Source organism: Anomaloglossus baeobatrachus, chromosome 4 (assembly GCF_048569485.1).
Source record: "Anomaloglossus baeobatrachus isolate aAnoBae1 chromosome 4, aAnoBae1.hap1, whole genome shotgun sequence".
Classification (NCBI taxonomy): Eukaryota; Metazoa; Chordata; class Amphibia; order Anura; family Aromobatidae; genus Anomaloglossus; species Anomaloglossus baeobatrachus.
The window spans coordinates 454,917,321-454,989,409 of NC_134356.1; the positions used below are offsets into that span (position 1 = coordinate 454,917,321).

Below are 72,089 nucleotides of genomic sequence, written 5' to 3' on the forward strand. Positions count from 1 at the left end.
AGGAGCACCAATACAGCGATTTAATCGTGGACACATTTGTGCTCTCTGCGTTAGTCATTTATCCTATTCCAGAAGGAGGAATTAATTGTAAAATTATAAACAACCTATTTGGGTTCCCTCGTCCATCCCAGCGAGTAAACGCGACAACCCATATGAGAGCTAAACTAAAGGTACGCACGCAGAGCCCCCTAACCCCTTCCCATCTAAACAAAAACCTTAATCTAATGGCAATGTCACCTGCCTCTCTGGCAGTCCTGACACTGAAAAAAAAAAAAGGAAAAACAGAATGAACATCAGAACTGTAGCACAGTGACGTCTCCGATTTAAGTGTCTATGTTGACTGCTGGCGAAGCTCCATTTTCCTGAAGAAGGTAATTTAAAGCCAACTTAGGATCTTCAAAAGTCCAATTCTTTCCCCCTGTAGTGAAGCGTAGAACAGCAGGATACAGTAGACTGAAGCGAATATTTTTTTCCGCCAATAGTTTGCATACTGGATTGAAGGCTTTGCGTCTTGTTGTCAAGGCTGCTGAGTAATCTTGGAACAAAAGCAGTTTAGAGTTATTGTAGGTAAGTGAGCGATTTTTTCTAAATGCTGTCAGCAATCTGATCTTGTCTTGGAAGTCCAGGACCTTAAAAATTACTTGTCTGGGTCTGACCTCTCCATCATTTCGAGGTGGGCCCACTCAGTGGGCCCTTTCAATAGCAATTGGCCCCGACTTTAGATCCAATTTCAAAGCTCCTGGTAGCCATTCTGAAGTGAGTTTCAGTAGATCAGCTTGCCGAACCGATTCAGGGATGCCCACCAACCTTAAATTATTGCGTCTGGACCTGTTCTCAAGATCATCTACCTTGTCCAGCAATACAGTAATGTCCTTATTCCTGCTCTCCAGCATCTCTGAAATTTCCTTTACAGAGTCCTCCATGTCAGAGACCCTCTGCTCCACATCTGTTAGCCTTGAACCCTGGGCATTAATTTGGGTGACTATAACGTCTAATGAAGACTGGAAGGCTGCCAGCCGCCCATCAATCACCGGCATCAAGAGATCCGTGATGGCCTTAGCAGTGTCCTGGGGTGGGTCTGTAGTTGCCTCAGGGGAAGCCCCTGGTGATGGGGGTGCATTTTGGTTTCGTCTTTGCGGTCTAATTCCTTTACTTGGTTGTGTGGCATTGCTCTTACCCACACATTTATCCATAGTAAGAACTGTAAATATGGAGCTTCTTTAGAGACTGTGGTGACGTCACAATAACATAAGCTTAATTACATCTGTGTGGTAAACTTGGCTGTTTCACAATTATTTCCACGCTGTGTATGAGAGTGTATAGATGTTACTTGAAAAAGACCAGTCAGAAGGGCAGGAGGCAGGCCAGATGACTGATCCCACTTCTTTTTGTTTTTCACCCTCTTCTATACTGTCAGTGCTGGTGAAGTAGGGGTTAATCAAGTTGAGCTGTGATGCACTTCAGGCTTATCTGCCTCTGTTTACTGTTGCAGATTACAGGCCTTGTGCAGCAGCCATTTAAGATGAGACCTGCAGGGATGTAGCTGCCCCCTTCACAGCCCCCTGTTTATCTCCTGACCTGCTCTCACAGCCGAATGTCTCCAGGGGCTCTCAGCTCCCTCCTCACTCACAGTATCTCAGATGGTGGGCCTGTCCACGGAGCTCTGTGTGACAGGTAAACACAGCGTGCAGTCCTGTTTGCTGAGCTTGCTGCTGCTGGTGTTTCACTATTTCTTCTGTGGCAGGGAGGGGAGTGTGTGAGAGTTCACTGAAAACTATGGCTGCCGCTGGAAGTACTTCAGTCCCCTTCCCTATCTCCTGCTGGATGTTAGTGCCCGATATTTAACCCCTCTCTTACCAGGTCCCGGGTGCTGTCCGTTTGCAGTGGCACAGCTGCAGGGGGAGCAGGGAGGATGGGCAGCGTTCCTCTGTGCAGCACAGCCTGCAGCCTGGTGCTTTGTGTCAGAGCACTCCTTTCTTTGTGGTGCAGCATACACCTTTCACCTCCGGAGTATCAGGAGAGCCGGGCCTGATGTGCGCCCCTTGTCCTGGCCTTATCCCTGCAGCCTTGAGATGTTAGGATGGGCCTGGATAACGTTTTTGGCCTAGGCTGCTGCAGGAGCTCATGATAAAAGCAGCTACCTCGTAGCTCCGCCTCCCGGAAGTCGCCTAACACTTTTTTATTATTATTGTTCTACGCTCTGGATCCATAAGACTTTGCTATTCTGTATTAGGGTAAGACCTCTTTCACACGTCCGTGCAAAGCACACACGGTTTGCACGGTCCATGGTGTAGGTGCGTTTGTGTGTGTTTGTGTGTCCGTGTGTGTCCTTGTGTGTGTTCAGAGTGTGCTGTCCCTGTGCTATCTTTGTGACATCCGCATAACACACTGACAGCATGAAATTCTATACTTACCTGTCCATGGTGCTGATGTCTCCCGTCTGCTGCTGCTGCTTCCGGTCCTCGGTGCAGTGCATATGCAATGAGCATAATGAGTGGGGGTCAGAAGCAAGTGACAGCAGCAGCAGAGACAGCAGGGCTGGAGACAGGTAAGTATAGAAATTAATTTTATTTCACAGACACATGGTTTTCTCTCGTATGTGTCACACTGATGTCACATGGATCACATCAGTGTGCGGTCCGTGTGACACCCGTGCTGCCGGAGAAAAAATGGACATGACTATGTGTGCAGCACACAGACACAATCCATGTGAAAACACGCACGTGTGCATAGACCCTTTGATTTTAAAGGGTCTATGTTTGTTCGTGTCACCGATACGTGTGAAAACAGACGTCACACGTACTGGACACACGGACATGTGAAGGAGGCCTAATATAGTATTGAGACAAATCTACTCACCTATTTATCCCAAAAAAGTAGAAAGGCGTGCAAACTATTAGAGGTTTACTAAGCTACATGATCACAATTCTGGCACAATTAACTCCAAATAATGGTTATATACTGTATATCTTGTGTAGCGCCCCTGACCTGGTCAGGCACCACTGAGTACTGCACCCATGCTGGGGACAGTACAATACAGGTAATCCAGAAGGCTGACCGAGGTGTGACTACACAGGCGCATAGTGATCAGGTCTCACACATGTACCTTTGAGAGGACCCCTGGGGATCCCAGGAGGGGGAAAAGCCTTCACCTCCACTGGAATAGTGGAGGGGGCCAAAAGCCTCCATCTCCAATCAAGGGGTGTGGTAAGAGAGCCTGGTTGCTAGGTGGCGTAGGCAGGCACAAGGGGAAAAGAGAAGGAGGAGTAAACAGTCTGCAGCAGAGTGTGGAGGAGTGAGGAGCATGAAGTGGAGCTCTGACAGGAGCAGCAGTGAAGGTCCCAGCAGTGAGCCGGTTCAGTGCAGAGTCCAGGGAGCTCAGAGAGGAGCAGATCCCTGGGGCTGTTGCAGTCTGACAGCGTCCGCGCAGTGGCTACCGACGGGGGAGAACGGTCACCTAGGAGTGCCTCCCGAAACCCATCTTCAGCTAGAGAGAAAGCACGGAGTGGGAAGTAAGGGGACTGCTAGGGAGTACCAGGCCCAAACGGGCGGCAGATCCCGGAGCGGGGATAGATCCACCTTTCCCTGCTAAACCTGCCGGTGTGGGGCCCTCAAAGCCCACACCACAACACTTAAAAGCCGCAGCCACGTAGCCACAGTTAGGGCCCATAGTTCACAGGAGGCAAGCAGCTGGAGTGATCTGGCCCAGGCAACAAGCAAACGGCAATCGAAGGGGAGAGAGGCTTCAGCAACTTCCCTGGGTGACCCCCATAGGGACTAAAAGTCGGGGTTACCCCAAACCACCAAGGGCTAAGGAAGGCGAGTTGGTAGTCACCATCAGAAGTCAGCCTGAAGGATACCTGGTTCCAGCCTGGTTCATCCCAGCTACGCCCGGGTTACTCACCCTGCCACCTGAAGTGAGTAAAACCCCTGAAAGACATTCTGCGTGTGTGGAGTTATTCTGCGCCTTGTGGTACTACACATCTACACAGGGCCCTGGGGCTTGCCTCACTCTCAGGAGGCTATTCCAACTAACTGCACTCACCATCAGCCCCAGGCGTCCCTCAACCTGCAGTGGCGGTCCCCACTGACCGCAATACTGAGAGTGGCGTCACGACAAATAGAAGATCTCCTACCGGTGACAAGATCCAGACTGACAGCGGAGTCCCTGAAGGTAATGCACCGATACAGCGTGCCCGGGGCTCGACATCTGCATCACCAACATTATGCTGCAGACACTTTTTGCTTTTCCATTGTTAATAGACATGGCCTTGCAGGAAGGGAATATGGCTTTAAATTTAGTATCATGCACCAAATGTTTGTGTACATTTCTGGATCAAAATAAGCAAACCAATAGGTGGTATAAAGTTAGGCAAAAAATGTCTAGCGCACACACTGCTCACATATCAGACACATGCAGCACAAACTACTCAAATATGAGAAGCATCCATCAAGTACACATCTCACATATCAGACAAATGCAGTACACTCACACTGCTCACACTGACACTGCTCACATATCAGACAGATGCAGCACACTCACACGCCTCACATATCAAACAGATGCAGCACACTCACACTGTTCACATATCCAGGGCCGGATTAAGGTTGGTGGGGGCCCCTGGGCAGAAAATCTGGTGGGGGCCCCATAAACGTTAACATTTTTAGCCATAACAGTAGAGCGCGAACTGTAGCATTTAGATATAAATTTAATGAACCTTTAACTTCTCCTGTTCTGCCACATTCAGATTTACAGTACAAATACAGTCCAGGATCACTCACAGCCGTCACATATACACACAGTACAATACAGATACAGTCCAGAATCACTCACAGCCGTCACATATACACACAGTACAATACAGATACAGTCCAGGATCACTCACAGCCGTCACTTATACACACAGCACAATACAGATACAGTCCAGGATCACTCACAGCTGTCACTTATACACACACAGTACAATACAGATACAGTCCAAGATCACTCACAGCTGTCACTTATACACACACAGTACAATACAGATACAGTCCAAGATCACTCACAGCTGTCACTTATACACACACAGTACAATACAGATACAGTCCAGAATCACTCACAGCCGCCACTTATACACAGTACAATACAGATACAGTCCAGGATAACTCACAGCTGTCACTTATACACAGAAAGTAGAGTTGCTCACATATTTTTTTATTCATCCCAATGTTAAGGCAGCCAGGGCCGGCTCCAGGTTTTTGTGGTCCCCGGTTGAGTCTTAGTGGGCCCCATCCACACACAGACACGCACATACACATACAGGCATACGTACATATACATATTTGAAGACAAATTCACAAAAATACATTTAAACAGACAAATATATGCACAGTCATATACACTGACACACATGCAGACACAGACGCATTAAAGGTGTTAATATGGAGAAGTCACAAGCAGCCTCACTCACCTCCCCCGCTTGTTTCCGTCCAGGTCCTCCAGGACATGTGGCTGTGTTGCATGATGGCCATCACTAACATGACTGCACACCATGCACACTGACACAGCACTGCTGTATATACATCACAGGAGGGGCTAGGGCCTACAATATATACATTACAGGAGGGGCAGGGGGCATAGACGTTACTGGGGGGCATAGATGTTGCTGGAGTGGCAAACAGCTCTGGTGGCGTACACATTACTGGGATGGGTGGCTTAGCGCTCTGGGGTGCTGCACTGACTGCTCTGATTCATATATACACACACAGCTCTGCTTCACACACACACACAGCTCTGCTACACACACAGCTCTGCTACACACACACACAGCTCTGCTTCACACACACACACACACACACACACACACACACAGCTGCTTCACACACACAGCTCTGCTTCACACACACACACAGCTCTGCTTCACACACAGCTCTGCTTCTCACACACACACTCTGCTACACACACACACACTCTGCTACACACACACACACAGCTCTGCTTCACACACACACACAGCTCTGCTTCACACACACACACAGCTCTGCTTCACACACACACACAGCTCTGCTACACACACACAGCTCTGCTTCACACACACAGCTCTGCTTCACACACACAGCTCTGCTTCACACACACACACACACACACACACACACAGCTCTGCTTCACACACACACACACAGCTCTGCTTCACACACACACACACACAGAGCTCTGCTTCACACACACACACAGAGCTCTGCTTCACACACACACACACACACACACACACACAGCTCTGCTTCACACACACACAGCTCTGCTTCACACACAGCTCTGCTTCACACCACACATCTTTCTTCAGCTCTGCTTCACACACACACAGCTCTGCTACACACACACACAGCTCTGCTTCACACACACACACAGCTCTGCTTCACACACACACACAGCTCTGCTTCACACACACACAGCTCTGCTTCACACACACACAGCTCTGCTTCACACACACACAGCTCTGCTTCACACACACAGCTCTGCTTCACACACACACAGCTCTGCTTCACACACACACACAGCTCTGCTTCACACACACACACACACACACACACACACACACACAGCTGCTTCACACACACAGCTCTGCTTCACACACACACACACACAGCTCTGCTTCACACACAGCTCTGCTTCTCACACACACACTCTGCTACACACACACACACTCTGCTACACACACACACACTCTGCTACACACACACACACTCTGCTACACACACACACACACTCTGCTACACACACACACACACACACTCTACTACACACACACACTCTGCTACACACACACACACTCTGCTACACACACACACAGCTCTGCTTCACACACACACAGCTCTGCTTCACACACACAGCTCTGCTTCACACACACACACACACAGAGCTCTGCTTCACACACACACACAGAGCTCTGCTTCACACACACACACACACACAGAGCTCTGCTTCACACACACACACAGAGCTCTGCTTCACACACACACACACAGCTCTGCTTCACACACACACACAGCTCTGCTTCACACACAGCTCTGCTTCACACCACACATCTTTCTTCAGCTCTGCTTCACACACACACACAGACCTGCTTCACACTACACATCTTTCTTCAGCTCTGCTTCACACACACACAGCTCTGCTACACACACACACAGCTCTGCTTCACACACACACACAGCTCTGCTTCACACACACACACAGCTCTGCTTCACACACACACACAGCTCTGCTTCACACACACACAGCTCTGCTTCACACACACACAGCTCTGCTTCACACACACAGCTCTGCTTCACACACACACACAGCTCTGCTTCACACACACACACACACACACACACAGCTGCTTCACACACACAGCTCTGCTTCACACACAGCTCTGCTTCTCACACACACACTCTGCTACACACACACACTCTGCTACACACACACACACACTCTGCTACACACACACACACTCTGCTACACACACACACACACTCTGCTACACACACACACTCTGCTACACACACACACACTCTACTACACACACACACTCTGCTACACACACACACACTCTGCTACACACACACACACTCTGCTACACACACACACACAGCTCTGCTTCACACACACACAGCTCTGCTTCACACACACAGCTCTGCTTCTCACACACACACACAGAGCTCTGCTTCACACACACACACAGAGCTCTGCTTCACACACACACACACACACACACACAGAGCTCTGCTTCACACACACACACAGAGCTCTGCTTCACACACACACACACACAGCTCTGCTTCACACACACACACACACAGCTCTGCTTCACACACACACAGCTCTGCTTCACACACAGCTCTGCTTCACACCACACATCTTTCTTCAGCTCTGCTTCACTCACACACACATCTGCTTCACACTACACATCTTTCTTCAGCTCTGCTTCACACACACAAAGCTCTGCTACACACACACACAGCTCTGCTTCACACACACACAGCTCTGCTTCACACACACAGCTCTGCTTCACACACACACACACAGCTCTGCTTCACACACACACACAGCTCTGCTTCACACACACACACAGCTCTGCTTCACACACACACACACACAGCCCTGCTTCACACACACACACAGCCCTGCTTCACACACACACAGCTCTGCTTCACACACACACAGCTCTGCTTCACACACAGCTCTGCTTCACACACCACACATCTTTCTTCAGCTCTGCCCTTACCTGCTCTGATGCCATCCTCCTGCTACTCCGGTATAGGCCGCCGTCCTCCTGCTGCTGTTCCGGTGCCGCGGCCATCCTCCTGCTCCGGTGAGTCTCCTCTCCTGGCCGCGGAGCCGGTCTTCTCATCCGCGGCCGCGGCGCCGGTCTTCTCATCCGCGGCGCCGGTCTTCTCATCCGCGGCGCCGGTCTTCTCATCCGCGGCGCCGGTCTTCTCATCCGCGGCCGCGGCGCCGGTCTTCTCATCCGCGGCCTGGGCGGCGTCCTGCTGTGACGGCCGCGGCATTGGACCCCGCAGCAGAGCAGGGAGCAGGCATACCTCTGACCCCGGAAGTACAAACTACTTCCGGGGTCAATCAGCGTCCTGCGCCCGCAGTTTGTTTTTGCGTCTTAGAGACGCAGATACAAATAAATGTAGGTGTGCACACCTCCCCCCCCCCCCCCCCGAAAACACAGCTGATGTATTAGACTGTCTTTACGGAGGGGGAGAGGGTGTGAAGAAAAAAAAAAAAATTGCTGACGGGTGACAAGTATGGCCCTGGTGGTGGGGGCCCCCTTGGAAGCTCTTATGGTGGGGGCCCCGGGGCTGAAGCCCCGCCTGCCCCGCCTATAATCCGGCCCTGCACATATCAGACAGATGCAGCACGCTCACATATCAGACAGATGCAGCACACTCACACTGCTCACATATCAGACAGATGCAGCACACTCACACTACTCACATATCAGACAGATGCAGCATACTCACACTGCTCACATATCAGATAGATAAAGCATGCTCACATATCAGACAGATGCAGAACAGTCACACTGCTCACATATCAGACACATGCAGCACAGTCAAACTGCTCACATATCAGACAGATGCAGCACACTCACACTGCTCACATATCAGACAGATGCAGCACACTCACACTACTCACATATCAGATGCAGCATACTCACACTGCTCACATATCAGACAGATGCAGCACACTCACACTACTCACATATCAGACAGATGCAGCATACTCACACTGCTCACATATCAGATAGATAAAGCATGCTCACATATCAGACAGATGCAGCACAGTCACACTGCTCACATATCAGACACATGCAGCACAGTCAAACTGCTCACATATCAGACAGATGCAGCACACTCACACTGCTCACATATCAGACAGATGCAGCACACTCACACTACTCACATATCAGATGCAGCATACTCACACTGCTCACATATCAGACAGATGCAGCACACTCACACTACTCACATATCAGACAGATGCAGCATACTCACACTGCTCACATATCAGACAGATGAAGCATGCTCACATATCAGACAGATGCAGCACACTAACACTACTCACATATCAGACAGATGCAGCACACTCACATTACTCACATATCAGACAGATGCAGCATACTCACACTGCTCACATATCAGACAGATGAAGCATGCTCACATATCAGACAGATGCAGCACACTCACACTGCTCACATATCAGACAGATGTAGCCCACTCACACTGCTCATATATCAGACAGATGCAGCACACTCACACTGATCATATATTAGATGCATGCAGCCCAAACTACTCACATATCAGACACATGCAGCACACACATCACATATTTTAATTTTCAGGACATTGAGCAAAATGTTGGTAAAATATTGCACATCACTTAAGGCCCATTTACAGTAACTGAAAATCAGGAACGAATGTTTCTAGGACCAGTTACTTCCTATCAGCCAATCTAACCAGGCTACACAAAACACTTATGTGTCAGGTAAAATGATTTTTAAAGGTGTTGTCAGGTCTCAGACGCAAGTCAGCTGCATCATGGCAATGTGCGATGTGAACACGATCACCATTTCCCCATATTTCCAGTGCAGGTGGGTGGTCATTTGGGGAGGGGAGATTGGCATACTTGTGATCCCATTCTGACTAGTCTCCTCCAGATTCCTCTCAATAGAATAGAATAGAAAGAACCCAGAAGAGATTAGTCAACATGAGAATGCAAGTATGCAAATATCACACATGCCATCATGTGACAGGGGATATATGGGAATCGTGACAGCATGCACATTACACACTGTCATGATTTGGCAGTCTGCAGTCACATAGAGTGCCTGCAGACTTTTCTTTTCAGCCAGGAGAACTCATTAAAGCCTACGTGAAAATCACAGGTCTGGGCATCATATTGTCCTGTGTAACCAGGTGATGTGCTGCAGATAATACAATATTCTATGCGCACAGAATAATCAGTTATGTGTGTATTGAAATGTGGTCAGCATTTTTAAATGAATCTGCCAACAGGTTTTTACTACCTTATCTGAGAGCAGCAAGATGTAGGCAAAGAGACCCAGAATCCAACAATGTATCATTTAGTTTTCTGAATGCAGCGGTTCTGACACAGAGTTTTCAGATTTAGCAACGCAGTACACCTTAGAAAGTAGCCCCTGCCCACACGAGGCTCTCTCAGCCTCAGCGTCAGCAGCCGGGCTGCTCGGATCCGGATCCGCTGTGGCTCAAGGAATCTCCGGACTCGTGGGTCGGGGTCATGCAGCCACTCAAATAAAAGGGGGAGTATTTACATGGGGCTGTTTGGTTAAAGTTCGTGACGCCACCCGTGGTGTGTGGTAAGGGTGAAGTACCACCGCTGCGGTTTGGAGTACCCGGTGGCGATGGAGTGGTAAGCTAGGTGTTTAACCCCTCCATGGGTAGGGGGGAATGCCCCGGGACTCGGTGATGGTAGGGGAAGCCATGGGATGTAGGTTTGGGAGGCAGGGAGCAGGGAACTCACAGTTGGTAGTCGTGGTGCTGGATGAGGCTGTGCTGCTTTGGAAGGCCAGTAAACACACAGGCTGTAATTAAACCAAACGTCCTGCAGTACCACTGCCGCTGAGGAGGGAAGCCCATCCAGGTGACTGTTTCCAATGGTATTGCTTGGTGTGTTCCTGTCTACAGTAGTCCGACCTTCCGGGAGCTTCTACCCCTCAGCCCCTCACACTCTGAGGGCTGCTGCCTCGCTGTCCTGGGAGCTCCAACTCCCCAGCCTGCTCTCCCCGGAGAGCTACTTGAGAGCCACCACTCTCCTTGCTCCCCTGCCGACGACTGCCCAGTCACATCCCACCCAGTCTGCCTGACTCTAAGGTGGGCGGCCCTTTTTTCACTGGACCAACCCACTGGTGTGTGTGTGACTGGGATTTGCATGCTGGTGTTTCCAATACCATTGGGTGGCACCTGGAACCAAGGAGGAGATGGGTACTGCACGGAAAGGAAAATTGTGCAATACCCTGTGACGACCTGATAGACCAGGGCATCACATATACGGAGACTATTTACAGTGAGCTGCTTTTTACAGCAAGGGGCATGCCGGACTAGCTGACCAAGTCAGGGGATGACAATCTCCTGAAGTTAGAACATTGAAGGTAAATAACAGCACACAGTGTGATAAGAGAGGCATTACTGAAATCTCTGTGTTAAAATTAGAAAGCAAAAACCAGCTGACAGATTAATAACCATATTCGCAAGTGTAAATGGGCTTTTAGTTATGGAGCAATACTTAAAGAGATTGGAAACTACGTTTACATTGATGGTCTATCTTTAAGATAGGTCATGAATGTCTGATTTGAAGGAGTCTAACATCCCGCACCCCCGGCAATTAGCTGTTCTTGGTCCAAGCAGCAGCAGAAGGCATCCGGAAATGCTCAGTTCTGGAGCTGCCCTGTCAAGTAATAGCGACCACAGCAGGGTTCTGCACATTAGCCTCCTATTGATTTGACCGAAAAGTGGATGTGCAGCTTCCGGCCACGACCGCTATCAGTTTACGGGCAGCTCCGGAAGTGAGCATTTACAGCTGCCTGCTGCTGCTGGGACTTAGAACAGCTGATCACCGGGGGTGCAAGGTGCCGGTGAAGAGGGGAGCCAAGGGATGACAGACAGGGCTCCACTATACTCTGCTAGACTGATCTTGTATTTGTGTTTCGTACCAGCCAGGGGATGCGACACTTACATAGGTCTACAGGGGTGCGTCCACCACCCCACATTCGGTCACCATCATAGACGCAGCAGGACAACACAGGACACCCAGAGTTTATTTGCAAAACAAAAACAATTGCTTTATTTGTTTTTCAATCTTCTGGACAGACATGGCCACACATTCCTGTTCTGCTGCCACTGTTTAGGGTAGCCATCCTGTCTAGCCCTCACCCTGGGTATTAGGGGCACTTTGCACACTACGACATCGCAGGTGCGATGTCGGAGGGGTCATGTCGAAAGTGACGCACTTCCGGCATCGCACTCGACATCGTAGTGTGTAAATCCTAGATGATACGATTAACGAGCGCAAAATCGTCGTAATCGTATCATCGGTGTAGTGTCTGGGAATTCCATAATTACGCGACTGCGACAGGTACGATGTTGCTCCTCGTTCCTGCGGCAGCACACATCGCTGTGTGTGAAGCCGCAGGAGCGAGGAACATCTCCTACCTGCATCCTGCAGCTCACGCCGGCTATGCGGAATGACAGAGGTGAGCGTGATGTTTACGTCCCGCTCATCTCCGCCCCTCCGCTACTATTGGCCGCCTGCCGTGTGATGTCGCTATGACGCCGCACGCCACGCCCCCTTAATAAGGAGGCGGGTCGCCGGCCAGATCGACGACGCAAGGCAGGTGAGTCCATGTGAAGCTGCCGTAGCGATAATGTTCGCTACGGCTGCTATCACAAGATATCGCTGCTGCGACGGGGGCAGGGACTATCGTGCTCGGCATCGCAAGCATCGGCTTGCGATGTCGTTGTGTGCAAAGTGCCCCTTAGCCTTCCAGCATCAGAGTCTAAACTTCTGCTTTTCCCCGTTTCTTGTCTCCGTGGTTTCCCTGGTTCACTCAGATGGTTTCTAGCCTCTCGACCTGTATATCGGCCCTCTGGCGATACACTTGCCCAACGCCCAACTGGTCACTGGACTCTCCTAAGCCCACCATGAGGTGACCCATAGGCTCCGGACCGTTGGAGGATACCTTCTGGTTCTGCGACGGACTCTAATACAGAGCTTGTCCTTGCTTTAGCAACTATGCTGCAGAACTGCCCTTCTCCTGGCCTGTCTCACTAACCAACCCTCTGCTCTCTCATCCTGGCTCTAGTTCCCTCAGCAACCAGAGTGTATCTATTACACTAGACATATTAAAACCTCTTCTAACTCTATCACCTATCCACTAACATTCCTACTTAACATTTCACAATTTATACATTAGACAGATTATACAATAAAATACATATTATATAGTAAAATGCAATCAAAACACTTAAAACTGCCGGTTGCTAGAGGGTGCCGACCTCTGCACTGCTCTGGCTCTGCTGCATCACTTTATTAAACAAATATATATCTAAATCGTAGGAGTGGATAAGTCATCAATGTAAAAGTAGTGGCCAACCTCTTTAAGGGCCTTCTCTTGCATGTCAGTAGCAGATCCACAAGATTTCAAAATTTCACCCCTTCTAACTGTTAAACTCCACTTACCTCCTGTTAAGATCTGCCTATTTTAGATGCTGAATGGGGTATTTCCCAGATAAACAACTTTCATTATGCCCAAATTGATGAATAGGACAAGTAAAGGAGGAGCAACCCTCCTCCTCCACAGGTCGTGAAGACAAACTAAACTATTAACAAGTTCCTCCACTGCAGAAGGTCTTGTCACACAGAGTAGGGATGTGCCTGTGTTATAGAAGCATTTTAATAACCAATCAGTGCTCTCGATTACTACCAGGGACAGCAATCATTGGTTAATACAGGCTCCTGTCACAGAGTCTCTGCCTCTAGTAGGAGCTTGTAATATCCAATGAGAACCCTCCTCTGCAGGGAAGAAAATGCTCATTGGTTACTGAGCAGTGCAGTAGGTGCCGGCCTTCAGGGATCTGTAGTGACACAGTGACAACTGATTGCACAAGTTCTTGATCAACGGTTTCTGGTCAGCACTGCACAGGCGCAACTAGGAGATGAGCGGGCTGCATGTGGCTTGCAGGCATCAAGTTGTGCACTTCTTATATAAAGGCTTTATATTGGCCACTTTTGGGGATAAATCACTAAGGACTCTGGGCTGCTGGCAGTCATCCTTTCGGAGGCATCGGTGTATCTATTTGTTGGCTGTTGTAAATCATAATAACTTTTCTCAGATTCCAGAAGTGACATATCCAGGCTGCCATATACATTTTTCCCTTTTGAACCTTCTAATCTCTGGAAGGATGTTACTGGAGTTTCGAGATGACTTATTGATGTTGTACTAGATTCTTGAGATGAAGGATTGTGGCCTCTATATACATTTTGTATATTTGATATATCTACTTTGTGTGAAGATCCTGTTGGACTCTGAACACTTCTTATTGATGTTGGACTAGTACTTGTCATCCTTGTTTTCAGGTTTATGCTTCGGTTTGACATAGTTTCTGCCATTTGTGAAGATGGTGAGGAGCGGGATGAAGAGCTTTCCGCAGAGCCTTGGATTGAGTAAGAAGAACTGACATCAGAGTCCTCTTGAGAGCTATGAAAGGTCTGATCTGAGTCTTCATAGGACATAGCTGTTCTTGCATTTTTACGATTTATTCTACATTTAATACCCGAGTGAGATTTTTCACTCATACACTCTTCTGGAGAGCTGTTCTTATGTCCTATAGCATCATCATGTTGTTTTCCCCCAGAAGTAACTTCAGAAAAGCATATAGTACAATTTTTGGATTTACTAAAAGGCTTCTGATCTAATGGAGATTTCTCCTGGTATTTGTTGTCAGTTTTCTCTGATGGTGGACTGGTGGCTGTTCCTGTCTTACAGAACTTGTAAGGAGAACCCTGCCCTGAATGGCAAGGAGTTTTATCCACTGACTCAGTACTAACGAACTTTTCAGCCTGTATTAAAGATGGCCCTTTCCTATTTTCTGTGTTATTCGAGTTTACATTTTTTCTATTAGAATCTGTTGTTTTTGAGATGCTGTCAAGTTTTAGTGTAGATCCTATAAACATAAAAATATTATATTTGAATTAATTATAGAAAATTCCAATAAGAAAACAATTGCTGAGCAGAGCAGCCAAAATCAAGATTTATGCAGGAATATATAGAAAGACTTTGATTGTTACCAAAATGTGAATTAATGAAACGTGCCAAATTACCTTATGTCTACATACTGCACTATTTGACCTCCTTAAAGGGAACCTCTCACCAAATGTGTCTCTTATAACCTGTGGCCAACACCAGTAAGCATTCTAGAATACTGTATATAAGAGACCAGGCCGCTCTGTATAATGTAAAAAACACCTTTATAATACTCTCCTAGGGGGTGGTTTGGTCCGATGGGCATCACTGCTCACGGGTTCGGGGCCTCCTTTCTGTTGCAATTGCCGTCCTCCTTCTTGCTAGCCCTATGTGGATGACACGTCCTATATCTTCCACACAGGCCAGCATTGCGGTCCTGTGCAGGCGTACTTTGTTCTGCCCTGCTGAAGGCATATCAAGTACTGAAATGTGCAGACACGAGGAAAGGTCAAAGACCGTCACTGGCTTTGTAGGTGGGCGCCTGTTCAGCTACATAGGCTACACCAATGGTATATGCGGACCAGACGGTTTTAATTGGGTAAATCTACATATTAACAGCATTACATTGCTGTCTAGCCTCCTTGCTAAAAATGCAGCTATTGGGAGAAAATTAACTTTTTCCTCATGGGAGCCAGTGCATTTTTAGTCATAGAGGCATGCCCAATGTAGCTTAATTCATTCTATGATTGACAGCTTGCTCTGCAGCACATCTCTGAAGAGCAAGCTATAAATCAATGGGCTTATAGCTGCACCTTACAATGTTGAGAGCGAAGTCCCTCTGGGCACGCCTTTAGGACAGGGAGCTGGTGGCTTCCATGAGGACTAAAGTCAATTTTCTCCCAGTAGCCACATTTTCAATAAAGAGGCCAGATAGCTTTGTAACGCTATTTACCTGCAGATGAACTCTATATCTGTTTGTTAATAGTGTTTGGGGACCCGAGAGGTTCTCTTTAAGATCCAGCTTCAAGATTTTCAATATGCTAGACACTTCTTGTTTTTGAATAAATATGAAGTCTATAATAATAAATAATAATAATAATAAAAAGTCTGAAGCGAATTCTGAAAAGCAAATAGACGAGCTATGAACAGAAAAACTAACTGAAATGAGGATTAAGGAGCAATGAGAATTTTTCCCTTCTGGCCCTTAATGTGCAATAAAAATGTTAAAAATGTTATACAGAGGTAAGGATGTATAAAAAGGAAAGTTTTACAAAGTGTCTGTATAGCTTCATTCTCATGTTGGGGTAAAAAATGTGTCCCTTTGGCCTTTTTTTAATAGCCATATGTCAGTGTAACATAAAAAAAGAAGATATGGAATTGCACAAAAGATTCGACCAGGGCTGCTCAACCCTTTTGTTCTGAGGCCTCATCAGATTGACCAAGATTATGCATCTTTCTCACAATTAGTGGTGCAAACCTGACTACATTTCCCAAAATCCAGAGATTCGAGGGCAACTCCTGATGGGGTACAAGAATCTACCTGATGCTATTGGCGCTTACACCATTCATTTAAAAATTCAGGGCGAATTTTAGCAAATCTGAAAGTGGCAAGTTTGCTCAATGTAGAGTGTAAAGTGGCATGAGTTGCTCATTGTGGTTTGAGGAAACCAATTTAAGAAAGGCCTCACATCCCCCTCCCGCCTCTCCATTCCTCAAAGAAGTAAGGTAAAACTCCTATCCGCTTGTCATTATTATAAAGAGGTCTGGAAAGGAGTGCTTGGAAAAAATGAAATAAATGGACAATTCTCCAGAATCCCAGGGATGAGGAGAAGAGGCGCTAAAATGTCACTATGAAGGCAAATTAGGTCCCATTACAAAATTAGATATTGTGAAGTAGCTACTGTTTAGCTGTTTAGCCAGGTATGAAAAACCTTGTCATCCAAACCTGGGGAAAAAAGTGGATTAACCAAAACGGGATGCATGGCAGAAGATTATGAAATAATACGTGAAAGGACCACAGAGTTGGCACAGCAGGCGAGGGCAGTTCAAATTGTAGGGTGAGTTTTAAGTGATTTAACGAAGGACGGATCTAACCATGGAGCAGTAATAAGAGGAATGTTTGTAAAGCTTTACTCAATTCCGAGCCAAGCTTTTCCTTCACCATTCATACACCAGTCTAGAGTTTTAGAGAGGGGAGAAGCTAAATAGAAGGATCTGAAATAGAGCAAAGCTATACCCCCTGAGGACTTTGAGAGGTATAAAATATCTCTTCTCTTTCAAGGGTGTTTACCAAACCATATGAACTAATGTCAAATTCCTGAAGAATGACGAGGGGACCCCAGTTGGAAGGGCTTGGATAACATTTAATATCTGAAGGAAGACAGTCGGGGGGGCGTGGCCTGGCTATGGAGGAGTGAGGACACACTTCATCTCGGCTCCCTAACCTGCCCTGGATAACAGCCGACTATACAGCACCCCAGGTCCCTGGCCCTGGAATATGAGCCACAGAAAGAGGGAGATCGGTCAGACATCGGTCCTCTGAAGCTCAGACAGCTAGCAGTGGTATACAACGTTTTTTCCCCAGGGCCTCAGAAGCTTCCTCCAGACAAGCTCCACCAAATATGGCTGCCAGCCTTCACAGCCACAAGGCAGCATACAGCCTGGGTGAGGCTCCACAGACCCGCAGCAGGTCCACTGATTGCCACCTGCGGTCCCGCAGCGAGGGAATTTCCACCAGGGGATCCGCTCGGTCGGGAGACACAGTAGGAGGTTCAGGTATACCCCAGTCTCTGCCCTTCTTGGACACCCAGCACGGGAATGCAGCCCTTGGAGAAGGTATGAACCTGTCAGCTCCAGTGATCCTCCTTCCCCCTCCTCCCCCTTGCAGCGAGGATGAGATCAGTACTCCAAGAGGGGGCCTCAGAGATCCACAGCCCCAGCAGACATGTAACAGCCCCCTGGGGAGTTTTGATAATGGACAGGACACTGCACAGCCTCAGGACAAACAGCAAACACCAGCTCCTGCTACTGTTCCCCTCCTCCACCTCTCTCCTGGCCCTTTACTGTGTACTGCTATCCAGGCTCAAAGCAGTTTAGCAGCGTCTACCCCACTTATCCTGGACTCAGAAGCACAAGGTACCAGTGGGGGATGGGAGGGTGAGAGTCTTAGGGAAATGATCCTGATAAATAGCCCTGCTGTGCCCCCTCCCCCTCCAGTGCAGAGTCTCGGGAATCAGCAGGGGGCAACCACTTATACCAGGCCTGCAGCCCTAGCAACCACAGCAAGCTGTACGGATGCTGATAATTCATGTGCCTCACCTGTCTTGACTTCCCAGGGGATGGAAGTCCTGTCCGAATTAAAAGACCTCCGAGCCCGCATCAATACCATCCCCTCAAGGGAAGACATGGACATGATTGTAGCAAGGCTTGAAAAAGCGTACAGCGCAGAACTCTCTACTTTACGCGCCAATGTGCAGAAAATTGATAGCCAGGTCCAGTCTCAAGCCAATAAAATACAATCCATCCAGAGCGACGTATTCTCTCACCAGCAAAGTCTAGATGCGCACGCTCAGCAAATACATTATCTCACAGAAGCATTAGATGATGCCGAGAATCGAGGCCGCCGCAATAACCTCAGAATCAGAGGCCTTCCTGAGGAGGTAGACTCCAGAGATCTCCCACGGGTTCTACAACGGGTGTTTAACAAAATTCTGGATGCTCCCCCTGCTAATGAGATAGAGCTGGATAGGGCTCACAGAGCTTTGGGGCCCAGATCGTCTGACCCTAACCATCCCCGGGACGTCATTTGCAGGATCCATCACTACGTGCAAAAAGAGGCCATCCAGCAAAAGCTCAGAGACGGCGCCTCAGCTCTCTTCCAAAAGGTCAAGCTCCAGATCCTGCCGGACCTATCCCGCCTCACCCTTCAGAGGAGACGAGCCCTAAGACCACTTCTGGATCTGCTTAGGGCACACAACCTCATTTACAGCTGGAGATTCCCGTTCCGCCTGCAGGTACGACATGACGGCCAAATGCATATTCTTCGTTCCCCTTGGGACATTGATTCCTTCACAGCGGCCCTCCGCATCCCGCGGATTGAGATCATGGACTGGCCGGGCATCCCTCTGGAGCCCGAGGGAGGCCCGCGGCGACATCGTTCCAGAGACCGCCATCAATGAGATAGATGAACTTTCGTCAAAAGAATCCCCGCTTCTCGGTTCCGTATAAATCTGGTTGTTTTCCTGAGTTATGGAGGGGGGGGTTCTATCTCAGGGACTTTTCATTTTACAGTTTTGCCAATTGAGGTTGTGGCGTTCTACATTTGCCTGATTTTCACTGATGTCGATTAACTTTTTCTTTTAGGCTGTATGCTCTGCTGGTGTGTGGAGACTCTTATGCAGTATGAGCCCGGGGAGTCCACCTTGAGGTCCCCCTGGCCCATAAACTTGGGGACCCAGATTCGAAGCTTGACAAGATGTCTTTCTCCTGATTCTCCCTTTCTCTATGCTTTCTCTCTCAATTCTGCTTCTGGGCCATGGCTAGTGGGCTTTCACTTCTGTATTGAACAACTTAATCTGGGGCAGCAAGGGGGGCCCCTCTCCCCTTGGTAGAAAGCCTAGCCCCCCACAGGGGTCCAACGTCTTTAGGACGTTTAACTTCTTTATCCCAGCTAGTGGACTGAGCCCATTAGTCCACATCTTTTTAGTGTTCTACTCTCTCTCTACTTCCTCGATCCTCCTCTCATTTAACCTCTAATCCTTCCTTCTTTCCCTTTGTTTGTTTCCTGCTCTCTCTTCCTCTTTTCAATCCTAGCTCCCTCCCTTTCCTCTCTCATCCCTCTTTTCTCTCTCCCACCCTCCTTGCCTCCCCCATCCCTAGACTAAATACCTCATATCGTGGAGCAATGGCGCAGATTAATGTTGCCTCTTACAACACCAGGGGTCTCAACTCGCCTCGGAAGAGATCGCAAATTTTATTTGAAATGCACAAAAATCGGATCCACATATTTATGTTGCAGGAGACTCACTTCAAGGAAGGCCATCTCCCTGCACTGAAGGACAGGAACTACACCTCCTGGTTCCACAGCCCCAACCCGGCTTCCAGGTCTGGGGGGTCTCTATTACCCTTCACAGGTCTTTGACCCACACGATTGTGGATTCCTTGGCCGACCCCGGAGGTAGGTTTCTTTTTCTGAAATTATGCATTGGCTCCACCGTATATACAAATGCCAACTGGTATCTCCCCAACAAGGATCCCTCTCGGGCCTGTGCCTCTATTCTGTCCTGTCTGGCTGAATTTTCTGAGGGCGTGTTAGTAGCTGGTGGAGACTTTAACCTCACACTGGACCCAGACATAGACACATCGTCAGGGCGTCATTTTATACCACGCAGAAAACTTAAGGCCCTTAAACGTGACATTCAAAATATGCAGTTGGTGGATGTATGGCGTGCCCTATACCCCACCACAAAAGCCCATTCATCATATAGCCGCCTCGACATGATCCTCCTGAGCCAACATGTCCTGTCGTGGCAGGTTGGAGCGTCTATTGGGAACCTTTCTCTCTCCGATCACGCCCCGGTCTTTGCTCACTTCACTCCTCCAAATAGCTCACAGCGCCCATGGACTTGGCGCCTCAATGAAAATTTGCTTAATGATCAATTGTGCTGTAGTGAAATACGGAGCCACATATCTGAATTCTTGGAAAATCATGCCAGTGACCCGACTCCTCTTCCGACACAGTGGGAGGCGCTAAAGTGTGTAGTTCGAGGTTTATTAATTAAACATGGCTCTAGATTGAAGAAGGAGAGGTCTTCCCTTATCACAGAGCTCCTACAGCAGATTGCCTCTTTGGAAGCCGCACACAAGCAATCCCTTTCCGCCACGGTTTATGCGGACCTCACAAAGGCTAGGGAGGGGCTGAGGGACCTTCTCGATCAAAGGTACAGGAGACAAAGGGCCAAGTTAAGTCGATATTTATATGAGCATTCAGACAAGTGTGGGAGAGCCTTGGCTTGTTTTCTGCACCCCAGAAATGCTATTGGCCATGTTCCAAAAATCCAGACCAGGGGGGGGGCCCGACCCAAGATCCCATCCAAATTGCAAACCTGTTCCGTTCGTTCTATGATGACCTCTATAATTTGAAGGGGCAGTTTAGAGATATGCCACCACAATCTTTCCAGCGTAAAGTTAACGAATATGTGCAGCAAACTGCACTCCCTCAGATCTCTGAAAGGGATGCGGTAGCCTTGGAAGAGGACTTTTCCACAGAAGAGATCCTCGCCATAATTAAAGCCTCCCCGAATGGTAAGAGTCCAGGTCCGGACGGATTTACCTCCAAGTTTTATAAGATATTTGGTGACCAAATTGTCCCTTTCCTCACGAGGGTTTTTGGCTCTGTATCTGGAGACTCCCCCTTTGTCGCCCAGTCCCTAGAAGCACATATTAGTGTTCTACCCAAACCGGGGAAGGATCATTCATCTGTCTCTAACTACAGACCCATCTCCCTCATCAATGCTGACATCAAAATTTTTGCCAAGGCTCTCGCCAATAGACTGGCTCCACTTCTTCCCGGTATTATTCACACTGATCAGGTTGGCTTTGTATTGGGTCGTGAGGCCAGGGACAATACCAACAAAACCCTTATTCTTATGGCGCGGGCTAAGGCCAGAGGTCTCCCTACGTGCCTTCTCTCCATTGATGCAGAGAAGGCCTTTGATAGAGTCAGCTGGGAGTTTGTGATGGCCTCTCTGCGGCAGGTGGGACTGGGAGACAAATTCATTGAAAGGGTCTCTTCCCTTTATAGGAATCCCTCTGCCAGGGTCAAAGTCAATGGGTTTCTCTCATCACCAATTGCAATACATAATGGTACACGTCAGGGGTGCCCCCTTTCCCCCCTACTTTATGTCCTGGTTATGGAACACCTTGCCGTGGCCATCAGAAACAATTCCAGTATCCACGGGATAGGGGTGGGGGGTGGAGAATGCAAGGCAGCTCTTTACGCAGATGATCTACTTCTGTTCATTTCACAGCCTCGCCTTTCCTTCCCCTCGCTTATTCAAGAGTTTGAAAAATTCAGTCACCTCAGCAACTTTAAGGTCAATTACTCCAAATCCGAGGCATTAAACATATCTCTCCCTGATGCTGAGGTGGATCATATCAAGAAAAATTTCCCCTTCAAGTGGCAGGACTCCGCCATTACTTACTTAGGGATAACAGTCCCCATGGATCTCTCAAAACTATATCAGCTTAACTACCTTCCCCTTCTGAACAGGACAAGAAAGGATCTTACCTCATACAATAGTAAAAGACTATCCTGGTTTGGACGAATAAATGTTATCAAAATGGACGTTTTGCCTCGCTTTTTGTACTTGTTCCAGACGGTCCCCTTGGTTCCTCCTGCGGCCTTTTTCTCCAGCCTGCAGTCAGTTATCACGCGCTTCATGTGGGGAGGTAAGCGCCCGAGGATAGGCTTCACTACCCTTTGCAGACTTCAAAGCCAGGGGGGGGCTGGATTGCCCAACCTTAAACTCTATCATAAAGCGGCTCTACTAATGCGATTACTAGATTGGCAATATCATGGGGCCACAAAGCAGTGGGTAAGCCTAGAAGAAATGGACCACGAGATCCCCTTGCGTTACCTCCCTTGGATTAGCTCGGGCTCCAGGGGCCAGCCTCTCTCTGAGGCTGATCTCTTGAGGGCGACATTGAGGACGTGGGATTTAGAAACCAAAAGGGGTCGTCTGTCCAGGGGGTGCGGTCCCCTCTCCGCTATCTTTTCAAACCCAGATTTTGCCCCGGCAGTTGGGGCCGATGTTTTCCTGTGCCGGAGGAGGAGTGGGGACGTGCGCTTCTTTCACATACTTCAGGGATCCCCATTGCCCACATACGACTTGCTCTCTGCCTCTGCCTTGGGAGGGGCCATACCCTGGTTTGAATACTTCCAGATCAGGTCTTTCTTGACCGGATCAGGCCGGGAGGCACTTTATGCTGCCCCCCCTCCTCATTTGAAAAGCTCTTTCTTTTGGAAGAGGCTCCGGGACATACCCTGTCCCTCATCTATAACCTTTTGATCCAGAAGGGGGATGTGGACGAGCTCAAATTTGTGGGGGGATGGAGTAGAGACTTGGGCGTGACTATCCGGGTTGAGGAATGGAGGACTGCTTTTCTTTTCACTCACAAATTCTCTAGGGCTTGTTCGGTTCAGGAAAAGGGTTATAAAATTCTCACCCGCTGGTACCGCTGTCCTCGTGCCCTACACGCAATCTTCCCTTCAGTGTCAGACAGATGTTGGCGGTGTAATCACGAGAGGGGGGATATGTTGTATATATGGTGGAGCTGTAGCCTCATTAAGCCTTTTTGGAGTGGGGTCTTCTCGGCATACAATAGCATTAGTGGGGAGGCCCTCTCTGGTTCTCCACAAATCGCTCTCTTATCTATACTACCGGGGTCTATTAAATCTCAGAAAATGGGTCTATTGCGGTTTTGCTTAGCGGCTGCCCGAGCCGTGATCCCCAGACACTGGAGGTCCACCCGTGCCCCCGCCTTGGATGAGTGGCTTGAGGAGATGGCCTCCCTTTACAGAATGGACAGTCTCACTGCTGAAATTCAGGACGCTACTGAAAAATGTATTAAGATCTGGAGTCCCTGGGTCATGTTTTTGGATTCTCCGGACTTCAGGTCCCTCTTTGGGGCGAGTTGAGACTCTATCTATATTTTTCCTGCCAGTTATTCCCGGCCCTTTCTTGCCCTTCCCCATGATCCTTTTCCCCGTCATCATTCACTTTGTCTACTTCCCTCTTTCTTTCTCTCTTTATTTCTTTTCCTTTGACTGACCATTATGTGCCTCTATGGTATGAATGGTAAATCTTTGCTGTTTATGGTATAGTTTATGGATTTTATACTTTTATAATGGTTCAAGACAGAATGATATAAATGTTCTTAAATGTTCTTTATTGTAACAAACTGTATATGGCTGCAACCATGCAAAGCCTTTCATGTTTCATTGCATTCTTGGTTTGTTTTTTTTTGTTTTGTCTCTATTTGGGGGTTTGCCTTGGTCTGCAGCCCTGCTTATTGTAACCAACCTTAATTTTTCAATAAAAAAAGAGATTAAAATAATATCTGAAGAAAGATGTTTATTTTAAACACCTGTAGTATTTAATGTAAAGGTCTAATATTTTCTAGACTCACTCTAGTTGCTGTAGATAACGACAGTTTGTTCAATTTGCTTATTTTAGTACATGGGAAATACAGAAGAGAATCCACATTGAATTGAATAAATTCTGAAACCTGTATGTATATCGTAAAGCCTAAAGAAGTGAAAAATTCAGTTCTGTCAAAAGGGAATGAAATCACGGGCTAAGGGGGAAGCAACACGTCCGTAGGAATCAAATTCAGTTTTAACCAACTTATTTGATTGAAGGCCAGACATCCATCCAAACCCTAACATGTAATCCATACTACGTATAAGGAAGAGCCTGGGTTTGCCAGGTATAATAATGCATTGTCTCTTTACATGCTAACTTTTTCCTTCATGGGGGTAACTGAAAGACAGTTATACAGGGGACTTGACTCATGGCCTATATAAATAAAAAGTGAGACAAGGGATACACTTGTTTAATTCCTCAATAAAGCTTAAAATATTCTAGTATCCATTCATTTACCAGAATACAAAAGCATAGAATATGTCTATGATAGTTCTATGATACTTCTATGATTCTATGAATATGGACCACTTAATGCTGCACCAAAGCCAAATTTAGAGCGGGTATAGAGAATAAATCTCCATTCACTAGAGTCTCGAGCCTTTTTAGCATCTAGTGAGAAAGCACATTATAGCAAACAATAGCATCCATAAACCATACTGCCCTTCAACCAGTATTTCTGCAACAGACTCAGGTACGCATATTCCTTCTGCCCCTGCTCTGTGGCAGTCATTGCACTAGTTGCCTATCCGCAACAGAATCCAACATAAACTTATCACTCTCACTCACAAAACTCTCCGCACTCCTACATCTCCTCCCTTATCTCTGTCTATCACCCCACCAGTGCCCTCCGTTCTGCTAATGACCTAAGACTGACAATTTGAACCTCCCACTCCCGTCTTCAAGATTTCTCACGAGCTGCGCCAGTGTTCTGGAACAGACTACCAAGAACAATCCGATTAATTCCCAACATCCCCACCTTTAAGTGGGCCCTAAAAACGCTTTTCTTTAGACTAGTTTATCACCTCACCTCCCTCATCTAATCTAGTCCCATTCTGTCCTTCATAAAATTTACCTTTAATTCTTGTCCCCTGTATCTCCTGATTCAATTCCCCTCAATGTACTTTTTTACTCTCTGTACCTGTATAAATTCTGGCTGGTGACCGATCCATGCAGATGGTTTTGAATCCTCTATTAACTTGATGGCTGGACCATATATGACAAGCTTTTTTCCCCCCAATCACCTTTTGTACCTCCCCTATCTCCTCATAGACTGTAAGCTTACGAACAGGGCCCTCACTCCTTTTGGTATCTGAATCGTGTTATTTGTATTGTCTCATATTGTCTGTACATGTCCCCTCTGAATTGTAAAGCGTTGCGGAATATGTTGGCTCTATATAAATAAAAATTATTATTATATTCCTTCTAAAAGTCTACTCAGATGTTTGCACTTGGCACAATGTGTGTGATCATTTCTGTAGTTACTCACTGCTTTGTGTGCTGTCTGTCTCACTTCCCTCAAACAAATCATGAATGTCCATATTTCTTTTATAGTCCATAAATGTGACTCTGTGCTGTCTGGCCTGTAAAATACAGAATATATTTAGAAAAATAAAGTATCAAATCTTATGAAAACATTAATTCATACACTACATGCTACATTTGAAGAACTGAACAGTGCAAATAAGGCCAGCTTCACATCAGCAGTATTCTGCTGCAATGCCGGATCCGTCAGAAATGTGGTACAGTTCAATACAGTTAAATGGAATCGAGGCAAAATAAGGCCGCATATGACTGCATGTGACCTTATCTTGCCGTGATTCCATTTTACTGTATTGAACCGTAGCGCATTTCTGACGGATCCAGCATTCCGGCAGAATACCACTGATGTGCGTGCAGCCTAACATTGATATGAGCAAATGACTTATTATTCATTATTAGTAATAAGCGAGCACTACCATGCTCTGGTGCTCAGTACTCCTAAAGAGCAGTATAATGGAAGTCAATGGGGAACTCGAGCATTTTTCTAGAAGATTTCCCATAAAAATCCTCAAGTCCCTCATTGACTTCCATTATACTCGGGTGCCCACCCGAGCACCAAATGCTCATTACGAGTTCTGACCACCCGAGTATGGTAGTGCTCGGTCATCACTATTTACTATAAATTGGTGTTTTGAGGCATCTTATTGAGAATGGAGTGGAGTCTAAGGGATCACTCACACTAGCATATAATTCGGACAATTGAAATGTGAGAAATAAAAAAGGATTGCACTCTGACCCCTGTTATTCAATGAGCTAGTGTAGATCTGTAATTTTTTTTTCTCAGCTGTAATCAGCACATGGATGACAAGTAAGAGACCAAATTGACCTACTTTCCTGGATGAAAATTGGACCCATTTTTTTATACACTAGTGTGAGCAAACCCTAAAACCTCTCCATTGAGTGTGATCCAGGTCCTGGGCTTCCTAAAAAAAGCTCATTATGAGCCAGGTAGGAGGCTAATTAATTGTTAAGTGATCTGTTCACACAACTCTACCTGGAGAAGGAAAGGCTATGCCAAGGCCTGCACATATTATTTTTTAAATTCCTGATATGTCTTTAGTTTAAACAATAATTGCCCTTGTACATTGACGTCATCAGTATATAGTGATCAGCACAGAGATATTAGTAGCCCATGCTAGGATTACTGGGCTTAGTCATATAGAAAATTGTCACCTCCTATTTTTTAATTATTAATTTAGATATATTCTAGTTTTCTAATCTGATGGTATTATATATTAAGTATAAGAAATCATAAATCTATGAGGGAGGGTTCTAGTTATGCTTTATGTCCTGTGTAATAGTCATTGTACAGGGAGACAGATTATATCACCCTGTAACTGAGAGAGTTATGGCGATCGCCTATTATGAATAGTTGGATCCAGTGGCACAACTAGAGTGTAATGGGCTTTGGTGCGAAATTGGAACTGTGCCCACCTTCGCCCTACACGTTGACCAGATGTATGGGCACCTGTAGAGTTCAAAATTCTATAAAGACATACAAATTGCCCCCTACCACTTCATTATGTAGTAATGTCCCTCATCCTGGTATTTATGTCTCCCATCCTGGTACAAATGTCCCCATCCTGGTATATATGTCCCCATCATGGTATATATGTCCTCATCCTGGTATATATGTCCCCATCCTGGTATATATGTTCCTCATCCTGGTATACATGGTCCCCATCCTGGTATATATGTTCCTCATCTTGGTATATATGATCCACATCATGGTATATATATGACCTCAACCTGGTATATATGACCTCATCCTGGGCCCATCCTGGTATATATGTCCCCATCCTGGTATATATGTTCCTCATCCATGTATACATGGTTCCCATCCTGGTATACTGTATATGTTCCTCATCCTGGTATATATGATCCACATCATGGTATATATGACCTCATCCTGGGCCTATCCTGGTATATATGGTCCCCATACTGGTATGTATGTCCAGGGTATGTAAGCAGATTTTATTGGTACAAAGAGTGCAATTTGTAGGTGATTATTCTTTTACCTGGCCAAGCACACATTTTAATGCTTTAGACAACTGCTATAATGTCTGTTTAATGTCAGGCAATTTTGAAGTTTTTGATCATACATGGATATGCTTAAATAAGCACTCCTGCTAACATTGTTATTGTTTAAATGTGTATGTATGTGGATGTAATGTAGTGTGAGTGTGGTAATATACTCACCTATTGCTGCCCTCTGGTGTCCAGCGCTGTTCTGCTCCTCTTCTCAGTGATGTCACCGCTCATCAGACCTGCCACCTCATTCTATACTCTATGATGCTGCGCTCTGTGTGACCCGGAGGAGTCTGCAGAGCGGTGACGCCGATCAGAAAAGCAGAAGTAAAGCGCTGGACACAGAAGAGCGCGGTGGTAGGAGAGTATATTAATACACTCACACTACATTACATCCACATCCACACTCCAAAAATCCCAGTTTGTGTTTTTTTACAAAAACATTTTTGGTTTTATTCCTATATTTTAATTTGCAGCCAAATTAATACTGGAGATAAGTAATATCTGCTCCTGCTACACAGAAAAACATTCTTGTAACTTGAAGCATAGGAATCAATTACACATTGTTGTCAAGCCATGCCTGAGCACTAGAATGAATAAATCATTTGTCTCTATCAAGTGTCTCTCTTGTAAGAAAAATCTCAGATTTGAAAACAATATCTGTCTATGCAATTGATTTTGATACTCACTTGAAAATCTTGTTAATAAATAAACAGTTTAAACAAAAAAAGAAAAATAAAATCTTAATCTCTATTGCTTTCCATCATACTGATATAAATGTACCCACACCAAGCCTCTTACCCATGTAACTTGTGGATATCGGGATATATTTGCTTGTATCCGTTTCACCTTTTCCCACTCCGACTCCCATCGTCCATATTCAGACTCCCGTCTCATAATTCTCTCTAATATTTTGCCATTCTCATAAGAAATCTTGCTTAAATTTTGCCGATGATGGGTTGCATTCAGGCTGCTCATACCAAAAAATGTAAAATAACCAAGAGTACTAAGGATTATTTTAAGATGAATATTTCAACAAGGAGCAGAAGTTCTTAATGCATTTCACATCATTAATAAAAATGGAGCGGTAATGGGTATTTTCAAAGATTGGGTACGTGATATCCCCAGCAGCATTCAAAAAGACAGCACACATTGGAATATGGTAAATCATGCAGGCTTTGCTGCATATGAAAGAGCTGGGAGCACAAGTCACAACTTCAACAGTTTGCAAGAATAAAGGAAGGGTACAGCATGACTAAAGCCAGTCAAAAGAAAAAACGTTTGGTACCATATTAGCCAATAGAAAGAAGAATATTATTATATCTCTTAGAGATAGTTCACACAAGTGTATAATTGGTCAGTTTGCGCCAATAACCGCATAGGGAGGTCATAGGGCTCCATTTTAACTAGTGTCAAATGGCCAATATTACACACAGTGGTGTAACTAGAGTTGGATGGGCCCCGGTGCAAAGTTTAGACCTGGGCCCCCCCTCCACATACACAGACACTTGGGGTAAGGCATACCTCCCAACTTTTAAAGAAGGAAAAGAAGGACAAAGTTTGCGGCGCGCACAGCGCGCCGCGGCAAATTTTTAGGCCACGCCCCCTAACCACACCCATTTCACAGTCACGCCCATATCCACTCCCCATCCACACCCATTCAGCATGGACACGCAGGCAGCCGGCGGGCCTCCAGCATGGACACGCAGGCAGCCGGCGGGCCTCCAGCATGGACACGCAGGCAGCCGGCGGGCCTCCAGCATGGACACGCAGGCAGCCGGCGGGCCTCCAGCATGGACACGCAGGCAGCCGGCGGGCCTCCAGCATGGACACGCAGGCAGCCGGCGGGCCTCCAGCATGGACACGCAGGCAGCCGGCGGGCCTCCAGCATGGACACGCAGGCAGCCGGCGGGCCTCCAGCATGGACACGCAGGCAGCCGGCGGGCCTCCAGCATGGACACGCAGGCAGCCGGCGGGCCTCCAGCATGGACACGCAGGCAGCCGGCGGGCCTCCAGCATGGACACGCAGGCAGCCGGCGGGCCTCCAGCATGGACACGCAGGCAGCCGGCGGGCCTCCAGCATGGACACGCAGGCAGCCGGCGGGCCTCCAGCATGGACACGCAGGCAGCCGGCGGGCCTCCAGCATGGACACGCAGGCAGCCGGCGGGCCTCCAGCATGGACACGCAGGCAGCCGGCGGGCCTCCAGCATGGACACGCAGGCAGCCGGCGGGCCTCCAGCATGGACACGCAGGCAGCCGGCGGGCCTCCAGCATGGACACGCAGGCAGCCGGCGGGCCTCCAGCATGGACACGCAGGCAGCCGGCGGGCCTCCAGCATGGACACGCAGGCAGCCGGCGGGCCTCCAGCATGGACACGCAGGCAGCCGGCGGGCCTCCAGCATGGACACGCAGGCAGCCGGCGGGCCTCCAGCATGGACACGCAGGCAGCCACAGTGAGGCGGCCGGTCGCCCACACAGTGAGGTGGCCGGTCGCCTTCACAGACAGGCGGCAGGGGGGCGCCCGCACAGACAGGCGGCAGGGGGGCGCCCGCACAGACAGGCAGCCGGCCGACCGCACAGACAGGCGGCCGGCCGACCGCACAGAGAGGCTCCGGCCGGGGGTGAGGGGGGGGGGGGAGGGAGGGAAATCAGCGCTGGGGAGATTTTACTGTACCAGCAGCAGCACAGGCAGCGCTCCTCTCTGTTATGCCACGTCTACTGGGATGGTAGGAGGGAAAAGCAGGGATGCGGAGAGAGAGTGGGTGGGCGGAGCCCGGGAGCCGGCCGTCCCGATCGTGGCAACGGGACAAACAACGTAAAGCGTGAAAGTCCCGCTGTATCCGGGACGGTTGGGAGGTATGGGGTAAGGGATAATGACACTGACACTCGGGGTACAGGATAATGACGCTGACACTTGGCTCTCACCCACAGCACCCTGAAATCCCTCTATCAGCACCCAGCTTTCCTATGTTCTGATATTTATCTTGTCCTCAGCACCCAGCTTTCCCATATCAGAGCATGAGAAAGCTGGGTTCTGAGAGATGTATATCAGAACATGGGAAAGCTGGGTGCTGAGAAATGTATATCAGAACATGGGAAAGCTGGGTGCTGAGAGATGTATAGCAGAGCATGGGAAAGCTGGGTACTGAGAGATGTACAGCAGAGCATGGGAAAGCTGGGTACTGAGAGATGTACAGCAGACCATGGGAAAGCTGGGTGCTGAGAGATGTATAGCAGAGCATGGGAAAGCTGGGTGCTGAGAGATGTACAGCAGAGCATGGGAAAGCTGGGTGCTGAGAGATGTATATCAGAACATGGGAAAGCTGGGTGCTGAGAGATGTATAGCAGAGCATGGGAAAGCTGGGTGCTGAGAGATGTATATCAGAACATGGGAAAGCTGCGTGCTGAGAGATGTATAGCAGAACATGGGAAAGCTGGGTGCTGAGAGATGTATATCAGAACATGGGAAAGCTGGGTGCTGAGAGATGTATAGCAGAGCATGGGAAAGAGCCTTTTTCCCTCAGCACAAAACATTTCCATCCCATACTTGTATCTTTGTCCCCCCTGTATAAAGTTCTCAAAATACTATAACAGCCCCCACATAGCCTTCCAAATAATTGTATAAAGGGTCTCACATAACCCTTCATATATTAGAATGCAGATACATAGCCCTCCATATATTATAATGCACCCCCATAATCCTCCATGTATAAAGTAGCCCTTCAATTATAATGCATTTCCCATAGTTCTCCATGTATTAAAATTCACCCCATAGTTCTCCATATATTATACTGCACCACATAGTCCTCCATGTTTTATAATGCACTTCCATAGTCCATGTATAAGGTAGCCTCCATAGTCCTATATGTATTATAACACAACCCCATAAAACTTCAGATGGTATTATGCAGCCCCATACTCCTCCATGTATAATTCACCCCTATATTCCATGTATAAGGTGTCCCTTCATTTTGTATTATACAGCCCCCCCCCCCGACCTCCATTTTAATGCAGCCCTATAGACCTCCAGTATAATGCAGCCTCATAGACCTCTATGTATATTACACCTCTATATTCAATGTATAAGGTGTCCTTCATGTTTATTATGCAGCCTCACCAGGCCTCCATATATAATAATGCAGCCAACCTCTCCAGGCCTCCATGTATAATATAGCAGCCAGCCTCCCAGGCCTCCATGTATAATATAGCAGCCAGCCTCCCCAGGCCTCCATGTATAATAATGCAGCCAGCCTCCCCAGGCCTCCATGTATAATAATGCAGCCAGCCTCCCCAGGCCTCCATGTATAATAATGCAGCCAGCCTCCCCAGGCCTCCATGTATAATAATGCAGCCAGCCTCCCCAGGCCTCCATGTATAATAATGCAGCCAGCCTCCCCAGGCCTCCATGTATAATAATGCAGCCAGCCTCCCCAGACCTCCATGTATAATAATGCAGCCAGCCTCCCCAGACCTCCATGTATAATAATGCAGCCAGCCTCCCCAGGCCTCCATGTATAATAATGCAGCCAGCCTCCCCAGGCCTCCATGTATAATAATGCTGCCAGCCTCCCCAGGCCTCCATGTACAGTATAATGGAGTCTCCCCAGGCCTCCATGTACAGTATAATGCAGCCTCCCCAGGCCTCCATGCACAGTATCATGCAGCCTCCCCACCCCAGGCCTCCTTGTACAGTATCAGGCAGCCTCCCCACCCCAGGCCTCCATGTACAGTATCATGCAGCCTCCCCACCCCAGGCCTCCTTGTACAGTATCAGGCAGCCTCCCCACCCCAGGCCTCCATGTACAGTATCATGCAGCCTCCCCACCCCAGGCCTCCATGTACAGTATCAGGCAGCCTCCCCACCCCAGGCCTCCATGTACAGTATCAGGCAGCCTCCCCACCCCAGGCCTCCTTGTACAGTATCAGGCAGCCTCCCCACCCCAGGCCTCCATGTACAGTATCATGCAGCCTCCCCACCCCAGGCCTCCATGTACAGTATCAGGCAGCCTCCCCACCCCAGGCCTCCATGTACAGTATCATGCAGCCTCCCCACCCCAGGCCTCCTTGTACAGTATCAGGCAGCCTCCCCACCCCAGGCCTCCTTGTACAGTATCAGGCAGCCTCCCCACCCCAGGCCTCCATGTACAGATGCAGCCTCCCCACCCCAGGCCTCCATGTACAGTATCATCCAGCCTTCCCACCCCAGGCCTCCTTGTACAGTATCAGGCAGCCTCCCCACCCCAGGCCTCCATGTACAGTATCATGCAGCCTCCCCACCCCAGGCCTCCTTGTACAGTATCAGGCAGCCTCCCCACCCCAGGCCTCCTTGTACAGTATCAGGCAGCCTCCCCACCCCAGGCCTCCATGTACAGATGCAGCCTCCCCACCCCTCCATGCACAGTATAATGCAGCCTCCCCACTCCAGGCCTCTGACCACCGTGTACTCATATATATATAAAAAAAAAAACCAAGTACTCACCGCTCTCCTCCTTCCACTGCTGCTCTGTCCTGACGTCTCCTTGTTCCACTGATGCTGTACTCCCGAGTCCCTGCTCTCCTCCTTCCACTGCTGCTCGTCCTCCCGGTGCTGCGGTCGGCGGCGTCCTCCCTCCCTGCGCTCTGTGCACTCAGCACAGCAGTCGCACAGGAGTGACGTCACCGCACAGGCACAGGGGCAGAATGATGATGCAGAGCGGCGCCGGCCGCTCTTTGCTTCATTATTACTGTGCGCGGTGACGGGGGAGGGGGGCCCCGGTGCCGCCGCTGACATCGGGCAGGAGGGCCCGGTGTCGGGGGCGGCAGCGGGTCATATAGTGGGCGCGTGCACTGTGATAGATCAGCGCAGCTTCTCTCTCACTGATGCTAATGCTCTGGGCGATGTACACACTACAGCCCAACTTGCTGTGAGTAATACTTAATTTTTGGAGGACATTGTCCTCTTTTTGTTGCTATTTTTATATTTAGTGTAGGGACCTACAGACATGAGGTCCCGTGACGAGGGTGTAGGCTTACGTTTTATGGCCATAAATACCAACAAAAACCTCATATTTTTTTGTTTGTACAGGATACAGCCAGGCCCCTTTCTGTTGGGCCTTGCATTGTAGAGTGTCTGTCCGTGCATGATGCACAGTGGGGTACGGCTTGGCAGCCCGCCTGATCTAATAGAAGGGCGTCACCTAATAGGCTGCGGGTTTGTGACTGTGCCATCTGCATGTGAACAGCGCTCTAGGCAAGCCACTTGTGTGCAGTTTTATCATCTAGCATTCGCCTCCCCTCCATTCCATGGAGGTGTGTGTGTGATCTGCTTCTCCTGCACCTGTGACGCTTCCACAATAGTGGGGGTTTAGCTGTATCCTGGTAGAGCATTAGCTTTTGGCCTGGGCGATGTACACACTACAGCCCAACTTGCTGTGAGTAATACTTCATTTTAAGGACCATAATACATGCAATGTCAGGGCAGCTCCGCCACCCAATGTGAACCAACACATGGACCACACAGAACAAGCTTCAAAAGGAACCTGAAGACCCAACTGTTCCGACAAGCCTACAACCTGCAGTAAACCTCAGTCTGATACAGCGCCACACGACCCTCTTCTCTACCTTCACCTACCGTATCCTCTCCTATCCCTTGTAGATTGTGAGCCCTCGCGGGCAGGGATCTCTCTCCTCCTGTACCAGTCTGTGACTTGTATTGTTTATGATTATTGTACCTGTTCCTATTTTGTATACCCCTTTCACATGTAAAACGCCATGGAATAGATGGCGCTATAATAATAAATAATAATAATAACAAGTCACATCCACAACTGGGGACGCTACCTGCTCGATTTCCAATATGGCTATCTGTCCCCAGCTTTACTGAGTATTATTATCATAGTGTCATTTATTCCATGGTTCTTTACATGTGCATAAAATGTCTTAGAAGGAACCTGACAGATCCCCTAAGCCCACCAAACCACCAGCAGAAATATTCTTATGTAAATACCTTACCTAAAAAGCTCTTTCTTCTGTATATCTGATTCCAGTGAGTGGCAAAAATAATTGTTAAAATCCATCTGCAATATGTTAATTAGGTTCAGAATAGGTGGTGTGCGAGTGAGTGGGATGAGTAGTCTGGGGAAAACAACGCCCCATGGACTAGTCTGAACCTTATTAACATATTGCAGGCGGATTTTAACAATTATTTTTCGCAATACACTGGAATCAGATATACAGAAGAAAGAGCTTTTTAGGAAAGGTATTTTGACATAAGATTAACATATGTGGGGGTTTTTGAGGGCATAGGGGGTCATGCCGGGTTCCCTTTAAAGCTAGCTATGCACAGATTATTGCTGGCATCCTTTGACATTAATGTATAAGCAAATCGGCTTATTGCTCTCATCACTAAACATATTTACATGCTTGGTCATTCAAATCGCTGCATTCATAAAAGCATCGTGCGCACGTCTCATGCACAATCTTCATAAATTGTGCAGAGGACACAGGACACAGGCATTTACGCTGCAGTGCAATACGCAGCGTAAATGCATGAAATTACGCAACGTGCGCATGAGCCCTTAATGGTTGGTAAGGGATCAAATACTTATTGCTCTCTGCAAAATGCAAATAAAATTTATACAATGTGATTTTCTGGATTATATTTTGGATATTCTATCTCTCACTGTTAAAATTAACCTACCCTTAAAATTATAGACTGTTCATGTCTTTGTCAGTGGGCAAACTTACAAAATCAGCAAGGGATCAAATAATTATTTCCTTCACCGTATACACAATTGTCACCAAAATCTATTTCCATGTCTGTGCTGCCCCTTGACACAATACTTATTTTGTCTTTTTAGGTACCTGCGCTGGGGGTAGAAGTTCCAATTGTCTACTCGTCCATGAGACTGACGTATAGCACTCAATCTGTTTGAATGCATGAGGTTCTGCTTCTCTGTATGGGCTTCTAGTTCTCGCTTCATCTGTATTATGATCAAACATATAAAGCATGAAAGCAAATTCGCTTATTGGACAATTAAATCTATATACAAATGCAAAACCATTTTGATTTTCACTTTAATTCACTTCTCTGCGAGCAATACAACTCCAATGATTGCCTTTTCTGAATATGAAAAATTATTAGCTGACCACCAAAAAAATAGAATGAGTATAGTTGCTGTTCTATACTGAAAGGAAACCTGTCAGGTCCCCTATGTCTTCTAACTTAGCCGCATTCATACCTGTATGCCCAAATTCCCCTGTATATCATCAATACATCAATATGCAATAGGTAACGATAAAGAAAAAGTATTACCACCATACACCAACAGGGGGACTAATATCACAGCCACACCATACCCTCCTATGTAGCAAGACTCTGACCTTAATCTTCCAAGCTCCTGGACCTCCTGACGCGTTTCATTGGACTCATCAGGGGAGAAACAATGGCCAGTAGAGCAATCTTAATATTGCAAGAGGATGGGCATTATAAACAAATATCCAATTTATATGAATCAGCTCACCGTGTAAGGCTCAATCCCGATTCCGTCCTGGAGCACGGACAGGCACTGCCACAGCCCAATGAAATGCAGAAAAAAGAGGATGTCCAGCTCTTCAGGCAAAGAATCACGTCTTTATTTCATCATGCAGACACAGAGAATGACATGACCAGCACTACGCGTTTCAGGTGAAAACACTCACCCTTAATCATGATGCTGGAGAGACGGCGCTACAGAGTTTATACGCAAATGCTAACTAGCAGAACAGATGTTTAAATCACTTAAGCACTTTACATATTCAAAAATAAAGTTACCATGAAAGTTATTACATGTAAAATAAAATGCAAATACAAATACAATGTAGGTATCAATAGTTTTCTGGACTAAGTTAGGAATGTATATAAATTCTGACATATTAATTGTGGTGCACAAATATACATATGCAGATATGACATCTACAAGTAAGTGCACATAAAATATATGCAAATGCATGACTATATATATGAATGAATCTGCACATATATGAGGATGCACACAAGACTTTTTTACGTGCATAGCTACAATATTTTTTTAAAAAATTTATTTATCTCCCCCTCATGTGCTATTGAAAAATCATGCTACCTTTAATTACAATTTTGGGTGCAAAATGACCAGAATTGCCTAAAATGACCCATTTTTGTGCAAGCGCTGTACTCCAAAGAATTTTTAATAAATTTTTCTAGGGAAAAAAAATGTTAAGAAAAATTTTTTTTTCTATTATGTAGAATTTTTTTTCCCGGTTTATTAATATTAGGCTGTACCCAACTGAGTGAGATGAAAATATATATTGTGTTCAAGCAGAGGCCACCAAATCGTATTGTGAGTTATAATTATCTGTCAGATAATACTGACAGAATAACCAAACTCTAAAAGTGCCACAACTGGATTTTGCAATGCATTCATTTCTGATTACAGCATTTGGGATTAAATTTCAACAATTTCAAGAGGAACTAAAAATGCACCCTGCGGCTAACATGCATTCCAACCAATATGAAAGAATCCATGCGCAGAAGACGGCAAAGAAAATCGCATTGTGGCTGAGCAGACATAACACACAGAAACCACACAAGCCGCACATAGTGTGAATTAGGATCACATTGATTAAGGATAAATTTTTTTATGTTGTAAGTGACTAGGTTACCAATAAATATTTTCAGACCTAATGCTCATGCGTCTGGTCAGTGTTAATAAATATGTAATTACCCGCATTGTGGCTGAGCAAACATGACACACAGAAACCACACAAGCCGCACATAGTGTGAATTTAGGATCACATTGATTAAAAGTGAATTTTTTATGTTGTGAGTGACTGAATTACCTATAAATATTTTCAGACCTAATGCTCATGCATCTGGTCAGTGTTAATGAATATGTAATTACCCGCATTGGGACTGAGCAAACCTAACACACAGAAACCACACAAGCCGCACATAGTGTGAATTAGGGTCACATTGGTTAAAAGTGAATTTTTTGTTTTAAGTGATTAAATTACCAATAAATATTTTCAGACCTAATGCTCATGCATCTGGTCAGTATTAATGAATATGTAATTACCCGCATTGTGGCTGAGCAATCCTAACACACAGTGCTTAAGTGATTTAAACATCTGTTCTGCTAATTAGCATTTGCATATAAACTCTGTAGCGCCGTCTCTCTAGCATCATGATTAAGGGTGAGTGTTTTCACCTGAAACGCGTAGTGCTGGTCATGTAATTCTCTGTGTCTGCATGATGAAATAAATACGTGATTCTTTGCCTGAAGAGCTGGACATCCTCTTTTTTCTGCATTATAAACAAATGTCCGGCTTAATATTTTATGAGGACAGGCATTATAAACAAATGTCCAGGCTGTTGCTTATTGATATATTATCCCTGTGGTCATTATGATATTTGTCAGTAACTGTCAGGGGTCTGGATTGTGATGAGGATAATAGTATCACCCCCTTATTTGAATAGACATATCTGACATCATTCAGGTTAATTATTGCACCATAGGTTTTGTACAATGTGTGTGGCTGGGGTTTTTGTATTATAAGTGCTAATTGCAGACCACACTCATTAACATGCTTTTTCTCTGCCATGTTTAACAACTGTGTAGTTAATTAGTCTATATTCCCCTTATTAATTTTGGGAAGCTTTTGGCCGCTTTATAACAGTTTGTTCAAGAATAACTGTGTGTGTGGGTTTTTCCCCACATTATGGTCTTTTCTTCTATGTCAATTCTCCAAGTAGGACATTGGCTGCTTTGGGCAGACCCCATTTTTTGTTTGTTTGTGTGTTTTTATCTCTTAATAGATCTAATAAAGGTTGTTTTATATTTAATTTCTTTTATACACATTTCAGTATTGCCCTGCTGTTTTGATAAATAATTCCTGGGTAATTATTTTAATCCTTCTGGTACTTTTCTAATTTTTGAGAACATACAGTTTTGTTTTAAAACAGATATCAGCCGTTTGGTACCCGTGGCTTCAGTATAGAGAAACACAGCAATTTCAAACCTGGTTACTCACAGGCGCTCTATCACAAATATTCAAGAAGCCGGGATGGGCTCCCGGACACAGAATTTGGGCGGCATCACAATACAGACCTTCTCCTTCTCCCCCCCATTTCCTCATGTCTTCCCCTCCTTCCCTTTTTCTCTACCTATCTTTCTCTACCTCTCTCTATATCTCTTTCTCACCTAATTGATATACATAGGGTCATGTTTTCATACCTATTGAACCAGACTATACAGAAGGAAGTTGCCTTTAACACTTTACACGGAATAAATATAAAGATAGAAGATTATTACATGTTAAAATTAAGATGTTCTATAGGATGTTATACAGATTTTACCTTCCACATGATTTGCGATACATTTCATAGTACCATACGTTTTACGAGACTTAAAGACATAGGTTATTTTATAATCTTCATATGCTGTAACATTGGGTAACATGAAAGACCCTTATACATTTCTTATCTTCTGTTATATGAAAACTTTTGAAATAATAAAGAAATATTAAACGAAAAACAGATATCAGCCAATGAGTCGCAGTAGTTAAAATTTGAAAGCAGCAAATTATTATAATTATTTTTTTTTCACTGCTGAAATTGACCAGTGATGGCTCCTTTTTCAGATCCGCAGCATGTCATTTTCTCTTTCAGTAAATGTGTTTAATGGCTCTTTTCCACTTGCAATTTTCTGGTGCGAGTGCGATCCCATCAAAAATTGGATTGCACTCGCACCAGTGTTAATCAATGAAGCAGTTTCCTCTTTCCTGTTATTTCTCGACACGAATGGTGATCTCGGTGCAATCGCAGCATGCTGCGTTTTGCAGCGAGTCACTGCTCACGCACCCCCATGCAAGCTTATGGGAGCGTGTGAAACATCGCACTGCACTCGCATGTTATGCGACAGCAGTGCGGTGCATGCAGAGACAGACAGCGGAGGATATGGGGAGAAAGTACTCCCTTCATCTTCTCCGCACCTGTGATGGATCGCAAGATCCCGCAGCAGAGCGTCATTAGCATATCGCTTCCGATGCTCTCCCATCGGAAGCGGTACGCAAGTGTAAAAGAGCCCTGATTTTCCCCATAGCCTATAATGAGATGTGAAAATTCCAAAGATAATGCAGAGCAAGCTGTCAATCACTTTGCTGAAATGTCCTTACAGCCGTCGCTCACTGTATACTGAATGCTGACTGAAGCAGCTCCAGCACTTATCTATGACTGAAAACCGCAGCTCCAGGAAGGAATAAAGTTCATTTCCTCCATGTAGCCAGTCTTTCAGTAAGGCCTCTTTCACACGTCAGTGATTCTGGTATGTATGTGACAGTTTTCATACATACCAGAAATCTGAAATACGCAACACATTAAAATCAATGGGTCTGCGCACACATCTGTGATCTCATTGACCGTGTTTCCGTGCGGTGTACACGCGTGTCAGTGATTTCCGAGATATGTTCGTTTTTTCTGGCATCACTGATGTCCAACGGACCACACTATGGTGTGATCCGTGAAACATGTACAAAAAAAACACATACATTGAAAATAAAAAGCTTTTTATACTCATCTTCTCCAGCAATGCTGTGTTCAGCCGCTGCTCTCTGCTACTTCCAAGACGGCTAATTATGCTCATGCATATGCGGTTATGCATGGCACAGCCGACCCGGAAGTAGCTGCAGCAAGGGTTAGTGGCGGCTGGAGACACAGCAGAGCCGAAGAGTTCAGCACAACGGACAGCAGGAGCAGGGACAGGTGAGTATACATCCATGTACAATCACGGATAACGGATCACGGATAGCACATGGATAACCAACGTGTGACGTGAATCACGGCACACAGTGGGACATATGCGTTTTTTTACACATCAGTGAAAAAGTCTGTGTTTTTCATTGATATGTGAAAGAGGCCTAAGGCAGTCAGACAGCATTAACGATGTAAACCTGTAGATTAACCCTATATCTGGATGCTAACAATGTATGGGAACATAACATGGTCCCTTTAGATCGTGTTTTTATCTTAAAGGGTACTTCCTACAATCATAATATTTTTATTTTTTTACAAAACACAGTAAATACATACTTATTGTTAAAACACAGGCTCATTCAGATGTCCATGAAAATTGGTCCGCGAATTGACCGCAATGCATGGAATGGGTGTGGGTCTCCTAACCCAATGAAACATCCTCATAGGCATATTTGAGACTGCTGAGTTCAATTCAGGAGACCCCCATACAGTCCATGCACCAAGCTCCATGAGCATGCTGATTTTTTAGGGCCATCTAAATCAGTCTTTAGTAGTACTAAAAGTTTATTTCTTGCTCCTTTGTGTATTTTTCATCTCTATCTGCCTTTCTGTGTATCCAACTCGATATAGCTGAATAGGCAGTCTTGTTTTAATACTGCTAAAACTTACAGGTCCTTATGACTAAAATCACCTTTTATTGGTTTTCATTAAAATCCATGTTTAGCAGAAAAATTCATAGCCAAACTCGTTTCAGGTTTATGACCTTGATCCAGTGCTCAAGGATGTAAGCCTGAAATGCGTTTGGATATGAATTTTTCTGATAAACATGGGTTTTAATGAAAACCAATAAAAGGTGATTTTATTCATAAGGATCCGGAATCTCCTTTTCCTTCATTATGTTACTGCAGGCCAGTGGTTTAAGGAGTGTGTTCCTGGATTGATATATGCCATGGGCAGTTTATTCAACCACTATATTGATGAACGTACAAAATCCTTTTTTCTTTGATACTGCTAAAACTACATTTCCCAACAGTATTTGCTTATCATCAGTGCTACAGACTTCTCCCTCTCCTATGTGCTCTTGACAGATCCCCCTCTCTGAGTTACTATCAAGCTAATCTAAGAGTAGAATTAACTTTATGCTTCTATGCATTGTCTGTTCCTGTACAGTGATACATATGGCAGAGGATTATCCTCTTCCATATGCATAAACATAGCAACATTTGCAGTTCCTTATAACTGATCTGTCAGCAGCAAGCAACACAGCTATGCTCTGCACTGCCTAGTTTTTACAAGCTTAGGCCTCTGCCACACTCACGTGAAAATCACGCACGTGCCGAGAGACATGTATTTCCCCTGCGTGTTGCGTGCAGGTAAGTACGTGTCTCTGGTACGTGGGGGCCACGTGTGTTCTACGTGTTCTATCCGCGATAGCACACGTAGAACCGGTAATTTACATACTCATGTGGTCCTTCCTGCTGTCCGCGCTGCTGTCCGTGGTGCTGATCTTCGGTCTCCAGCCCTCCAGACTCCCTGCTGCTGCTGCCAGGCAGTGAAGTGAATATTAAATGAGAATAATGAGCGGCGGTCGGCAGCAAGAGGCAGCAGCGGCAGAGACAGGAGGGCTGGAGAAGGTGAGTAAATGTTTTGGTTTTTTTAACTGACACATGTGTTTTCTCCGGCGCGTGTCACACAGGACCGCATCCACACTACACCCATGTGATACGGGTGCGGGCCGTGTGACACCCGTGCTGCCGGAGAAAACACTGACATGTCAGCGCTTTGAAAAACGCACACACGTGCAAACGCACACGGACACACGTTCCGTGTGGTTTTAAGTGTGCGTGCCTGCTACCATAGGGTAGCATTGCTGAACGTGTCTCCGTGCCGCCGGTACGTGCAAAAAATGACAAACACGTGCCGGCGGCACGGATGTGTGTCGCAGGCCTTATGTGTGGAGGAGTGGAGGAGAGTTGATATCTGCTAGAAACTAGCTAACAGTGATGTAAAGACACACAGGTAGCTATACTGATGTAGATTTCAGAAGATATAATTGGTCAGTCAGGGTAGTGTACATGAGCAGACAGTAGACAGGAGCAGAACGTTTATTGTAAAGGTAAAATTCACCCTATGTTAGAGGTGGAGGCAGAACAGAGCTATGCTGGTAGGAAGCCATCTGAGAGACATTGCACTGGACATGATCAACCAGGAGCATTGGACTTACAACAGAACAGTTCCATGGCAACTAAACAGTAAATGGAGCTAGGAGGTGAAGACTTTGGAGGGTGCTATGTGCAAGACAGGGCAGATTTTAAAAAGTTATATTGCACAAATGAATATATATATGTGTACATTATTATAAGACGACATTGTATTTTGGGATTATTTCAATTTTTTTTGTTTTGTTTTTGTATGTGCTAATTAGATACTTCAATAGAAAAGAGAGTGTCTGAGTCAGTCAATTGCTGCTAATGTGCATGTTCATTTCTTGAATAGGAATCATGGCCTACAGTGACCAGTGTGAAATTCGCAAGAATTTGTATCTAATAAAGATTGTCATATGAAAAATAAAAAAATGACATTTTTTAAAAATATAGATGTAATGTAAAAACAGATTTTAACGGTCGGTCATCTTCTTATGGATCATTACCGTCAACATACCAAGTAGATTTTATATATATATAATATATATATATATATATATATATATATTGTGAACTGTACCATGGTGTTCAAGTGCCACTGTACATTTTAACATAGACAATAATAATTCCGAAAGTGCTATACATATTTGTCATATAATTCAGTTTGACAAGAACAGAAGAAAAGGTGATTTCTATAAGAATCCACACGGCTGTATGTGACAATATATGATCCCTCATTTTTCCAACATTTTCTAGCTGTGTGCAGCACTACAGAAATATACTTGCCAATTGATGAACAAGCCTTCTAACAGTATACACAGCTGCCAAGGGCATCATGGCGGTAGCACACAGATGACCCTTCACAGCAATGGTTCAAAAAGCCAACTGTTTCTTATGGACCTGCATTTTTCCTCAAAACGTTTTACACATTTATTCAAATTTTGCATTAAAAGAAATTAACCTGTGCACTAGACTTGTCATTTATTTGGCTCAAATGTGGGTGAGGCTAATCAGTATTTGCACAAATATATTGTTGACAATTTTTTAAGGCCTTATTACTAGTGATGGGCGAGCATTAAAATGCTCAAATGCTCGTTCCTCAATTCGAGCTGGTCAGATGCTCGGACGAGCGCAACGTGAGTAATGACCAGTATGGAAAGTCAATGATTGTTCTGTTTGGGTCTGCGGCCACATACAGTTAGCTATAAACAGAGCATTTCCAATGGGTTTTTTTATTCTTGTCACACTGTGTCCAAGAACACAGTGAGAGCCATACAGAGACTGCGAACGGCTTTCCCTGGGGTGCCTGCACCCACCATGTAGTGATACGAGCCTGTGCACTGTGGTCGTTGTTTCATGGACTAAACATCCAAGCACCCGTGATACTCGATATCTGAGCACCCCAATGACTGATGGAGAAACGAGCAGTGCCAAGCACACTCGCTCTTCATTAGGTAATAAGTAGTGATGAGTGAGCGTGCTCGGCACTGCTCGTTACTTGATTGAGCATTGTGGTGCTCGGGCACTCGCGCAGCAAGGCCTAAAAAACCCCACCCTCCTTCTCATCGGAAATGCTGTTTATAGGTGGCTGTATGTGGGCGGAGACCCGAAAAGGCCAATTATTGACTTTCCATAAAGCTCATTACTCGCGTCAAGCTCATCTGAGCATCTGACCAGCTCGAATAGAGGAACGAGCATTATAATGCTTGCCCAGTTACTAGTTATTACCACATATTTGGCAGTGAAGTCGATGGCAGAATAGGTCTCATAGTTTTCTATGGGATAATTTCCAGCATTGCGTGCATCAGTTGTGCAAAATTGATCCTGAAGCCAGATCAAAAAAATTACTGCATACACTAGTTCTCTGCCTGACATGTGTACAAAGTTCAGCTTAGCCATAAAACTGGCCAGACAAAATTGATGTATGTGAACCTAACTTCTTCTACAAAAGTATCGCACAACATACCCACCATGATAAATTTGGAACTTCTTTTGACTGCCTAGACAAAGGCATTTATTTACATTGGATGATTATCGTGTGCGAGCATTCCTATGACTGTGTAGTGCCCCACGGGGGAGGCGGTTAACCTACTCGTTGCTGGGCCGTTGACTGTCGTTGTCACGGGCAGCCTAACCTGGCTTCCTTGCACCGAGGCAGGATCATGTGGGTAGTAGTAAGGCAAATGTCGTGACGCCACCTGTGGTATGCGGCCAGGGAATGGGCCGCCGGTGCTGTCGCTGTCCTCCGGGGCAGATGGTGGTAGCAGCTATGGATGGTATTGCTCCCCACAGGTGGAGCGGGCCCCGGGGAGGATGATGAGGGGAGTAGTAATGGCGGGAGCCGAAGCGCGGAGCGGCAGTGCCGGTAATGAAGAGACAGGGTCTATGGCTGCAGTTCAAGGTTGTTTATTCACTTTTAGTGCTGTGCCGCTCACCCGGGTAATACCAGTCACTTGCTATGATGGCCTCCGTCAAACCCAAACCCATTAGAGATCAGTCCAGTTTGGGTGTTCGGTGGGTTTCCTCCTTGTAACACCTGTCTGTGGATGCCCTGCCTTGAAGCTATGAGGGGACCCTGAGTTTCGCGAGTACAACTCTTGTCCCTATATGCAGGTGCCGCGGTTCCGCTGTGGGGTCTGAAGTCATTCAAGGACTCGGATCCCATATGGCCCTGTGCTCTAGGGCACTTTGTGGTGAGGGAAGCTTGAAAATTTTCCCGTCCAGGCATATTCTGGAAAACCAACGTGGAGTATGCTCTTCCCTAGGGTCCTGCCGCCATGTGTGGTGTCGATTCCGTGGGGAGCAGGTTGACTCTCCCCACGGCAATCGTGTGAACTCCTCCTCCTTTCCACCGGAGGACCTGTAAGATGCGACTGCTCCGTTCCTCTCCTGCTGGAGAACTCTCTAACTGTTGTGTTTGCTCCTGACTCGCCCTGCTGGCTGCACCTCCCCCCTCTCAGGTCCTAAGCTAGTGGGACTGGGGCCCCTGTGTGAGGGCATCCTATAAATGCCACTCTGTTGGCGACCCCTTTATTACCCCACCCTAGCCCAGTCCCCAGTGGGAACAGGGCAACCTGGTGTGTAATTGAGTGTGTAATGTGGTGAAACCGGGACTGACCTCTTCAGGATCCAGGTTTAGCATTACACCCAAATTTGGGTGCAATACTCTGTGGCGACTGAAGCCTCAGAGGCGCCACAACTGCTACGTTTCTGTTTATTGGACAGTGTAAACAGGCTGAAGATCACAAATGAGCAAAATGCTTGTTCATTGGGTGAAAATATTTTTAAGCATGCTTAAATATCATAGTTCACTTCAGGACATGGTCCCATGCAAAGAGGAAATGTGCAACTGAGAACAAAAATATTCTATGCCCATAGTATAATTGTATTATTGAGTACCAACCATTCTGTGTGCATGGAAAGTGTCTAAACAAGCCATTAAATGATCACCAATCAGTTCGTGTAAGCCCATCTGAAGTTCAGGGTGTATTAGGCAGCATTATTAAATGTGGACCATTGTATTAGATTTGCTGTTTATGTTTTATGGTCTCTTGATCACTGTTTGCATCTTACCTGTGCTTTTTTCATATTCACAAGGAGATGCATGGGTGTTTCAGAGCCTTTAGTATGTACTGCAGGAACAGCCGTTGATACCTATGACAAGAAATGTGATTTTATTCCTTTTTCATGAATTCCTTGTTATTTTGTTACCCCTTATATATTCCATTTCTCTCCATATTTTTTTCTGTGTATAGTGTGTAAGTATGAATACCTATTAACATCTCTAACGCCAAAAAATCCTAGCGTTGAGGAAAAAAGAAGCACAGTACCACCAGACGCGAACTCTGTGGGCCTCCTACTTTCTGCTAACATCCTCGGCAACACTTCTGATTATTAGGGCTTTTCCACTCGCGATTTCCTGGTGCGAGGGCGATCCGATAAAAAAATCGGATCGCACCAGTACCAGTGTTAATCAATGAGACAGTTTCCTCTGTCCTGTTTTTTCTCCACACAAATCGGGCTCTCGGAGCAATCGCAGCATGCTGCGTTTTGCACCGAGTGTCGGCTAACGTGTGTGTAAAATCGCACATGTTATGCGAGTGCAGTGCGTGCACGCAGAGACAGACAACGGAGGAGATGGGAGAAAGTGCTCCCTCCCTCTTCTCCATAGCTGTGATGTGATATGATGCGATTTCAAGATCGCAACACAGATGCATGACCCTCGGCTGAGACCTGAAGTAGAGGGTCATTAGCATATCACTTCCAATGCTCCCAAATCAGAACTGGTACGCAAGTGGAAAAGAGCCCTTAGACTCAGGATGGGAAGGAGATTCACAGAGCTCTGGACCGGTGGCCATGGGCTACTGACATGCCGGCTGGACCAAGGTCCTACAAATCTCATTGCTCCATTAAGTACTTTCATGCAAATTTTACATGTTAAGTCTAGATAATCTCCTATCACAATATGTAGTAGTAGTAGGTGTATTAATAATAATATTAGCAAATACCTCCAATTAGAAATGTAGTATAGTTCTTTTGATTCACCATATCGCTTACCTCATGTTCAGGGCATTGCAGGACCTTAAGTATCCATGGTTACAACCATGCATACAGTCACAGTTAATTAGTTAGTTAGTTGCTTGTGGTCATAACCATGGATACCTAAGGGTCCTGCAATGCCCTGCACATGAGGTAAGAAACAGTGAATCAGAAGAACTATACAACATTTCTAACTGGAAGTAAAAAACGTGTTTAGACATGTATTGAGGTGTACCCATAAACTAAAATGGGCAAGACATAGCAAAAAAAACAAAACAAAAAAAAAAAACAAAACAAAAGAAAAAACGTTTTCATGACTACATTTTGTCAGGTTTAAATAGTATTACATATTCTTTTATTGATTTTCACAAAAAGATGGTTGACTTGGGTTTTTTTTTGTCCCCCCCTCAAAAAAAAATTAAAGTATTGTATGCATTATTTTTCTCGCTAATTCTCCATGAAAGACATTTATGAAGATAGTTTGAAATTCAAATTTGCCACCTTCACCAAGTTTCCCTAATTTGCGTAGAATATTTTTGTAGCATATCACAAAAATTAATTAGTGCCCGGAAAATATGTATAATACACTTAGGTCTCCTAGTATTGTAATGCAGACACAGCCTTATTAGGCTATGTGTCCATGGGAGAATGTAGCTGCGGATTTTTCTGCATCAAAATCCGCAGCTTTCCCGCAAAATCCGCACCTTTTCAAAGGTGCGGATTTGCCGCGGATTTACCGCGGAATTGCCGGATTTGATGCAGATTTTTTTTTTTCCCAATTTTAAAGCCAAAATCCGGATGAAAATCCGCAACAATAATTGACATGTTGCAGATTTTTCCGGATCAAAATCCGCACGAAATCCGCTGCGGAAAAATCCGCAGCGTGGGCACAGCATTTCCAAAATGCCATAGAAATGGCTGGGAAGTGCCTGAGCTGCAGATTTTCGGGAAATCCGTGGCTTTTCCGCGAGAAATCCGCTGCAAAATCCGCGCATTTTCCGCAGCGTGGGCACATAGCCTTAATGTCCAAGTGACCTCAACTTATCTAGCTAGATGAAAACGGATGGTAAGTGGTGGTAACCAGCAGTCTACTTAACTGCACACTGCAGTTTCAGATATTTTAGGATACTGAAATTCTATAAATGTTCCAAAAATCTTTCCCTTTTTATGCACACATGCCTGCCTTCCTGGTGATTGTCCACAGGTGGTACAAATGGAAGAAGCTGTGGCTTTTTTACATGGGGAGTGCAAAAGAATATCCCAGTTTGTGGGTTATCAAGACCTATTTTGTTTGCTAAATGAAGTAGCAACAGCTATTTCTCAAGCTGTCCAAAAATTATCCATTTATTTAGGGAGGCAATAGAAGTGTACTGTTAGCAACATGTAGAAACAATGGCTTCTCAACTAGGAGTGAAAAAAAATATTCGTTTTCTGGGATCCATAACAAATTTGTTATTCACAAAACGATTAAACAATTACACAGGTTTTCTTTTTAGCAAACCATCCAAAAATTATTCCTTTTTTTAGGAAGCTGTTTTCAAAGTGAAGAAGCAATGTTTTGTGTTATCGCCAAGCCTTTAAAAATATTAGCCCCATTTTCTAAGCTGTTTCATGTTTGAATACCCTCAAGAGAGTATTTTTCCCAGCATCAGTACTGTCTAGCACCATAAAATATACAGAGTAGCCAGGGAATGCAAGGAAATATTTGGAAATGTAGGGCCAGGAACAGCAGGACTGGCAGCAACACAATCTGCAGACAGGAGATGTGTGGCTTGAATGGCTGTGCAGTGGCAGGAGACACATGGTAGAGAATTAGGACAGGCTAGGCTCGGAGATGTGTGGCAGTTTAACAGTAGTACTTAAGTATAGATGACTTGATGTATAGGAAGCCAATGCCCAGCTGAGAGTAGGCCATTAGTACTAGAGGCATCAAAACGGAGTAGAAAACAGACAATGGACAGTAAGGCAGGCAAATGATATAGCTGTTTTAATTGTTGGCATCACCTATAGGTGAGTGAAATTTCGCACTGATCCCTGCCTGATTCAATTTTGCCAATTGGTAGGTTTTCCATTCTTGTGGTGGTTAACCTGGTCCACTGGGATGTGAAAAAGTTATCTGCCATACTGATTACCCACTCTACCCACTCTTACTTTACACGGGAGGCTGAAAAGGTCAATACAAACATAAAAAACTGGGCTAGTTCTTGTCATTGACCCAATATGCTGACCCAGAAGTCCAAGGGACGCTGCTGAAAAAGGACACAGTTTAGGTAAGACTGAACCCTCAGAGCAGGTAACACAACTTATTCTGGAAATACGCCAATTTGGAATTCCTTTCTGAAGCATGAAAAAAATTCCCTAACGTGGCTATTCAATAGTCACCACTTTACTTGATGTTAAAGGGAACCTGTCATCAGCTTTGAGGCCTAGAAGCTGCGGCAACCACCACCGGGCTCTTATATGCAGCATTCTAACATGCCCAGGCCGCTATGTATTACGTAAAAATCACTTTATAATAGTCACCTAAACGGTCGCTGTGGTGGAGTTGGGTCAGATGGACGTCTTCGTTCTCCGGTGCCTCCTCTTTCGGACATCTTTGTCGTCCTTTTTCTGAAGCCTGGGTGCATGATGCATCTTACGTCATGCACACCGGCCGGCATTGAGGTCCTAAGCAGGGCAGATCAAAGTATTGTACATTGTGTGCAGAATTATTAGGCAAATGAGTATTTTGATCCCATGATACTTTTTATACATGTTGTCCTACTGCAAGCTGTATAGGCTTGAGAGTCAACTACCAATTAAGTAAATCAGGTGATGTGCATCTCTGTAATGAGGAGGAGTGTGGTGTAATGACATCAACACGCTATATAAGGTGTGCTTAATTATTAGGCAACTTCCTTTCCTTTGGCAAAATGGGTCAGAAGAGAGATTTGACGGGCTCTGAAAAGTCCAAAATTTTGAGATGTGTTGCAGAGGGATGCAGTAGTCTTCAAATTTCCAAACTTTTGAAGCGTAATCACCGAACAATCAAGCGTTTCATGGCAAATAGCCAACAGGGTCACAAGAAGCATGTTGGGCAAAAAAGGTGCAAAATAACTGCCTATGAATTGAGGAAAAATCAAGCGTGAAGCTGCCAAGATGCCATTTGCCACCAGTTTGGCTATATTTCAGAGCTGCAACGTTACTGGAGTATTAAAAAGCACAAAGTGTGCCATACGCAGAGACATGGCCAAGGTAAGGAAGGCTGAAAAACGACCACCTTTGAACAAGAAACATAAGATAAAACATCAAGACTGGGCCAAGAAATATCTTAAATGCAAAGGAAGGCGAACAATCGAGTGTATATGCAAACAAATTGTTTATTAGAAAAAAGACACACGCAAAACAGCAATTGAATATAGATTAAAAACAACTACCACTGAATCAAGGGGGGCATACAGTGTGACAGAAGATAACACAATACATGTTAAGTGCCAGTGGTCGTGGAAAAAGTGAACAATATTATATTAGGAAAGCCAAAGTTAGTATAGTATGGCAGTAAGACCCAATGTTCACAATCCCAAATAGCCGTGGGAGAGGTAGAATGTTTAAAAAGGGATGATTTAATGGTATAATCAGCACATTTGGGTAACAAATGGCCAATACCCAATATTCACAATCCCAAGTAGCCGTGGGAGAGGTGGAATGTTAAAAAAGGAGTTGTTTGGATGGCACAATCAGCACAATTGGATAACCAATAGCCGTGGGAGAGGAAAGGGTTCAGGTTATGATGTCACACTATAATCGTGGGAGAGGTGAAAATATATAATTGAATGGAGAGTAACCAACACACCGGGGTGGGTAGACACTGCCAGCACTCTAGTATAAATGTCTCAATTACAGAGTACAGAAGAATTGGTAGTGCCGTGGAGGGTCCAGCCACGACCGGGGTGTATGGAATTACATGTAAAAAACATCATATCCATAGGCTTTAAGGTACCAAAAAATACTTATAGTTAATGGCCCCAGATGTATATGTCGCGGGCGGAGGGGCCGCGCTCGCTACGCTCGGGTTCGCGGCTGCTGCTGCTCGGTGGCTCGAGCGGTGGGCCGGACCCGGGGACTCGAGCAGCGCTCCTCGCCCCACGAGTGAAAAGGGTGTGGTTTGTTTTGGGAGATAGTTTGTGACGCCACCCACGGGTCGTGGTGATGATGGGCACCACCGCTGCTGGTGACGGGGATCCCGGGAGCGATGGCAGGGAGCAGCTAGGATGTTGGTTCCCCCTCCGTGGGTAGGGGTTGGTGATCCCGGGGCCCGGTGGTGGCTGGATTGGAGGGCTGCTGGGCGCAGTGCTGCAGTGCGGTGCCTGATGGCACTGTTGTACTCACAAGTAAACCACACAGAGTCACTGGTAAACTAGAAACTGCCGGAGTCCACAGCCTTCGGTGCGGAGCGCGTTTGGGGTCCCACACGCAGTACAGCAGGATCCTGTTCTTGTTTTGCAGCCAGAGGCTTTTTTATCCTTCTTCAGTTGGGAACGGGGAGCCCACTCCCCCTGCAGTGATCCGGGTCGCCCCTTTATGCCGGCGGGCCACTACCCCCTGCCCCGGCCACCTCGGGCCCCTTCCTCACACTTCCCTTCCTTATAGCAGCCAGGAGCTATCCTCTCCTGGTCTGCTCTCTTCACACTCCAAACTCCATCTGCCCAGCCCCTCCCCTCCTGCTCAGTTTAGCTCTCACACTGGGGGGGGGGATGTGTCTGTCCTGCTGCACTGGTGTGGGATCAGGTTACCAAGGAGGAGAATGGCCTGCACTTTGCTGGATGTCTGCAGGCTCTGTGACACCCTGGTTTTGCCAGGGCATCACATATAGTCTACATGCCAAGAAAACCTTGAAAGGCATAGTATCAAGGGACATAAAGTGCAAATGCATGAAGATAAATAATCCCAATAACATAAGAAGTATAGTAAAACAATACCCACAGATAAAAACAGCCGCTGGCAACAAGTAAGGAGTAACAATCACATAATGCACATACCCAAAGAGAAGAGGGATCAACACCAACGCGCGTTTCGCGGAGGTATTATTGCTTCTTCAAGGAGGAAAAAAAATCCTCTAAAATACAACTTGCCTAATAATTCTGCACACAGTGTAGTGTGCCTGCGCGGGACCGGCGAGTGTGCACGACGTAGAACGCGTCATGCGCACAGGCTTCAGAAGGAGGACGAAGATGGCTGAAAGAGGAGGCGCCAGCACCGGAGAACAAAGACACCTATATGGCCCAACTCCACTGCAGCGACCGTTTTAGGTAAGTATTAAAAAGTGCTTTTTTACATTCTACACAGCGGCCTGGGCTCTTATATACAGCATGTTAGAATGCTGTATATAAGAGCCCACTGGTGGTGGCCACAGCTTATAGGCCCCATATCTGCTGACAGGTTCCCATTAACAGTATGCCAGCATACATACAAAATGCCGAGTAGGTTCATGCCTGTAAATGAACATGCAGTAACAACATGCAAAATGGAATGTGGGTTGTATAGTTGCTAAACTGGATAATTAACATAAATATGCAAAAACTAACAAAATGACCTTTTATTTAAAAGAGTAAATAAAAACCCCCACAGCCATGAGCATTTACAAAATGGACAAGACAAAAAGGGCACATTCATATTCCCAAAGGAAGCACCTGCAGTAGGCCAATGATATCCATTCATCTCTAATTGAAATTTGTGTTTCAATACATTTAAAAATATATATACATTTTTAATTAATTTATTGGGAAAACAATTACCTACTCCATTAAGCTACGTTCACCCAATCTGTTTTTGCTGCGGTTTTTTTACGCATTTTCATTAGTTTTATTCAAATAAATGCAAATAAAAACCTGCTTTTTACAGTACTCGCAAAACCTATGAGAGTTCAGAAATCTCATGCACACACACGTACTTTTTTCCTGACTGAAATTGAAAACTGCTGCATTTTTTTTAAAGAAGAATTTCAGTTCTTTCAGTGTTTTTGCAGCTTTTTTTTCACCATTGAAAGCAGAGTACAAAAACGCAGCTGTTTTTTTTTTTTTTTTTTTTTTTTTATTACTGCGTTTTTACTGCTTTAGTGGTGAATGAAACTAACTTTATTTAAACCCAGACAAAAAAAAACAACTTTTACTGCCAAGAAATCAGGTTTTGCTGGAGAAAAAAAAACGCAGGAAAAGCGCACTGTGTGAACATACCCTTAGACTTTCTATCTGCACCTTTCTACAGATTTGATGCTGAAATTAAGGTGGGTATGCCCCTGGGGCCAGACATCGCAGCATCAGTGTTCTTGAGTGGCACTCGGTCTCACAGCGCAACACCCTTCACCATCAGAAGCTCTGGTGAAAACCAGGTGTGGTTCCATAGTCCTTTTAGGGCAAGCACGCACTTTGCTTTTTACCTGCTTTTTTGCTGCTTTTTCAATTGCAGGGTTTAATGCCAAAATGGATGTGCTCTGCTTTTCAAGCAAAGTCTATGGGAATTTGGTTTTCTTGAACGCACTTTGCAGTTCAAAAAGGTGGCTTTTTGTGGCAGAAATTTGGGCAAAAACTCAGCTTTGCAGTTCAAAACTCAAATGGCAAAAACAACTGACATGTCAATTGTTTTTGTCATTTGGGTTTTGCACTGCAAAGCTGAGTTTTTGACCAAAGTTCTGCCACAAAAAGGCTGCAGTTTGAACTGCATAGTGCGGACAAGAAACCCAAATTCCCATAGACTTTGCTTGAAAAGCAGAGCACATCCATTTTGGCATTAAACCCTGCAGTTGAAAAAGCAGCAAATAAGCAGGTAAGGCTGGAAACACAACTATGCGAGTAAAATCTGTCCGAGTTAGCTGAAAAAAACTTGGCTGATTTTACTTCACATTAGGTCAGAGTGCAATGCAACTGCACTGCAATCCTGAGATTTTTCTCATGATTGCAGTGCGTGTGCAATGCGTGTGTGATCCTTGTTTTTCTCAGCAGCTGTCATCTGCCATTCAGCTCTGCTACATGGCCGCTGACAGCAGTAACAGACAGCCATGTAGCAGAGCTGAATGGCAGATGACAGCAGACACAGACAGAGCCGAATGAACTCGGGTGAACTTCACCCAACTTCATTGTCATGCCGCGGCTCTGTCTGTGTTGCGTCCTGATTAGCGGTCACACTGGTGACCGCTAATCCCTGAGTGACTGAACTGAGCAGCGCGATTAGCGCTGCCGTCACTCAGGTTACCCGCGGCCAGCTGGATCTTCCCCCCCGTGACCGCAACTCACCTGTGACTTCATCGCTGTCACTCGGGCGACTTGCTGTCACTGTTGGAGGATCCAGCGGTGGCCGCGAGTAACCTGACTGACATCATCAGCTGATCGCGATACTCACCTCAGTTGCTGCGTGGAGGTGACAGGAGCGGCGGTGTCTTCTGCAGCTCCTGTCACCTTCATGTAGCAGAGCTGAGAGCGTCGAGGGACCTCCATGGACCTCCATGGATTACGCCGGACATGGATTTTTTTTTGCGTACTTAATAAAGTGGTGAACGAGGGTCTTTGTTATTGTTTATTATTTCAAATAAAGGATTTTTTTAACTGTTTGTGTGTTTATTAACTTTAATTTACAGGTTAATCATTGGGGGTGTCTCATAGACGCCTGCAATGATTAATCTAGGATTTAGTGGCAGCTATGGGCTGCCATTAACTTCTTATTACCCTGATTGCCAACGCACCAGGGCAAATCGGGAAGAGTCGGGTACAGTCCCAGAACTGTCGCATATAATGTATGCGGCAATTCTGGGCGGTTGCTGGCTGACATTTTTAGGCTGGGGGGGCTCCCCATAACGTGGAGCTCCCCATCCTGAGAATACCAGCCTTCAGCCGTATGGCTTTATCTGACTGGTATTAAAATTGGGGGGACCGCACGCCGTTTTTTTTATTTATTTATTTATTTGACTGCTCAGCATAGACACGCCCACTGGCTGTTGTGATTGGTTGCAGTGAGACAGCTGTCACTCAGCGTGGGGGGCGTGTCTGACTGCAACCAATCATAGGTGCCGGTGGGCGGGAAAAGCAGGGAATACAAGATTGAATAATGAGCGGCCGGCTTTTTCAAAAGAGGAGAAGCCGCCGGAGCAGTGTGAACGCCGTGCAGCGCCGCGCTGGTGAAAGTGGATAGGTGAGTATGAGAGAGGGGGGGGAGAGGGATAGACCGACATGGACCGAGAGAGAGGGACAGAGATAGTGACCGACCGACAGACCGACCGACAGAGAGAGAATAGAGAGCGAGAGGGAGAGACCGAATGACAGAGAATATTGATTGACAGACATTGTGAGACATCACTCGTTTCCAGTGTTTTAGGAAACATGCGAGAAATGTATTTAGAAAATCGGATGTTACTAGGATGGTGTGAGTGCCGTCCCGTGACATCCGATTATTTACACGCTCCCATAGACTTGCATTGGAGGGACTCGCAGTAGAAACTCGCAAAAAAAGCAGCATGCTGCGATTTTTTTCTCAGTCCGATTTGGACTGCGAAAAAAATCGCAAATGCGAGCTGAATCATTCACTAACATGTGTCCGATTCCAATGCGAGATTTTCTCGCATTGCTCTACTGCGAGAAACTCGCAAGTGAGAAGCAGCCCTAGAAAGCAAAGTGTGTGCTTGCCCTTAAGTTTTCTGCGTGCTGTGGCCCACTGGGTTCGCTAATCCCATGCTCACCTTGACAAGCATAACAGTTTTACGTGTCTTGCACCACATTTCTGCGTTTTAGACAAATGTTTCAACATGCAAAGTATGCAGGAAAAGGCTTAGCCAAAATTATGATTATGTTCATTAAAATGTTGTCACAACTTGTCATAAGTTAGTGGACTAAAGTAAGCTAACAAATGGTGTAAAGTTAAAGTAAACTAAAAATTAGTCAAATGTAGCAAACAGCATGAGATACTCTGATAAATTTGGCCAGTTTTAAAACTGTCTAGTCTAAGCATTAGACAGCTTTAAAACTACCAAAACCATGGACAGCATGAATCAGCATGGCTGCTCTCTTGCAGGTATGATGTAGTCTGTACTGAGAGACCTGACTTCACTGCTGATGCCTCTGTCCAGCTTCTCCCCACCAAGTTCCATTTGATTGACAGGTCTCTCCCATTTGTGTACATAGCCAGGGGTCCATTGACCAACTGAAGCAGGGATCAGCTATAGTGATAATCTGAAAGTAAATAGTATTTTATCCAGGTATTTCTGTGTTTCTGGAGCAGTGGCTACAGGGACAAAATGAAGTTACAGTAAATAGCAGGCTGACAATAGCAGGCTTGGTGTGGTTACAGCAAACTCACTGTGTAGGGAGTGGGGACTATAACGGCCCCTGTACTGCTCCAAAGAGTGGAAGTGAGTGGCACATAGTAAACACATAGTACAATGTAGTGTAAGTATATATTTGCAGTAAGGCTAGGTTGACCTTGCAGCCTGTAAAAAGATGCAGTTTCTTTGGGGAAAATTATTGATCAACATGTGTACCAGCAATGGAGTGGAGCGATTTCACCAAATTTATTATGCCACAAGATGCATTTTAGTTTATGGAGCTGTCAGAAAACTCTTCCTCATAGCCTGCGGTAGCTATATAAAAAAAAAGCTCTACCCAGATCCAGTACTAGCTCTTTGTCATTGTCCCAGTCTCTGTTGTGTCACACAGACATCGATGCAGCCAATCAGCTGCTGAGCTGAGCTCATTGATTGGCTGCAGCGCTGCAGACAAGCAACAGAAACTGGGGTGGTGGTAGAGAGCTGGCGCTGGTCCAAGGGAGGGTAATACTTGGTATGTTTGTTTTCATAGCTACCGCAGCTGATGGCAGAAGATTTTCTGGAAGGGGATAACCCCTGTAATGTTAGCTGTTTGAAAATACTACATCAATAAGCAATATTATTATATCGTGCCCAATACATTTTAGAGTTTGAACCTCTCACCCCATAATCCCCACACTTTATATGAATGACAAATGATGCAATTGTAAAAGCTTATTCCCCCACACAAGGCTCAGGCCCTACCTTTTTTCTGTGTGCTTCATATCTATGTCTGTCCCATTTATCCTGCAGGTAGAGATTTGCTGAGGGTAAAATCGGCTGATATGCTCTGTACATGGTGGACACACAAGAGAACACTGCATCGGTTATGAAGAATACACATTAAGCTCTTTGCTCACGTGACAAAAGCTAGGATTATCTGTCACAGAACAAAGATATTACGGCATGAAGGAAATCAGATACTTATTAGCAGTGTATTTGATATCTTGCAAATGGTCAAGTGTACTTTATACAACCTAGCTGCTAATGTTACCTCCTGCTAAATAGTTAATAGCTACTGAGCACTGGATAGCTACTATGCAACAAACAGAGGTTACAGTTCTCACTATTGCAAGCAAGGCACAAAGGCGTGATTCATCAAAACTATGGATTGGCATAGATCAGGGGTCTCAAACTCAGCTGGGTGTATGGGCCGCACACAGAAAAAAAATAATTTGAGGGGCCGCATTCTTTTCAGGACAAAGTGACATTGGTAGTGGTACCATATATATATATATATATATATATATATATATATATATATATATATATATATAACGCACACATTTTTTTTGTAAGTAATACAGTTTTATTTACAATCAGCACTGCATAGTAATTTTGGCCAACATCTTGTAGTAATGTGCCCCATCCTGTTCCCCATTCTGTAAAAATGTGCGCATCCTTGCCCCCTTGTAGCAATGTGCCCCATGCAGGTCCCCTTCTTATAATAATGTGCCCCCATGCAGGTCCCCTTCTTGTGGTAATGTGCCGCATATGCAGGTCCCCTTCCTATAGTAATGTGCTTCATGCAGGTCCCTTTCTTGTATTAATGTGCCCCATGCATGTCTTCTTGTAGTAATCACACACACACACACACACACACCCACCCTGTGCAGCCTCAGCTAACAGACACACACACACACCCTGTGCAGCCTCAGCTGACACACACACACCCTGTGCAGCCTCAGCTGACACACACACACAAACCCTGTGCAGCCTCAGCTGACACACACACACACACAAACCCTGTGCAGCCTCAGCTGACACACACACACACACACACCCTGTGCAGCCTCAGCTGACACACACACACACACCCTGTGCAGCCTCAGCTGACACACACACACAAACTCTGTGCAGCCTCAGCTGACACACACACACACACACAAACCCTGTGCAGCCTCAGCTGACACACACACACACACACACCCTGTGCAGCCTCAGCTGACACACACACACACCCTGTGCAGCCTCAGCTGACACACACACACACACCCTGTGCAGCCTCAGCTGACACACACACACACACCCTGTGCAGCCTCAGCTGACACACACACACACACCCTGTGCAGCCTCAGCTGACACACACACACACACCCTGTGCAGCCTCAGCTGACACACACACACACACCCTGTGCAGCCTCAGCTGACACACACACACACACCCTGTGCAGCCTCAGCTGACACACACACACACACCCTGTGCAGCCTCAGCTGACACACACACACACACCCTGTGCAGCCTCAGCTGACACACACACACACACCCTGTGCAGCCTCAGCTGACACACACACACACACCCTGTGCAGCCTCAGCTGACACACACACACACACCCTGTGCAGCCTCAGCTGACACACACACACACACCCTGTGCAGCCTCAGCTGACACACACACACACACCCTGTGCAGCCTCAGCTGACACACACACACACACCCTGTGCAGCCTCAGCTGACACACACACACACACCCTGTGCAGCCTCAGCTGACACACACACACACACCCTGTGCAGCCTCAGCTAACACACACACACACACACACCCTGTGCAGCCTCAGCTAACACACACACACACACACACACCCTGTGCAGCCTCAGCTAACACACACACACACACCCTGTGCAGCCTCAGCTAACACACACACACACACCCTGTGCAGCCTCAGCTAACACACACACACACACCCTGTGCAGCCTCAGCTAACACACACACACACACCCTGTGCAGCCTCAGCTAACACACACACACACCCTGTGCAGCCTCAGCTAACACACACACACACCCTGTGCAGCCTCAGCTAACACACACACACACCCTGTGCAGCCTCAGCTAACACACACACACACCCTGTGCAGCCTCAGCTAACACACACACACACCCTGTGCAGCCTCAGCTAACACACACACACACCCTGTGCAGCCTCAGCTAACACACACACACACCCTGTGCAGCCTCAGCTAACACACACACACACCCTGTGCAGCCTCAGCTAACACACACACACACACCCTGTGCAGCCTCAGCTAACACACACACACACACCCTGTGCAGCCTCAGCTAACACACACACACACACCCTGTGCAGCCTCAGCTGACACACACACACACACCCTGTGCAGCCTCAGCTGACACACACACACACACACACACCCTGTGCAGCCTCAGCTGACACACACACACACACCCTGTGCAGCCTCAGCTGACACACACACACCCTGTGCAGCCTCAGCTAACACACACACACACCCTGTGCAGCCTCAGCTGACACACACACACACACACCCTGTGCAGCCTCAGCTGACACACACACACACACCCTGTGCAGCCTCAGCTGACACACACACACACACACCCTGTGTAGCCTCAGCTAACACACACACACCCCCTGTGCAGCCTCAGCTAACACACACACACCCCCTGTGCAGCCTCAGCTAACACACACACACCCCCTGTGCAGCCTCAGCTAACACACACACACCCCCTGTGCAGCCTCAGCTAACACACACACACACCCTGTGCAGCCTCAGCTAACACACACACACACACCCTGTGCAGCCTCAGCTAACACACACACACACACCCTGTGCAGCCTCAGCTGACACACACACACACACACCCTGTGCAGCCTCAGCTGACACACACACACACACCCTGTGCAGCCTCAGCTGACACACACACACACACCCTGTGCAGCCTCAGCTGACACACACACACACACCCTGTGCAGCCTCAGCTGACACACACACACACACCCTGTGCAGCCTCAGCTAACACACACACACACCCTGTGCAGCCTCAGCTAACACACACACACACCCTGTGCAGCCTCAGCTAACACACACACACACCCTGTGCAGCCTCAGCTAACACACACACACACACCCTGTGCAGCCTCAGCTAACACACACACACACCCTGTGCAGCCTCAGCTAACACACACACACACCCTGTGCAGCCTCAGCTAACACACACACACACACCCTGTGCAGCCTCAGCTAACACACACACACACACCCTGTGCAGCCTCAGCTAACACACACACACACACCCTGTGCAGCCTCAGCTGACACACACACACACACCCTGTGCAGCCTCAGCTGACACACACACACACCCTGTGCAGCCTCAGCTGACACACACACACACCCTGTGCAGCCTCAGCTGACACACACACACACACCCTGTGCAGCCTCAGCTGACACACACACACACACACACACACACCCTGTGCAGCCTCAGCTAACACACACACACACACCCTGTGCAGCCTCAGCTAACACACACACACACACCCTGTGCAGCCTCAGCTAACACACACACACACACCCTGTGCAGCCTCAGCTAACACACACACACACACCCTGTGCAGCCTCAGCTAACACACACACACACCCTGTGCAGCCTCAGCTAACACACACACACACCCTGTGCAGCCTCAGCTAACACACACACACACCCTGTGCAGCCTCAGCTAACACACACACACACCCTGTGCAGCCTCAGCTGACACACACACACACACCCTGTGCAGCCTCAGCTGACACACACACACACACCCTGTGCAGCCTCAGCTGACACACACACACACACCCTGTGCAGCCTCAGCTGACACACACACACACACCCTGTGCAGCCTCAGCTGACACACACACACACACACACACCCTGTGCAGCCTCAGCTGACACACACACACACACCCTGTGCAGCCTCAGCTGACACACACACACACACCCTGTGCAGCCTCAGCTGACACACACACACACACCCTGTGCAGCCTCAGCTGACACACACACACACCCTGTGCAGCCTCAGCTGACACACACACACACACACACACCCTGTGCAGCCTCAGCTGACACACACACACACACCCTGTGCAGCCTCAGCTGACACACACACACACACCCTGTGCAGCCTCAGCTGACACACACACACACACCCTGTGCAGCCTCAGCTGACACACACACACACACCCTGTGTAGCCTCAGCTGACACACACACACACACCCTGTGTAGCCTCAGCTAACACACACACACACACCCTGTGTAGCCTCAGCTAACACACACACACACCCTGTGCAGCCTCAGCTAACACACACACACCCCCTGTGCAGCCTCAGCTAACACACACACACCCCCTGTGCAGCCTCAGCTAACACACACACACACACCCTGTGCAGCCTCAGCTAACACACACACACACCCTGTGCAGCCTCAGCTGACACACACACACACACCCTGTGCAGCCTCAGCTGACACACACACACACACCCTGTGCAGCCTCAGCTGACACACACACACACACCCTGTGCAGCCTCAGCTGACACACACACACACACCCTGTGCAGCCTCAGCTGACACACACACACACACCCTGTGCAGCCTCAGCTGACACACACACACACACCCTGTGCAGCCTCAGCTGACACACACACACACCCTGTGCAGCCTCAGCTGACACACACACACACACCCTGTGCAGCCTCAGCTAACACACACACACACACCCTGTGCAGCCTCAGCTAACACACACACACACCCTGTGCAGCCTCAGCTAACACACACACACACCCTGTGCAGCCTCAGCTAACACACACACACACACCCTGTGCAGCCTCAGCTAACACACACACACACACCCTGTGCAGCCTCAGCTAACACACACACACACACCCTGTGCAGCCTCAGCTAACACACACACACACACCCTGTGCAGCCTCAGCTAACACACACACACACACCCTGTGCAGCCTCAGCTAACACACACACACACACCCTGTGCAGCCTCAGCTAACACACACACACACACCCTGTGCAGCCTCAGCTAACACACACACACACACCCTGTGCAGCCTCAGCTGACACACACACACACCCTGTGCAGCCTCAGCTGACACACACACACACACCCTGTGCAGCCTCAGCTGACACACACACACACACCCTGTGCAGCCTCAGCTAACACACACACACACACCCTGTGCAGCCTCAGCTAACACACACACACACACCCTGTGCAGCCTCAGCTAACACACACACACACACCCTGTGCAGCCTCAGCTAACACACACACACACCCTGTGCAGCCTCAGCTAACACACACACACACCCTGTGCAGCCTCAGCTAACACACACACACACCCTGTGCAGCCTCAGCTAACACACACACACACCCTGTGCAGCCTCAGCTGACACACACACACACACCCTGTGCAGCCTCAGCTGACACACACACACACACACACACACACACCCTGTGCAGCCTCAGCTGACACACACACACACACCCTGTGCAGCCTCAGCTGACACACACACACACACCCTGTGCAGCCTCAGCTGACACACACACACACCCTGTGCAGCCTCAGCTGACACACACACACACACACACACCCTGTGCAGCCTCAGCTGACACACACACACACACACACACCCTGTGCAGCCTCAGCTGACACACACACACACACCCTGTGCAGCCTCAGCTGACACACACACACACACCCTGTGCAGCCTCAGCTGACACACACACACACACCCTGTGCAGCCTCAGCTGACACACACACACACACCCTGTGCAGCCTCAGCTGACACACACACACACACCCTGTGCTAGCCTCAGCTAACACACACACACACCCTGTGCAGCCTCAGCTAACACACACACACCCCCTGTGCAGCCTCAGCTAACACACACACACACCCCTGTGCAGCCTCAGCTAACACACACACACACCCTGTGCAGCCTCAGCTGACACACACACACACACCCTGTGCAGCCTCAGCTGACACACACACACACACCCTGTGCAGCCTCAGCTGACACACACACACACACACACACACCCTGTGCAGCCTCAGCTGACACACACACACACACACACACCCTGTGCAGCCTCAGCTAACACACACACACACACCCTGTGCAGCCTCAGCTAACACACACACACACACCCCTGTGCAGCCTCAGCTAACACACACACACCCCCTGTGCAGCCTCAGCTAACACACACACACACCCTGTGCAGCCTCAGCTAACACACACACACACACCCTGTGCAGCCTCAGCTAACACACACACACACCCTGTGCAGCCTCAGCTGACACACACACACACACCCTGTGCAGCCTCAGCTGACACACACACACACACCCTGTGCAGCCTCAGCTGACACACACACACACACCCTGTGCAGCCTCAGCTGACACACACACACACACCCTGTGCAGCCTCAGCTGACACACACACACACACACACACACCCTGTGCAGCCTCAGCTAACACACACACACACACCCTGTGCAGCCTCAGCTAACACACACACACACACCCTGTGCAGCCTCAGCTAACACACACACACACACCCTGTGCAGCCTCAGCTAACACACACACACACACCCTGTGCAGCCTCAGCTAACACACACACACACACCCTGTGCAGCCTCAGCTAACACACACACACACCCTGTGCAGCCTCAGCTAACACACACACACACACACACCCTGTGCAGCCTCAGCTAACACACACACACCCCCTCTGCAGCCTCAGCTAACACACACACACACCCTGTGCAGCCTCAGCTGACACACACACACACACCCTGTGCAGCCTCAGCTGACACACACACACACCCTGTGCAGCCTCAGCTGACACACACACACCCCCTGTGCAGCCTCAGCTAACACACACACACACCCTGTGCAGCCTCAGCTGACACACACACACACACCCTGTGCAGCCTCAGCTGACACACACACACACACACACCCTGTGCAGCCTCAGCTGACACACACACACACACCCCTGTGCAGCCTCAGCTGACACACACACACACACCCTGTGCAGCCTCAGCTGACACACACACACACACCCTGTGCAGCCTCAGCTGACACACACACACACACCCTGTGCAGCCTCAGCTGACACACACACACACACCCTGTGCAGCCTCAGCTAACACACACACACACACACACACCCTGTGCAGCCTCAGCTAACACACACACACACACCCTGTGCAGCCTCAGCTAACACACACACACACCCTGTGCAGCCTCAGCTGACACACACACACACACCCTGTGCAGCCTCAGCTGACACACACACACACACCCTGTGCAGCCTCAGCTGACACACACACACCCCCTGTGCAGCCTCAGCTAACACACACACACACCCTGTGCAGCCTCAGCTGACACACACACACACACCCTGTGCAGCCTCAGCTGACACACACACACACACACCCTGTGCAGCCTCAGCTGACACACACACACACACACCCTGTGCAGCCTCAGCTGACACACACACACACACCCTGTGCAGCCTCAGCTGACACACACACACACACCCTGTGCAGCCTCAGCTGACACACACACACCCCCTGTGCAGCCTCAGCTGACACACACACACACACCCTGTGCAGCCTCAGCTGACACACACACACACACACACACCCTGTGCAGCCTCAGCTGACACACACACACACACCCTGTGCAGCCTCAGCTGACACACACACACACCCTGTGCAGCCTCAGCTGACACACACACACACCCCTGTGCAGCCTCAGCTAACACACACACACACCCTGTGCAGCCTCAGCTGACACACACACACACACCCTGTGCAGCCTCAGCTGACACACACACACACACACCCTGTGCAGCCTCAGCTGACACACACACACCCTGTGCAGCCTCAGCTGACACACACACACACACCCTGTGCAGCCTCAGCTGACACACACACACACACACCCTGTGCAGCCTCAGCTGACACACACACACACACCCTGTGCAGCCTCAGCTGACACACACACACACACCCTGTGCAGCCTCAGCTGACACACACACACACCCTGTGCAGCCTCAGCTGACACACACACACACACACACCCTGTGCAGCCTCAGCTGACACACACACACACACCCTGTGCAGCCTCAGCTGACACACACACACACACCCTGTGCAGCCTCAGCTGACACACACACACACACCCTGTGCAGCCTCAGCTGACACACACACACACACCCTGTGCAGCCTCAGCTGACACACACACACACACCCTGTGCAGCCTCAGCTGACACACACACACACACCCTGTGCAGCCTCAGCTAACACACACACACACCCTGTGCAGCCTCAGCTGACACACACACACACACACCCTGTGCAGCCTCAGCTGACACACACACACACACCCTGTGCAGCCTCAGCTGACACACACACACACACCCTGTGCAGCCTCAGCTGACACACACACACACACCCTGTGCAGCCTCAGCTGACACACACACACACACCCTGTGCAGCCTCAGCTAACACACACACACACACCCTGTGCAGCCTCAGCTAACACACACACACACACACACACCCTGTGCAGCCTCAGCTAACACACACACACACACACACCCTGTGCAGCCTCAGCTAACACACACACACACACACCCTGTGCAGCCTCAGCTAACACACACACACACCCTGTGCAGCCTCAGCTGACACACACACACACACCCTGTGCAGCCTCAGCTGACACACACACACCCCCTGTGCAGCCTCAGCTAACACACACACACACCCTGTGCAGCCTCAGCTGACACACACACACACACCCTGTGCAGCCTCAGCTGACACACACACACACACCCTGTGCAGCCTCAGCTGACACACACACACACACACCCTGTGCAGCCTCAGCTGACACACACACACACACCCTGTGCAGCCTCAGCTGACACACACACACACACCCTGTGCAGCCTCAGCTGACACACACACACACCCCTGTGCAGCCTCAGCTGACACACACACACCCCCTGTGCAGCCTCAGCTAACACACACACACACCCTGTGCAGCCTCAGCTAACACACACACACACCCTGTGCAGCCTCAGCTGACACACACACACACACCCTGTGCAGCCTCAGCTGACACACACACACACACACCCTGTGCAGCCTCAGCTGACACACACACACACCCTGTGCAGCCTCAGCTGACACACACACACCCTGTGCAGCCTCAGCTGACACACACACACACACCCTGTGCAGCCTCAGCTGACACACACACACACACACACACCCTGTGCAGCCTCAGCTGACACACACACACACACCCTGTGCAGCCTCAGCTGACACACACACACACACCCTGTGCAGCCTCAGCTGACACACACACACACACCCTGTGCAGCCTCAGCTGACACACACACACACACCCTGTGCAGCCTCAGCTGACACACACACACACACACACACACCCTGTGCAGCCTCAGCTGACACACACACACACACCCTGTGCAGCCTCAGCTGACACACACACACACACCCTGTGCAGCCTCAGCTGACACACACACACACACCCTGTGCAGCCTCAGCTGACACACACACACACACCCTGTGCAGCCTCAGCTGACACACACACACACCCTGTGCAGCCTCAGCTGACACACACACACACACACACACCCTGTGCAGCCTCAGCTGACACACACACACACACCCTGTGCAGCCTCAGCTGACACACACACACACACCCTGTGCAGCCTCAGCTGACACACACACACACACCCTGTGTAGCCTCAGCTGACACACACACACACCCTGTGTAGCCTCAGCTAACACACACACACACCCTGTGCAGCCTCAGCTAACACACACACACACACCCTGTGCAGCCTCAGCTAACACACACACACACCCTGTGCAGCCTCAGCTAACACACACACACACACCCTGTGCAGCCTCAGCTACACACACACACACACCCTGTGCAGCCTCAGCTGACACACACACACACACCCTGTGCAGCCTCAGCTGACACACACACACACACCCTGTGCAGCCTCAGCTGACACACACACACACACCCTGTGCAGCCTCAGCTGACACACACACACACACCCTGTGCAGCCTCAGCTGACACACACACACACACACACACCCTGTGCAGCCTCAGCTGACACACACACACACACCCTGTGCAGCCTCAGCTGACACACACACACACACCCTGTGCAGCCTCAGCTGACACACACACACACACCCTGTGCAGCCTCAGCTGACACACACACACACACCCTGTGCAGCCTCAGCTGACACACACACACACCCTGTGCAGCCTCAGCTGACACACACACACACACACACACCCTGTGCAGCCTCAGCTGACACACACACACACACCCTGTGCAGCCTCAGCTGACACACACACACACACCCTGTGCAGCCTCAGCTGACACACACACACACACCCTGTGTAGCCTCAGCTGACACACACACACACACCCTGTGTAGCCTCAGCTAACACACACACACACCCTGTGCAGCCTCAGCTAACACACACACACACCCCTGTGCAGCCTCAGCTAACACACACACACCCCCCTGTGCAGCCTCAGCTAACACACACACACACACCCTGTGCAGCCTCAGCTAACACACACACACACACCCTGTGCAGCCTCAGCTACACACACACACACACCCTGTGCAGCCTCAGCTGACACACACACACACACCCTGTGCAGCCTCAGCTGACACACACACACACACCCTGTGCAGCCTCAGCTGACACACACACACACACCCTGTGCAGCCTCAGCTGACACACACACACACACCCTGTGCAGCCTCAGCTGACACACACACACACCCTGTGCAGCCTCAGCTGACACACACACACACACACCCTGTGCAGCCTCAGCTGACACACACACACACCCTGTGCAGCCTCAGCTGACACACACACACACACCCTGTGCAGCCTCAGCTAACACACACACACACACCCTGTGCAGCCTCAGCTAACACACACACACACACCCTGTGCAGCCTCAGCTAACACACACACACACCCTGTGCAGCCTCAGCTAACACACACACACACACCCTGTGCAGCCTCAGCTAACACACACACACACACCCTGTGCAGCCTCAGCTAACACACACACACACACCCTGTGCAGCCTCAGCTAACACACACACACACACCCTGTGCAGCCTCAGCTAACACACACACACACACCCTGTGCAGCCTCAGCTAACACACACACACACACACCCTGTGCAGCCTCAGCTAACACACACACACACACCCTGTGCAGCCTCAGCTGACACACACACACACACCCTGTGCAGCCTCAGCTGACACACACACACACACCCTGTGCAGCCTCAGCTGACACACACACACACACACACACACCCTGTGCAGCCTCAGCTAACACACACACACACACCCTGTGCAGCCTCAGCTAACACACACACACACACCCTGTGCAGCCTCAGCTACACACACACACACACCCTGTGCAGCCTCAGCTAACACACACACACACCCTGTGCAGCCTCAGCTAACACACACACACACCCTGTGCAGCCTCAGCTAACACACACACACACCCTGTGCAGCCTCAGCTAACACACACACACACCCCTGTGCAGCCTCAGCTGACACACACACACACACCCTGTGCAGCCTCAGCTGACACACACACACACACACACACCCTGTGCAGCCTCAGCTGACACACACACCACCCCCTGTGCAGCCTCAGCTGACACACACACACACACCCTGTGCAGCCTCAGCTGACACACACACACACACCCTGTGCAGCCTCAGCTGACACACACACACACACACACACCCTGTGCAGCCTCAGCTGACACACACACACACACACACACCCTGTGCAGCCTCAGCTGACACACACACACACACCCTGTGCAGCCTCAGCTGACACACACACACACACCCTGTGCAGCCTCAGCTGACACACACACACACACCCTGTGCAGCCTCAGCTGACACACACACACACACCCTGTGCAGCCTCAGCTAACACACACACACACCCTGTGCAGCCTCAGCTAACACACACACACACCCTGTGCAGCCTCAGCTAACACACACACACACCCTGTGCAGCCTCAGCTGACACACACACACACACCCTGTGCAGCCTCAGCTGACACACACACACACACCCTGTGCAGCCTCAGCTGACACACACACACACACCCTGTGCAGCCTCAGCTGACACACACACACACACACCCTGTGCAGCCTCAGCTGACACACACACACACAACACACACCCTGTGCAGCCTCAGCTAACACACACACACACACCCTGTGCAGCCTCAGCTAACACACACACACACACCCTGTGCAGCCTCAGCTAACACACACACACACCCTGTGCAGCCTCAGCTGAACACACACACACACCCTGTGCAGCCTCAGCTAACACACACACACACCCTGTGCAGCCTCAGCTAACACACACACACACCCTGTGCAGCCTCAGCTGACACACACACACACACACCCTGTGCAGCCTCAGCTGACACACACACACACACCCTGTGCAGCCTCAGCTGACACACACACACACACCCTGTGCAGCCTCAGCTGACACACACACACACCAGGCAGCAGCAACCCTGTGCAGCCTCAGCTAACACACACACACACACCCTGTGCAGCCTCAGCTACACACACACACACACACACCCTGTGCAGCCTCAGCTAACACACACACACACACCCTGTGCAGCCTCAGCTAACACACACACACACACCCTGTGCAGCCTCAGCTAACACACACACACACACCCTGTGCAGCCTCAGCTAACACACACACACACACCCTGTGCAGCCTCAGCTAACACACACACACACCCTGTGCAGCCAGCTACACACACCTGGCTAACACACGACACACACACACACACCCTGTGCAGCCTCAGCTAACACACACACACACCCCTGTGCAGCCTCAGCTAACACACACACACACCCTGTGCAGCCTCAGCTGACACACACACACACCCTGTGCAGCCTCAGCTGACACACACACACACCCTGTGCAGCCTCAGCTGACACACACACACACCCCTGTGCAGCCTCAGCTGACACACACAACACACCCTGTGCAGCCTCAGCTGACACACACACACACACCCTGTGCAGCCTCAGCTGACACACACACACACACCCTGTGCAGCCTCAGCTGACACACACACACACACACCCTGTGCAGCCTCAGCTGACACACACACACACACAACCCTGTGCAGCCTCAGCTGACACACACACACACACCCTGTGCAGCCTCAGCTGACACACACACACACACCCTGTGCAGCCTCAGCTGACACACACACACACACCCTGTGCAGCCTCAGCTGACACACACACACACCCCTGTGCAGCCTCAGCTAACACACACACACACCCTGTGCAGCCTCAGCTGACACACACACACACACCCTGTGCAGCCTCAGCTGACACACACACACACCCTGTGCAGCCTCAGCTGACACACACACACACACCCTGTGCAGCCTCAGCTGACACACACACACACACCCTGTGCAGCCTCAGCTGACACACACACACACACCCTGTGCAGCCTCAGCTGACACACACAACACACACACACCCTGTGCAGCCTCAGCTGACACACACACACACACCCTGTGCAGCCTCAGCTGACACACACACACACACCCTGTGCAGCCTCAGCTGACACACACACACACCCTGTGCAGCCTCAGCTGACACACACACACACACACCCTGTGCAGCCTCAGCTGACACACACACACACCCTGTGCAGCCTCAGCTGACACACACACACACACCCTGTGCAGCCTCAGCTGACACACACACACACACCCTGTGCAGCCTCAGCTGACACACACACACACACCCTGTGCAGCCTCAGCTGACACACACACACACACCCTGTGCAGCCTCAGCTGACACACACACACACACACCCTGTGCAGCCTCAGCTGACACACACACACACACCCTGTGCAGCCTCAGCTGACACACACACACACACCCTGTGCAGCCTCAGCTGACACACACACACACACCCTGTGCAGCCTCAGCTGACACACACACACACACCCTGTGCAGCCTCAGCTGACACACACACACACACCCTGTGCAGCCTCAGCTGACACACACACACACACCCTGTGCAGCCTCAGCTGACACACACACACACACCCTGTGCAGCCTCAGCTGACACACACACACACACACCCTGTGCAGCCTCAGCTGACACACACACACACACCCTGTGCAGCCTCAGCTGACACACACACACACACCCTGTGCAGCCTCAGCTGACACACACACACACCCTGTGCAGCCTCAGCTGACACACACACACACACCCTGTGCAGCCTCAGCTGACACACAACACACACACACCCTGTGCAGCCTCAGCTGACACACACACACACACCCTGTGCAGCCTCAGCTGACACACACACACACAC

The 72,089-nt window shown here is 48.1% G+C and overlaps 1 protein-coding gene across 1 annotated transcript; it reads right to left on the reverse strand.

Annotated features, from left to right (window-relative positions):
* Positions 1-12,402: 12,402 nt before the first annotated feature.
* On the reverse strand, positions 12,403-57,718 carry LOC142303850 (uncharacterized). The gene is made up of 6 exons (XM_075345649.1): positions 57,484-57,718; positions 46,488-46,568; positions 35,868-35,986; positions 28,826-28,994; positions 25,944-26,037; positions 12,403-15,231 (listed from the first exon to the last, which is right to left on the reverse strand). Exons 1-6 carry the CDS (start codon positions 57,574-57,576, stop codon positions 14,282-14,284), a joined length of 1,506 nt encoding a protein of 501 aa, XP_075201764.1. The 5' UTR covers positions 57,577-57,718; the 3' UTR covers positions 12,403-14,281.
* Positions 57,719-72,089: the final 14,371 nt, after the last annotated feature.

What these genes read in the sequence shown, in the direction of transcription:
- LOC142303850 (XM_075345649.1), bottom strand. Translation starts at nt 57,576, where the DNA reads ATGTACAGAGCATATCAGCCGATTTTACCCTCAGCAAATCTCTACCTG. An exon ending in TGAATATGAAAAAAGCACAG is followed by an intron (nt 35,987 to 46,487) that starts GTAAGATGCAAA and finishes ATCATAATACAG; the next exon opens with ATGAAGCGAGAACTAGAAGC. An exon ending in GACAGACAGCACACAAAGCA is followed by an intron (nt 15,232 to 25,943) that starts GTGAGTAACTAC and finishes TTATGTTTATAG; the next exon opens with GATCTACACTAAAACTTGAC.